The sequence below is a fragment of the Rattus norvegicus genome, chromosome 3 (assembly GCF_036323735.1).
Source record: "Rattus norvegicus strain BN/NHsdMcwi chromosome 3, GRCr8, whole genome shotgun sequence".
NCBI classification, from domain to species: domain Eukaryota; kingdom Metazoa; phylum Chordata; class Mammalia; order Rodentia; family Muridae; genus Rattus; species Rattus norvegicus.
The window spans coordinates 25,013,262-25,085,350 of NC_086021.1; the positions used below are offsets into that span (position 1 = coordinate 25,013,262).

The 72,089-nt window shown below is 37.6% G+C and overlaps 1 long non-coding RNA gene and 3 pseudogenes across 1 annotated transcript in view; 2 read left to right on the forward strand and 2 right to left on the reverse strand.

Annotated features, from left to right (window-relative positions):
- LOC120101482 (uncharacterized) overlaps positions 1–2,060 on the reverse strand; it is a 7,398-nt gene extending 5,338 nt beyond the window's left edge. The window contains exons 1-2 of the long non-coding RNA XR_010064728.1: positions 1,952–2,060; positions 563–721 (exon numbers count right to left, since the gene is read on the reverse strand). This is a non-coding gene — a long non-coding RNA (uncharacterized LOC120101482). The remainder of the gene's footprint in view (positions 1–562; positions 722–1,951) is intronic.
- Positions 2,061–11,862: 9,802 nt separating this feature from the next.
- Positions 11,863–37,878, reverse strand: LOC134478904 (ralA-binding protein 1-like; annotated as a pseudogene).
- A 14,744-nt stretch (positions 37,879–52,622) lies between these two features.
- On the forward strand, positions 52,623–52,964 carry LOC134486055 (thioredoxin-like protein 4A; annotated as a pseudogene).
- A 49-nt stretch (positions 52,965–53,013) lies between these two features.
- LOC134486051 (N-alpha-acetyltransferase 11-like) lies at positions 53,014–53,916 on the forward strand (annotated as a pseudogene).
- Positions 53,917–72,089: the final 18,173 nt, after the last annotated feature.

Sequence of the window (72,089 nt, forward strand, 5' to 3'; positions counted from 1 at the left end):
AAAAGTAGGTTAGGCTAATACTTGAATATTTGACATGGAATTAGGATGGCAATATCTGGTGAAAGTGAGAGTGCTGGATTATTTTTTGATTGAGAAGGACAACTATTTCTTGTATATACAAGACAGAGGGTAATATTCAACATCGATAGCCTATTGTAGGTGAGTGTTGGACTTGTCAATTTGAACTGTTATTTGTGAAGGATATTTTTTGTAAGTATTATTTAATACATTCATTTGATAAAGCACATTTTGCCACCATTATAACTTGTTCAGCTATTAATTCACAGGGTATGTTCAGAGGTGAAATCAGTGGGAATATTTGTAATGACCAACTAAGGTCCATCTCATATATGAGGATGTTAACTTCCAACAGAAGCTCTTCACCTGTGTCTTTATGATGAATCTTTGGGTTTGTCAGACTTTTACCTGCCATGCCTCTTATCAAGAGGTCACGTGTCCATAGTTCTAGGAAACAGTCATCATCATGTAATCTTAAGGACAGAAAGCACATATGCATCTCTAGAGGGATGATTAATGTTGGTGACATGAAAACCTTCCTTACCTTCCAGACAGATGCTATTACAAGCCCACATTCTTTAATCCATTCAATGAGTTGTTCACTGTCATTCCTCTCTCTGAGGCACCAGTGTGAATTTTCAGGTAGACTTTCGAATATGTGATCTGATTCTTGTCCTTTCCCTGCAATTATGGATAGCATGTCCTGTGTGGGATAAGGATGTAGTATTAGAGATCCACACCTGAAGCACAAATATGTCTTTTATTGTGAACCTGAGCAAGGATAGTTTTGGCTGCACAGCTATAACTGAGAGGAATAAAGTAGTCATTGAACTTTTTTCTGTTTTAGCTTCCAAATACATTTTCTTCCCTAATCCATTTTTTCCCCAATTTGTAACATCATGGTTTTGTTGGACTTCTGTTCCCCAAAGCATTTTGGTGAATGGTCCTCTACTACTTTGTGTTTCCTTCTATCAATATCTTTCTCAAGCCTGGCATCTTAAGTAAATATTGGGACATTTCCCTTCCAGAGATAAACTCACTATTTTACTTACTGTTTGTCCTGGCCTGTATTATGAATCCTAACTTTTGTGTTTTGAAGAAATATTTTTTCACCATATTTCTGAGACTTTTATATCCTTATTCTGTGACTTCTTATTTTCAACTATGTCTACAGATGCTTTCACAAAAACCCAAGCATATTTCTATCATTCTTCCATAATTTACTCTGTAAACATGACTACCATGCATAGGTTTACACCACTTTAATTTGATTACACGAATACAAACAAGGTTACCAGAAAATTCTGCTCTAAAATACCTAAGAAATTGGCAGTAATGCTCATGTGACTGACAGGATAGATTTGTTCACAAACAGCATAAATTCCTATCACACCTATAGTGCTAAAAGAGATGTTGGATACTAAAGATATGTTTACAAAGAAGTTTAGTAACTCATTTAAAATAGATTAAGCCATATTAGATGGCATTTAAATATAGTCCACTAGGATAAATGATGTTAATATATATATAAAACAGTGTGCTCATCTAATTCATTGATAATTTAAAAGAAAAGCCTACAGATATTTTTAAGTATTGAGTAATTTCAGGGGCAATGATATTAAGGGAGATTCCAGAGAAATGTGGAGTCATAAAGAAGCTGCAAGACTTTACAGTTGGGTAATTAGTGGGGCACTTCCATAGAATTATTTCCTCCAACATGCTGGTGGGTTTGAATCTTTGATGCAGTCAGTGCAAAACATGGGAATGGTATTTCTTCTCTTTTTCTTTCAATTACATTATTCAAAATACGGTAGAACTTATTTGTGTTTTAAAATGATCTTACTCTCATAGATCGGTTATCTAAACATTCCTCAGTTTGATTAAATAGCTTACTGAGAACAAAGGTGCTACAGAAAGCCAAAATGATATTCACACGTATTGGAGCAGGCAGCTTTCTGTCGACATAAATGCTTGTAAGATTTTTGCCAAATAAGCATTTCTTTCTTGGTGGTGTTGGATCAGAATATACTGGTGGCTTGGCATATATATATATATATATATATATATATATATATATATATATATATATATATCCTTTCTGTCTTTCTGCATATAAGATGAAGGGAAATCATTTTTGAAACTGAACTCTCTTTAACCTTGTATATCCTTTGCATTTATCACACCGAATCAAAAAGAGATATGTGTTAAAGTACTAGAAGCATAGAAAACATCAAGTCGACACATAATAGTCAAAGGCTAACTGAACATAGAAATAAAAATACAAAAAGCTATGAATGAAAAAGAAAAGTCATACAACGTTAACTACATTAGACTAATACCTGAATCTTCAAAGGTTATTCTAAAATATAGTGGGCCTGCATCAACGTTCTCCATGCTTTCAAAGAATACAGATACTAGCCTAGAAGTTATTACTGAGCAAAAGCATCATTCATATCAACAAAAGAGGAGAAACATTACATAGTTTAAGCACCACTAAGCCATTTCTCATCATCAATCTTGGTCTACAAAATGCAAACAGCAGGCTGAAGATAACGTACATATACACAAGAGGACAGAAATGATAAATAACTCTGTAGTCATTCAAAAAAGAGGGGGAAAATATGTGTCAACAAAAAAATAACAAAGACCAATAAATACTGCTCATTAATAACTCTAAGCATTAACTGTCTCACACCAATACTATACAGTTTGGGTCAGAAAGCAGGTTTCATCTATCTCCTGCATCCAAAAAATACACTTGTTTTAGATAAAATCGCCTACTCGTGTTTATGATGCAATCGCCTATATTTCTTTGTCTAGGTTTCAGGGCCCATTTAGTTTTCCATGTTCATTGGTGTTGCCTTGTTCAGTTAATGTTTAGGAAGTGATGTTGGTGAGGCTTTACGGGTGAGGTCAAGGGAACATGGCAGAAGACTGGGAGGAAAGAAGTTTAAAAAAATCACTTCTACAATATTGTTTCTCCTAATAACATCAAGAGTATTATAAATTTTATCAAGCTTTCAAAGGATAGAATCAAAATGTTACTACACGATGATCTAGAATTTTTACTGTTTAAATCTCACTGATTCATGAACATGTGGGAATCTTTCCATTATCTGATATCTGTTCAATTTATAAGACATTTTGTTTTGTTTTGGGATGAATTTTTTTCAGTTTTTCTTTTGTTTTTGGTTTTTTTTTTAATCATAAAAGCCTTTTATTTCTCGGTTAGAATTTTCCCAAGAAACTTAATACTTTTAAAAGTTACTGTTAATGACATGTTTTCATTGATTTACTTTTCAGTAATTCAGTGATTTTTACAAAGAAGGAGTACTCACTTTGTGTGTTAATTTTGTATGTTGCTACTTTTGAAAGAATTTACAAGATATCTGATTATTCTTATGTTATATTTAGGCTCACTTATGTTTACTATCATATGATTTTCAGAAAGACATACTTTGAATTCTTCATTTCTAATATATGTCCCCTTGGTCACATGCCGTCTTAATATTATCTTAATTGTTTACATATGCTGTATGAAACAAGAGTAAATTGAGTATGACCAAAGATCAGCAAAGGAAGCCATTGGTACCATAATATTTCATAAATAACTTGATGAGGGGCAGCACACAGTATAAGGAAATTCTAGGTGATAGAATCATTATCATCCTTGCAGACATAAGGCACTCACTGTTAAATATTCCTCAATTAACTCAATATGGTAAGCATTCTTATTGCTGGAAATTTCAACTTTTGATGTTTTAGACTATTGTCAATTAAAGCTAATTGTAGATGTGGAAAGAAGAAAACTAAAGTAATCAAAAAGAAGGAATTGTATATTTATATAACATTTATACCATATTACTTTAGGAAAATGAATTTATCTTGTCAGAGAGGAGTGAAAATGTGTGACTTGGACAAGTCAAAGGACCTGCACGGATGATCCTAAAGAGAAATAACAAGATACCAAATGTTGAACTTTAAAAGCATACTTAGGAATAACTTTTTTTTTCTGAGAAACCAAATGAAAGACCCAGAACCATGTTCAATTCTATGGTAAAGAAAATACATTTAAGTCTAATCAAAGAACAGTTGTTTTGAATTGAGCTGTTAGTGTCAATTATTGAACCTATTCTGATATCTTGCCATACTGGTTATCATTGTACTTTATAGGTATTACAGGTGGGTACAACTATCAATTGCTTCCCTAACGTGTCAACTTGCCTACTGTTTTATCTACCTTAGAACTTTGACTTAAACCTAGAGGCTTCTAAGACATATCCAGGTAGATTGCTGAGATTCCTTGTAAGATTTATTTGGCAACTGGCACTCAAGCCACCAACCTTGAGAGAAATCCAAGTGCTACCTGACAAATCCATATTTTGGGGGAAAGCCACAGGAAATACTTTAACAATTGGTAGAATTTCTCTCACCAGGATTGAAATCATGGCTGGAGCTAGAAATCTAGTCCGATTTATGTAGATAGTTTGGTCATAAACTTTAAAATTGATGACATTAATTTAATAAATTAGCGACGTTTTTAAAAGCATTTACATATTAGTCTGATATGTACCAAGAAGTGGGGCCATCATCCTACATCGAAGAAGCCTCTTTGTATAGAAAATGGAAACCATTACAGAAAACAAAAACTTGGACACAATGAAGAGATAATTGCATTATGAAAAATCAAGCACCAGTGATTACATGTACATTAGAGCTAAATGCTCTGTAGCTGAGGGACCATTGTAGAAAAGGGCTTACAAATACTGTAAGACCCAGCATACTTGAAAGTCTGTTTTGAAATTGCCTCTCATAAAAATAGGTGCAAAATCACAATAATAGCAACGTCAATGCAGTGTTAAGGCAATGGTCAAAATTTCACTTGTCAAAAGTTATAGGCAGCTAATTATGACTGACAGAATATTAATTTTTCCAGAAATGACCTGCATATGGATTATCTAATACACACTGTATATCATGGAAACCATATTCACAAACAGAACAGAATGCTCTCAAGTAGTATTCATATTTGTAAAGATATAAACATATATATATATATAAACATGTACAAAGCAATATTTGAATGAGGATGAAAGTGCAGTGACTGTGATGGACTTAAGGGAGAAAAGTCAGGCTACAGTGCTATAATTCAATTTTTGATAAAAATTTAAAATACTAGTAATAAATGAAAACATTGTAAACTTATAGTAATGGGAGTTCAGGAAAGACCAAGAACAGTAAATATGGAAATTATCAATTTCTTTACTGGAGGTTTTCTCTAAGATTTCCATTTCTCAAATTTGTATTACAGACACTTTTGAGATAGACAAACCATGAATAAAGAATATTTCATGTTGAGGCCTCAGGTGATGAAGCGAGATATAACAAATATGCTGTGTGCTTCTGTGCATTCATCAGTGTACGTAATGCATGCGTGTGTGTGTGTGTGTGTGTGTGTGTGTGTGTGTGTGTGTGTGTGTGTGTAAAGCACGTGCAGATCACAACACTGGTGATATATATTTAGAGCTTAATTAGAGCTTTGAGCTTATTAACATATGAGGAGCCTCTAGTATTTGTCTTTCTCTCTGTCTCTTTTTTTTTGGGGGGGGCTCTTTTGATCATTACTGAACAGTATGTCAGAAATATCTGTCCAATAAGCTTCTGTTACTGTCTCTGACTGCCATTATTATTCAGGTAGAAACTTCTCGTTTAGAGATGATTGTGCTGCAATGCCTAGTGTTGTTTGCTTTTTAATGTATGTTTTGATGACCCGAATTCATGTTACAAAGTCTAAATCTCAATTGCTTTAGACACTGGATTATCTTTTCAGGTCATTTTTTATATTTTAAAACCATGATCCACCTCTAAGTTCATCCTGTGTGATGATTGATTTTGATTGTTAATGGAATTTTATTTTTAACTTTCTATGGCATGTGATTCTATGCAGAATTCTGAGGGATTATTCAGTGTCATTAGCTTCTGGCCACACATTGGTAACTGAGGTGGGAAAACTAGTAATATAACTGGGCTGTAGAGGCAGAGACTGAAAATTTTTCCAAAGACTGTGTAGGACCATGAACAAGGCACATTGGAGTGTAAGCAATAACCCAATTTAATAACATTTGTTATAATAGCAAACAATATGAAATATGCAGCATAAAATAAGTACAATGAGTGAAAATTATTTGTAACTAATACGGTGAAATATAAAACTAACATAGGATCTTGGAATATTTCTTCTAATATGACTAAATGGGAGGTAGAAGGGAACATTAAAATACGATGCCCTTAGACCTTCTTAATTCATCCACTACCACTTATATGTGGTAGCTGCTCTGTTTTGTCCTGCTAAATGAAACATAAAATGTCATCATCAGACAAATATTCTCAGATGATAGATTCACATCACTTAAAATAAGGGTAATATTTGGGTATATTTTTTAACGCTATAGAAAGAATTAGTTCAGTTAAAAATGTTTTTGAATTTGTGTGCTACCGCCTGATAATCAGGTGAATTTCACCTCTTTATCATACCTGTCATAGGTTTTGTAGTGAATCCTGTGCAAATATTTTTACCAATGATAAGATTTTGACAAATATTGTTTCTCATAGTAAATTAAACAAACATTAGTATTTTTGTGCTACGAAACCAAAGCATGTAGACAGTGGTGCAGGGCTTAATCTTGCAGAATGTTTAATCAATTTTTAAATCAAGTCATTGTTTCTAAATGATCTTATCAAACATAATAATTTCATATGCAAGGAATTCTCTAACTTAAGGACCATGGGAAGAAAGGGGGGGAAATATAGCAGACAATATTGGTGGATTCTCTAAATAAAGAATGTGTCATACATACCTGAATGTATCAAGATGTATTTCAGTATATGAGTATATATATGTGTGTGTGTATATAAATATATATACATATATATATGATGTTTAAAAACATTTCCCATACTCTAATACTCATTTTGTGTCCTAAAGCTTCTCTGATATACACAAATTTATGACATCATGAAATGATTTGATCAAATGATTCCATTCATTTGATGAATAAATAAATCTTGTCTTACCTGTAGGACCTTCTTCCTGCAGTGCAGCATATGAAATATTAAATTTTTCATCAATATCATTTGTTTTCCAGTTGTGTCCTGCTATGGCTTTTGTCATAATAGGAGATTTTCCAGAATAATTTATTGATTCTTTGTATGTCTTTAAGTCTTCAGACCTTTTGCCAATGTGTTTACTAAATATATCATCATTTCCAAATATTTGATCATAGTTGTCAATCATGATTTGTATAAGAGACTTCTGTAACACCACAAGGCAAAAACAAGATTGTCATTTCACATAGTTTACAAAAAAAATTTAAAAATGAAAAGAAATACCAGGAGGAAAATTACAGATAAGAATCCATGAAATGAAGTCTCTGAAATGGAGACTCTAAGTCTTTTGCATCTTTACACAACTTGTTAAAATTTCATGCATATTGCAAAGAACAGAACTACTTAACCAAAGCAACATTTCAGAACTGATATGCTGCAAAAAACTGTGAGTGACAGTTGTGTGTTAATTTTTTGTGTGTGGGTGGGGGTAGCTGTTTATTGTGATGTTTGGAATGGGATGCCTCTCTAGTTCCAGGCATCGCAATACCCTCTCGTTCACAACTTTCTGGTGCCTTGGTCTGCCTGGTAAAGAGTGCGACGGCTTAGAATTTGTAATTACAAAAGGTAGGTGCCCATTTTCAATGTACTTTCTCTGCTACATTTTTGCTTCCCAAGATAAGAACCATCAGGTCTCAGCTTCCTGTTTGTTTTTTCTTCTTTTCTGTAGTCGTGCTCCTCTGTCATGACACCAAAGTGCTATACTCGCTCAGCATTTGTAGGTCCCAAATAACCACCTACTTCAATAAGTTTCCCTGGTCATGTTGTTTTATTTTTTATTGTTTATTTCATTCATTTACATTTCAAATGTTATCCCCCTTCACAGATCCCTTCCACAAATCCTATATCTCCTCCCCTGCCTCTATTGCAGTTTTCTCTCACTTGACCACACACTCCTGCCTCAACAACCTAGCATTTCCCTACCCTAGGCCATCAAGCCCCTCAGGACTAAGCGGCTCCCCTCCTAGTGATGCCAAATAAGACAATCCTCTGCTACATATCCAGCTGGAGCCATGGTTCCCCCATGTGCACTCTTTGCTTGGTCTTTTAAATCCTGATGTTTTATTAAGGCAATAGAAATGTGACTGAGAGAAGTTGGTGAGAAGAGGGAGTCTTAATTGAGAAAATGCCTCCATCAGATGGACCTATTGTATAGTGAAGCCTAAGGGATATTGTCCTGATTAACCTTGGAATTTGTAGGGCCCAGATCTCCAGGATGGTGCCATCCTTGAGTTATTGGTCAGAAAAAGAAAGATATGAGATACAAGGCAGGAGGCAGTGCTCCTACTAGGCTTCTGCCTCACTTCTTGCCTCCCTGTTTTATTTTTGGCTCTGACATTTCTCAGTATTTAACTGGTAACTGCAAGTATATTGTGGAGTGTAACATGTCTTCCATTAGTTGCTTTTCATCAGTGTTTTGTCACAGCAATTGTAGAAAATTATGACACTTCCAAAATTGAACAACAATGGTAAGTTACTTTTCTCCTGAGATGATGACTTAGGTTAAGCAAACTCTATTCATCACATATGTTTCTTCTCAGCATGCACCTAAGTTTATTTTTGAGCAGTCCTGCACAGGATAGTCTTATTTTACATGCAGATTGTACAGGATAGTTTTGCTTCTTTGTTTTCATACCTGACCATACAAAAGAATATATTTGAAAAGAACTGTCCATAAAGGAAGAATCTTTAATAGTTATTAAAAGTAAAAATATATTTTATTGTTTCATTTGGACTAAACATGCAGTTTGATATAGTCTTGGATTTTAGGTTTCCAGTACCTTGGTAATTAGAAACTAACTAAAAAACCTACATTTCTAGTTCAAGCCAAGTCCAGTCCTGAGCAAGAATCTTATTCAAACTATCCCTTGGGCTATTATCCTCCATTGTGAGTAACATCATGATATCTTCTTTCCAGTGGACCTAATACCTGGGAGCTACTAGTTAACATGTACCTTGCTTTCTGTCATACTTATATTTTCTTTATTTTTTTCGTTTTCAAAATATGTGTCCTTTATTAATTCTCTGAAATTTCTAATCATGCTACCAAGTAACTCTCATTTCATTTTTCAATCCTTCCATATATCCCTTGGAAACAATCCCCCCTCACTAAATTTTAAAAATTAAAATTAAATAAAAATTTAAATTTAATTTTAAAAAATCAAACTAAAATTTAAAAAATTAAAAATACAGTGTGTGAGATGTGTTGTGCCATAAGTGGTCACACATTATACCCTCTTGTCTAAACAGATTTTCTTGCAAATGTATAATGAAATAACTCTGGTTTAAGCTCTCTGTGTTTTACTATATTCTCAATACTGGAATCTCCTGGAGATGCCTCTCCTTCTATATCCTGGTATCTTGCTGTAGCCTTTAGTCATTGTGATCCTTCAGCTTTGAATCTGTAGGATTTCCCCCATCATATGCTCCAGCAGCAGGATCTAGGGCCCCTATATATATGTAGGAGATATGCAGCTTGATCTTCAGGTAGGTCCCCTACCAGTTTGTATGCAGACTGGCTCTGACTTTGTAGTCTACAACTGGATTGCTTTCTTTTATCTGGGCTGGTTTGTATGGCTTCAGGGGAAGATGATTCACTTATTCCTGTTGTGAATTGATGTATGAGAGTGGGTTGGTGTCAATGGAAGGTCTACACTACTAAGATAAAGAAGAATGGAGGTGAAAACAGGTTGCAAAGATGGGACTTGGAGGAAGGGACTGCAATCAGGATATAAAGTAAATAAATTAGTGAAGGATATTGATGTATGTGTGTTTATAATAAAATTAACAGCTACAGTATACCTGAGGATCATAAAACTCTACCTGAAATAGGTTAGTGCTAAAATAATGGAAAGAATACAAAATAATATACACCAATTATTCATCATTACATATGTATATACATATACATATACAAATACATGCACATGTACAAGTACACATTACACGTATATGTACACAAACAAACTCACCCTCAGACACACACTCACACACACATATATGTATACACACATACATATATATACATATATATTTGCAATATGCTTTAATATGACCAGCAATTCACATGATGTGAATATTTAGTAATATCATGGTCTCACCACTGTGAAACACAACTGTTCTAAACTCCAAAAGTAGGGCTACAATGGAAAAAACAAACAAAACCTAGGTAATCCGGATCTTTTAAAATTTCACTCTAGTCTTATTGGATTACAGATTATTATTGTCTAAAACGTCAATATCTAAATCAATATCTAAGAAGAAAGAAGGAAAGAACAGTAGAAAGAAACGATTAACTTACTTTAAAATACATTAAAAATCTCCCTTCCCAAATCTTCCTGATATAGATCAATACATATTCTACTCCACTCCATAAGAATGCAATCCTAGGGTTTCCTGTTAGAGAAATCATCTTTGTAAAGTATTCCCAATTACTGAATGATAAAAATTAGACTTTTGTTCCCAAAGGCAAATTTCAGATCCCCTTACCTTTCTTAAAACGTCACTCCCACATAATGAATCTCTCGAAGTCTGACCCCACAGTACATGTGGAGCTATGAGCAGAGACAACATGTAACTGTCTAAATTATTCATGGAAGAATCTTTTATTATTACTAATACACATATGAGATGTTTTAATAGTATAAAGTTTGGTTCTGGGATCTGTTGCAAAAGGCTAAACAAAGAAAAAGGAGAATATTAGGTTAGACCATCTTGAAAATAATAAGTTAGAAATCTAACTACAAAGAACAAATAGGGTATATGTTTTGTAGACCAACTTATAGTATAATCAGAATTCAAAGAAGTAAGAATATATACCTAGAATATTACATAAACTATTTTCTGCAAATCACTTTTCTGTACAGAATCATGGAAAAAAATTTTCAAATTATTTAGGAATTTCAGTGTACTAGATGTATGACTGCTACCTATGGAAGCCAGAGGAACATGTCAGGATCCCTGGTAACAGAATGAGTGAATATTGTTGTAAACCATGTATGTTCTGTGTGTGAAAACATCCAGTGTTATCAAACAGCAAGCCATCTTTCTTGCCACCATGGGGACACATTTAATATCTAATGTATTATGAATCGCTGACACACCCTTATAACAATCTAGAACATAAGGAGCAAAATCACACTCATGACTCTACTCAATGCCCTGGTATTAGAATGAATGAAGTTTTTTGAAGACCAGGTGTGTTCTGTGTATGAAAACATCCAGTGTTATTGGACAGCAAACTATCTTTCCATCCATCATGGAGTGGAGACACATTTAATATCTAATGTAGTATGAATCCATGTAACACACTTGTGACACTCTAGAACATAAGGAGCAGAAAGCATACTAGTGACCCAACAAAATGCAATCATAAAAGCTTCGCTACAGCAAGGCAGAGATGCTGGGCTCCTGGGTTGCAATGGGAGCTCAAAGTTCTGGTTAAGTTTGAAATCATTCTATGTATCACACAGAAAAATGATTCAAAAAAGTCAAAGCTATACTTGATCTAGACTTCTCTAGGTAGTTATAGTTGAGAAAGAAGAATTCAGTAAGAGATTCCTGTTCTAATCACTGACATATATTGACCATGTGAAATATTCACAATACCATGGTAACAATTCTAGGATGCAAGTAACCCACAGGTATTATACACACTTACTTCTTTTAATTTGCCTCACATAGGAACTAAACCAATACTCTAAACTGATCTTATTTTTTTTTCTTCCCTAAGACTAGAATCAATGAATCAGAGTCCTAGTTGCTATAGCAATGAAGTAAACCTACCTCTGTTCAAATTGCCTCTCCTGGCTTCTAGACTACACCTCTCCTTGCAATCATAGATCTCCACTCCACTTCCCAGCTCAAAGGTCTTTCTGCCTAAAGGAAACCAGCTCCTACATGGAATATCCAGACGGGAGCCTATCATAAGTGCCCTCTGAGAGGCTCCATCCAGCAGCTGACTGGAATAGGATATGAAGAGCCATAGCCAATCATTGGAGTTTATGGATCAATCAGGGACTTGTAAGGAGGAAATGGGGGAAGGGTTCCACACCCTAAAGGAGATAGGAACTCCATAGGAAGAGCTACAGAATCAACTACTCAGGACCACTAGGGGCTACCAAAGGCTGCATTACCATCTAAAAGCCTACAGAAGCTGTACCATGACCTACTGCACATTTATACCAAACGTAAAGCTTAGTCTCCATGTGTGTCCCCCAACATGTGGATCAGGGCTATCTGCAAGCTCTTGAGGTGAAACTCTTCCTCAACTGGCCTTGGGGGAGAAGATGGTCTAACCCTGAACAGAGTTGAGGTGCCAAGGTAGTAGGATAAACCAGGGGCCCATAACTGGCTCAGAGAAGGAAAAAGACTTTGTGAGGAGAGAATGGGGGGGGGGAGGTTTTCAGCACAGGAGACATAAAATTAACAAATAAATAAATGTAAAATAATAATAATAATGTTTATAATAATGATGATGATAGTAACTAATAAAATAAATGAACAAAACAAAGAAACAAAGACCATAGTCCTCTTCTTGGAAATAGGCAACTGTCAAAAAATGGCAGCACCAGAAATTACCTGATCCTAATTGTATAATTTGGTGAATGTGTAGAGTATACACAGAGTAAAGATGTAATATACATGTAGACCTCTACTTACAGACCACTTGGAATAGTGATGAAGTTTCTTATATGTTTTCCAAGTGAGAACATCTCAGTTTCATATCTTTTTCTTAAAATTGGTAAATATTCAACAATATAAATTAAGTTGTAAGCATCAGTTTGTTTAAAGAACAGAAACTGTCTTTGTTCATAAAATACCACAAATAACTTTAGTGTTGTACTAAGGTTAGCAAGTCATAAAATAGGAAGAATCCCAGGTGGTCTTGTACCTGTAAATTTCTTTGAATGCACATGGCTACCTTCAGTAACTGATCTTAACTTTCTCCCCATGATGTGGTCCTAAGTTTCTGGCAATTTTAACCAGACACACTTGGCAAGCTCAAGAGCCAAAGAGGAATCATTGTGTACATTTGCCCAATGTTACTAAACATAGTTAATGGCAAAACATTATGTTTTCTCTTGATGTCTGGGCCATAGGTCCACAGTCTTCTGAGAGGTGAATTCAGATCAAGGCCCAAACAGAAATAAAACAAGGATATTTGCTGTAGAGTCACTGCAGCTCCCTGACAAATTAAGAGTGCTAGACAGGTTAAATGTAGCTTAGGTTAATTCTTGACTACTTGACATGGAATTAGAATGTCAATATCCGGCAAAAGTGAAAATGCTGGATTGTTTTTTGATTGACAAGGAAAACAATTTTGTTTATCTACTGGGCAGAGGGCAATATCAAACATTGACAGCCTATTGTGGGTCAGTGGTGGACTAGCCATTTTGAACTGTTATTTGTGAGGGATAATTTTTGGTAAGTATTATTTAAGACATGAATTTTGTAAAACACACTTTTGTCACTATTACTACTTTTCTGCTATTACTTTACAATATACAGCCCGAGGTGAATCAGTAGGAATATATGTAATGCCAAACTAAAGCTGATCTGTTATATGATTATTTTACCTTCCAACAGAAGCTGTTCACCTGTGTCTTTGGGATGAATCTTGTGACATTCTAATCTTTGTCAGACTTTTACCTGCCATGCATCTTATCAAGAGATCATGAGTCCATGGTTCCAGGAAAGAGAGATGGTATAACAAGCACCTATTCTTCATTCCAATTAATATATCGTTAGGTGTCTATCTTATCCCTCAGGGACCAGTGTGAATATTCAGATAAAGTGAAATTGCTGGTTAGTTTTTTGATTGGGAATGAAAACAATTCCATGCAGGGAGGGCAATATCCAACATCAAACACCAATTCTTTTTTTTTTTTTCTCAAATGGCTGCTGAATTTATTTCCTTAATCAATAATGGTCCTGGCAAAAATTAGTTAACCAACACTGAGACATTTGTAATGAAATTTTAAAAACCCATGATACCTTGATAGAAATTAGAGTTTACACAAACAAAAAGAATTCTTCGATATTGCCAGCAAATATAGAATGAGTGTCGCACATCTAACAGGTGCAGCAATGCATTTATACATTTTCATTTGACACCTGACCACGTTTCCAGTCTCCATAACATCTTCTCTCCAGATTTAAAAAAATAGTATGCTGATTTCTATAACAAATCTGTTTTTTCATACAGAAATCAAATAATGGCCAACAAGTCACCACAGTGCAATAGGTAGAGGCTAATGAAAAATCGCACAAAACAGTTGCTGAAATAAATACTAACTAGGAATAGACTGGAGCCCTCCTGTGGGTTTGTTGCTCACTTTAGAGTGTGGGATCTGTCTTCAGAGCCACAGGGGACCTCCCTGGGGGCCACTCATCTGACAGTGAAATCCGGTTGCCTAAGAGTCAGGCCTCCCAGACTGCTGGGAGCAGTTGTCTGGGTTAGAGGCAAACACTAGGTCGGGTCAATTACAGTTATGCTTTCCTTCCTTCCGCTCAGTTCTGTCAGAGTCCTTAAGCAGCCCCTTGAGATGACATGGACAGGTGAAAGTTGTGCATGAGAGCATCTACATTGCTTTTCCTGGCAGAGGTGTGGGTATCCCAGCCCAAGCTAGCAACTGAAGTCACTGTGGAAGGTGACTTTCCTGGAAGGTCAGTGTGGAAAAGGACTCTGGTGTGAGAAGCGTCCTGTGCAACCTCAGGGCCACCTCTGAGAAGAGGCCCTTGCTGCTCCCTGGCAGTGAGTGGGTGGCCTGCGCTGCCCAGGCTGGTGGCAGGCTGCATGATAACCTCCATCTGCAACCAAACTGGGTTATCCTGACTCACACTGACAGACCCCGAGCTGGAAAAGCAAAGTGGTACACACAGGGCAGGTACAGGGAATCCCACCGAGAGCCTTTTTGGTCAGTCAGAGAATATGAGGCAGCTCCCCATTGAACAATCTGCACCAAAAGGTGTGGAAGGCACGAGCAAGAGTTGCCAGGGACCCTGCAGGGCTGGTGACACCACGAGTGTCCACAAGGCAGGCACAGAAGTGACCTGGTTTGGTTCATACCCTTTGATAAGAAAGAGATCCTGATTCTACTGTGATTTAAACAACAACAACAAAAACAAAACAAAACAAAACAAAAAAGCAAAAAGTTTTTTGGTTTAAAAAGAAGCCACTCAAGGGTGAAAATAGTTATTTTTATCAAAGACAATTAATTTTCAAATAAGCTGACACTATCTGGAAATGCCTGTGTTCCCTGCAAGCCCTCCACCCCCGAGTGTCCACCGCTTCACCCTCCCAGGACCTGAGCCTGACACGGAGTCAGACGTGTGCAAGAGTGAGCGTCTCTGAGAGCCTTTACAGAACGCTGCCGGGCAGGACAGGCAGTGGACTCTCGCTTACACTATGATGCACAGGGCCGGGGCAGTTCAGATGCGTCTCCTTCGGGTCTTTGCTGGGCGAGGGTTTCACCTGCTCCTTGGCTGCTCAAGGAGTGTCCTCAAGGACACCTTCACAGGGCAGTGGGCCTGTGCCCCCTCACCTCTCAGGCTCCTCCTCCTCCTCCTGGAGCTGTAGCTCAGACTTGGCTCGTTGCATCTGGAGCAACTGGAGCTGCACTCAGAGCTCAACGATGGCCTCCCGTTCTTCACCGACCGCTTGGTTCAAGTGATTTATTGTTCTTTATTTCTAACTCTTCATTCTGCCTCTCTAAGTCTTCCAGAATGATCTGCAGCTCCTCCTCATCCTTGCTTTCTCACTCGCTGTCAGAAGAGTGCTTGTCTGTCTCGCTGCAGCCATGCTGGTGACTGGATCTCCGAAATCTCAGCTCGGAGGCAGTGGATCTTTTCTTTCTCTGAGGCGATCTGACTGCGCAGAAACTGCTCCATGGCCAGGACCTCCTCCTGCTCAGTCAGGATCTCATTCTCCTGGGCAGGGAGGATATTTTTGACCTCCTCATTTTCGTCCATTTCTTCATTGGCAACATCCTCGTTCAAAACGCTGACTATATCCTGGGAAATCTTGGTCTCACACTCTGGTCTTTTAGCTTCCCTCGGCTTTCTCTTGAGGGCAGTCAGAATCCTCTGTACTATGGGAATTACAGAGGATTCTTTAGATGAGTCCTATATCCCGTGCTGCAGATCTCGATGTAAACAGTTCAAAAGGAACTCCTGTCTCCTGATCTCTTCCTTGATGCCTGTTTGGGTCTCTGGCAGTGTAGGCATTGTGGCCATGTTGGATCAACACAGAGGTCTTGTTACTTGCTTCAGGACCACGGTGCTAAAGAGCTCTTGCACGTGTGTGAAAAGCACATACAGGACCCGATTGCTGGTCTGGACAGCTGGGCTCAGCACTAGAGAGATGTTCTGGACGTTCATCTTGGTTTCTATCTCCTTCGCAATGATGTGGTCCATGTGCACAATGAGCCAGGAAAGCAGAAGATGGTTATACTCCGGCAGTTAGGGAACTCCTGCACTTTCTCCGTCTCTCGGAAGACAGCTGGCAGCCGGATGACGTCATACATCATGGTCCTCTCTACTGCGTCAGCCAAGGCAACGCTGAAATGGGTCTGAGACTTGGGACGTCCGTCTGAGGCACCTCTGACTCCTGAGTTGGCTTCTTCTTTTTCTTCTTCTCCTTCCACTCTTTAACAACATTGGCTTCTGTCAAGTCTTTACATTTCTTTTCTTTATGCTTTTCCTAATTGTGTTTTTCCTCTTTATACTTTTCTTCTTTGGGCTTTTCTTTGATTTTAAAATCCTTTTCCTTCTTTTTAGAGAAGCTGGGCTTTTTGAACACATGGATTTTCTTGGACCTCTTCATCTTGGAAGGACTTTCAGCTTCATCTCCAGAGCTGTCTTCCTAGAAGGCAGCTTAGCATTCAGTCCTTTTCTCCTTTTTCTTAAATTTTCCTTTTTTCTTTCCATGGTCTTTCTCATCATCTGACACGATATCAGGAAGCTTGTGGAGGATTTCATGGGGAGGTGAAGGCTCACCTGTCCGGTACAATCCAGGAAATTTTGCAGGGCTGATCTCCTCAGAGCTGGGAGTCCGGGTCAGCCCGCTGCCTTGCTTGGCCTGGCAGTGTTCACTAGGGCTGCTGGTGGGGGGCAGGAAGGAGCTGAAGCCCTGAGGAGGAAGGGAAGTGGTCTTCTGTTACCGATCCATTCCACCAGTGCCTGCAGCCGAGGGTCATCTGCTCTGATGAAGCCGATGCCTCCGGTGCTGTCCCCCTGGCCGGATGCAGGAACCCCATTCCCACCCCGCCCAGCCTTTGCCTGTTTACACCAATTCTTGATCAGTGGTGGACTAGCCATTTTGAGCTCTTATTTCTGAAGGACATTTTTTGGTAAGTGTTATTGAAACATGTGTTTTGTGAAACACACTTTTACCACTATTGTAACTTGTTTCACTATTACTTCACATGGTATGGTCAGAGGTGAAATCAGTAGGAACTTTTTTAACACCAAACTAAAGCCCATCTGACATATGAGGATGTTAACTTCCAACAGAAGCTCTTCACCTGTGTCTTTGTGATGAGTCTTTGAGGTTGTCAGACTTTTAAATGTTATGCCTCTTATCAAGACGTCATGTGTCCATAGCTCCAGGAAACCGACATCGTCATGTAATCTCAAGGACAGAAAGGACATATGCATCTCTAGAGGGATATTAATGTTGGTGATGTAAAAACCTTCCTTACCTTTAAGACAGATGCTGTTATAAGCATGTATTCTTCACTCCAATCACTGTGTTGTTCACTGTCAAGCCTACACCTCAGGGATCAATGTGATTCTTTAGGTAGAATTTCGAATATGTGATCTGATTCTGGCCCTTTCTCTGCAATTATGGATAACATATCCTGTGTGGGATAAGGATAAGTTTGTATCAATAGAGATCCACATCTGAAGCACAAATATGTCTTTTATTGTGATCCTGAGCAAGGACAGTTTTGGGTGCACAGCAATAACTGAGAGGAATAAAGAAGTCACTTTTTTCTGTTTTAGCTTCCAAATACATTTTCTTCCCTAATCCATTTTTCCCCAATTTGTAACATCATAGTTTCATTTGGACTCCTGTTCCCCAAAGCATTTTGGTGAATGGTCCTTTATTACTTTGTGTTTCCTTCTATAAATATCTTTCTTAAGCATGGCATTCTAAGTAAATATTGGGATAATTCCCTACTAGAAATCAAATCAGTATTTTACTTCCTGTCCCTCCTGGCCTCTATTATGTATCCTAAATTTTTTTATTTTTATAAATATTATTTCCCTACTTCTAAGACTTTAATTTCCTTTTCCCTGACTTCTTTTTTTTTTCTTTTTTCTTTTTTTCTGGAGCTGGGAACCGAACCCAGGGCCTTGCACTTGCTAGGCAAGCCCTCTACCACTGAGTTAAATCCCCAACCCTTTCTGTGACTTCTTATTTTTAACTATGTCTAAAGATGCTGTCACATTTAAGAACCCAAGTATTTGTCAATTATTCTTCCATAATTTTATTCTGTAAAAAATGACTACCATACACAGATTTATTCCACATTTTCTCTATTTTCAATTGATTACATGATTAAAAACATGGTTACCAGAAAAGTCTGCTCTAAAATATCTAAGAAATGGGCAGGAATGCTTGTTTGTCTGACAAGATACATTGATTCACACAAAGCATAAATTCCGAGTTCAGCTATAGTGCTAAAATAGATGTGGACAGTAAATATATATTTCCAAAGAAGTTTAGTAAGTAGTTTAAAATAGATTAAGCCATATTAGGCAGCATTTAAATCTAGTCCACTATAATGAAAGATGTTACTATATAGCAAAAAAATAATGTGTACATCTAATTCATTGATAAAGTAAAGTAAAAGTCTATAGATATTAATTATAAAAGATTGAGTAATCTCAGAGGCAATGCTATTAAGGGATTGACTCCAGAATAATATGGAGTCATAAAGATGCTGGAGGACTTTACAGTCGGGTTATCAGCGGTGTACTTCCCTAGACCCATTTCCTCCAAGAAGCTGGTGGGTTAGGATCTTTGATGCAACCAGGGTAAATCGTGGGAAGACTATTTCTTTTTATTTTGAATTTTTGATTTCTTTCAATTACATGACTCAAACTTCAGTGCAAATTATTTCTATTTTACAATCATCTTACCTTCATGTATAGGTTATCTAAACATTAATCAGTTTGATTAAATAATTCCTTAGAATGAAGGTGCTGTAGAAACTCCACAAGTTTTGGAGTAGGCAACTTTTTGTCTTCTAAAGACCCGAAAGAGATTTGCCAAACAAACATTTCTGTTTTGCTTGCCGTGGATTAATAGATGTTACTCTTGGGTTAGTATATACATTGCCTTTGTGTTTTTGTGAATCTAAGAAAGAAGGGAAATCATTGCTGTAACTGAACTCATTTATTCCTCATTTAGCCCTAGGATACATGCCCTTTTCCTTTTACCACCTGCATGCCTTATGCAATATCACAAACACACAGAAAATAACTAATTAATATTATAACATTTATAATAATCTTGCTTCATAAGGCACTCGATATATAGTTCTATATGGCCCATTCTTCATTTATAAAGAGTAAGTTATTGTGTTTGCCTTGAAAGCTATGCTTATAGGTACTAGAATCAAACAGTCATATAGTACCAATCTTTTCATCCTATTGTTTGACTTTCTGACTGCTGTGGACAACAGAAAAGTACCAGCAGTATCTGTACTTCACAACACAATTTGCCTAACTGCACGTTTGTTATATTCCTTGGCTTTCTCCACTGATCTGTGAGCTCAAATCTGAGATCGTAGTGTCTATGTCAACCATATGGATTTATTATGCTATATTTATAGATTTTCTTAAGAGACTAGGATGGCGGCACATGCCTTTATTTCTAGATCTCAAGAAGCAGAGCCAAGAGGATCTCTGTAAATTTGATTTCAGTTTGGTTCACTGATCATGACAGCCAGAGCTGTTACATAGAGAAGATCCAATTTGCTATTGAGTTGCTACTTTCTTTCTTATATAAATCTATGAGATTCCACCTCACACTAGTAAGAATGGCTAAGAACAAAAACTCAGGTGACAGCAAATGCTGGCGAGGATGTGGAGAAAGAGGAACACTCCTCCATTGTTGGTGGGATTGCAGACTGGTACAACCATTCTGGAAATCAGTCTGTAGGTTCCTCAGAAAATTGGACATTGAACTACCTAAGGACCCAGCTATACCTCTCTTAGGCATATATCAAAAAGATGCTCCAACATACAACAAACACACGTGCTCCACTATGTTCATAGCAGCCTTATTTATAATAGCCAGAAGCTGGAAAGAACCAATACGCCCTTCAACAGAGGAATGGATACAGAAAATTTGGTACATCTACACAATGGAATATTACTCAGCTATCAAAAACAATGACTTTATGAAATTCATAGGCAAATGGAGGGAACTGGGAAATATCATCCTGAGTGAGGTAACCCAACCACAGAAAAACACACATGGTATGAACTCATTGATACGTGGCTATTAGCCCAAATGCTTGAATTATCCTAGATACACAGAACACATGAAACTCAAGATGGATGACCAAAATGCGAATGCTTCACTCCTTCTTTAAAAGGGGAACAAGAATACGCTTGGCAGGGAATAGAGAGGCAAAGATTAAAACAGAGACAGAAGGAACACCCATTCAGAGCCTGCCCCACATGTGGCCCATACATATACAGCCACCCAATTAGACAAGATGGATGAAGCAAAGAAGTGCAGGCCGACAGGAGCCGGATGTAGATCTCTCCTGAGAGACACTGCCTGAATACAGCAAATACAGAGGCGAATGCCAGCAGCAAACAACTGAACTGAGAATAGGACCCCTGTTGAAGGAATCAGAGAAAGAACTGGAAGAGCTTGAAGGGGCTCGAGACCCGTTATGAACAACAATGCCAAGCAAACAGAGCTTCCAGGGCCTAAGCCACTACCTAAAGACTATACATGGACTGACCCTGGACTCTGACCTCATAGGTAGCAATGAGTATCCTAGTAAGATTACCAGTGGAAAGGGAAGCCCTTGTTCCTGCTAAGACTGAACCCCCAGTGAACATGATTGTTGGGGGGAGGTCGGCAATGGGGTGAGGATGGGGAGGGGAACACCCATATAGAAGGGGAGTGGGAGGGGTTAGGGGGATGTTGGCCCGGAAACCAGGAAAGGGAATAACATCCGAAATGTAAATAAGAAACACTCAAGTTAATAAAATAAAAAAGAAATGTAACTAAGAAATACTCAAGTTAATAAAGATGGACAAAATGTTAAGAATCAATATATCATTGTAAGTATCATTTCTTTACATATTCTTAATTTCTTAATCTCATTTCTGTGTTTAACCTCTAGCATAAACTCAGGACCAGTGGAAAGAGGTACTAAAATTTGGAAGCAAATTCTAATAGGATAATATCTATAATGCACAGGTGAAATTTTCCCTCACATGGTAAATCCTTCATTACTGTTTGTTATAAATCATATTTTCAGTGCTCAATGATTTAACTTAAGTTCTGGGAGTAGAACATCCTATAAGGCCCTCATAGGAAAGAGGAGCAGCTGGACTTTTCGGCATTGTATTATAGCCAGTAGTGCATGTTCTCCCAATGGGGCAGCTGCTGAGTCCATGTTTGGTTTCCTTAATGTTTCCAATATTTGTTGCATTATTCTGGGAACATGAGGACTTTCCTCTAGGGGGATGATATAGTGATGTTCCATGCCACACTGCAGCCAAGTCCTCTCAAAAACTTTTGGAGACTTTTTAATCATAAATTCTACTAGAGAAACCTATGAAAAAACAGGGCAAACACAGAGGGTCTCTGTCATTTTGCATGGTTGCAAAATCACATTTTACTTCTGAGTCTTGGAGGCTAAAAATATGCCGTTCAAAATTCTGAGAAAAATTTAGCTGTTAGAAATAGGGGCAGGGTTTTGTCAGAAATTTAAAAGATTGTGAGATCAGATGTTCAAGTGTGATCATCACAGTGCAACGTTACATAAGAGAATGATTTCCAGTTTTTACATTGTGATGGCCAGTATGTGATACATACTGTACACTGAAATAGCTTCGGTTACATTTTATAATATATGTGTGAGCATGATTTTAAAGATGCTTATAGAAAGGCAGAGCTAAGGAGGGAAGATGGCCTCTGAATGTGGGTACCATCCTATTGAAAATTCACACGGGCTGTCTAAAAAGTAAGAGACAGGCAAACCCATCTGAGCAGTGAAATTCATGTGTCTCAGTGCAGTGCAATGGTAACAGCTGTAGGTGCCATTTCTTCACATATTTAGTTAATTACTTAATCTTAATACAGTGATGACTCAGTGCAGATGCAATGGTAACATCTTGATTTTATGATTCATTATATTGGGAGGTATTTGAAATAAGATCTACTGGGTGGAAATGGGATAATTATGTATCTTCAATGGCAGGTACTTTGGAACCCTGTCTTCTCCTGATCTTTGATTCTTCTACACAATAAGAGGAATATTATTGTTTCTCAGTTGAGTTGTTTTACAGTATGTTCCTCACAGGTCCAAGGACAATAGGTCAATTAATAATGGATCAGAAACTCAAATACTTAGAGTCAAAATAACCATTTGATCACTGTACTGCATAAGGTTTGTTAGTTTATTATAGTACTTGAAAGATGGCTAGCATAGAAAAGTATACACAATAATTTCTCTAAACCAATCATAACCAGCATCCTGAGGCCAATGGTATTTTACTCACATTAATCAGGAATTATTTTTTTTTCTTTTCTTTTTCTTTTTTTTTCAGAGCTGGGGTCTGAACCCATGGCCTTGCGCTTGCTAGGCAAGTGCTCTACCACTGAGCTAAATCGCCACCCCCCTAATCAGGAATTCTTTTTTTTTTAATATAAACTATTTTTTTTTATTAACTTGAGTATTTCTTATATACATTTCAAGTGTTATTCCCTTTCCCGGTTTCCGGGCAAAATCCCCCTCCCCCCTCCCCTTCCTTATGGGTGTTCCCCTCCCAACCCTCCCCCCATTGCCGCTCTCCCCCCATAATCTAGTTCACTGGGGGTTCAGTCTTAGCAGGACCCAGGGCTTCCCCTTCCACTGGTGCTCTTACTAGGATATTCATTGCTACCTATGGGGTCAGAGTCCAGGGTCAGTCCATATATAGTCTTTAGGTAGTGGCTTAGTCCCTGGAAGCTCTGGTTGCTTGACATTGTTGTACTTTTGGGGTCTCGAGCCCCTTCAAGCTCTTCCAGTTCTTTCTCTGATTCCTTCAACGGGGGACCTATTCTCAGCTCAGTGGTTTGCTGCTGGCATTCGCCTCTGTATTTGCTGTATTCTGGCTGTGTCTCTCAGGAGCGATCTACATCCGGCTCCTGTCGGTCTGCACTTCTTTGCTTCATCCATCTTGTCCAATTGGGTGGCTGTATATGTATGGGCCACCTGTGGGGCAGGCTCTGAATGGGTGTTCTTTCAGTCTCTGTTTTAATCTTTGCCTCTCCCTTCCCAGCCAAGGGTATTCTTTTTCCTCATTTAAAGAAGGAGTGAAGCATTCACATTTTGATCATCCGTCTTGAGTTTCGTTTGTTCTAGGGATCTAGGGTAATTCAAGCATTTGGGCTAATAGCCACTTATCAATGAGTGCATACCATGTATGTCTTTCTGTGATTGGGTTAGCTCACTCAGGATGATATTTTCCAGTTCCAACCATTTGCCTACGAATTTCATAGACTCGTTGTTTTTGATAGCTGAGTAATATTCCATTGTGTAAATGTACCACATTTTCTGTATCCATTCCTCTGTTGAAGGGCATCTCGGTTCTTTCCGTTTTCTGGCTATTATAAATAAGGCTGCGATGAACATAGTGGAGCACGTGTCTCTTTTATATGTTGAGGCATCTTTTGGGTATATGCCCAAGAGAGGTATAGCTGGATCCTCAGGCAGTTCAATGTCCAATTTTCTGAGGAACCTCCAGACTGATTTCCAGAATGGTTTTACCAGTCTGCAATCCCACCAACAATGGAGGAGTGTTCCTCTTTCTCCACATCCTCGCCAGCATCTGCTGTCACCTGAGTTTTTGATCTTAGCCATTCTCACTGGTGTGAGGTGAAATCTCAGGGTTGTTTTGATTTGCATTTCCCTTATGACTAAAGATGTTGAACATTTCTTTAGGTGTTTCTCAGCCATTCGGCATTCCTCAGCTTTGAATTATTTGTTTAGCTCTGAACCCCATTTTTTAATAGGGTTATTTGTTTCCCTGCGGTCTAACTTCTTGAGTTCTTTGTATATTTTGGATATAAGGCCTCTATCTGTTGTAGGATTGGTAAAGATCTTTTCCCAATCTGTTGGTTGCCGTTTTGTCCTAACCACCGTGTCCTTTGCCTTACAGAAGCTTTGCAGTTTTATGAGATCCCATTTGTCGATTCTTGATCTTAGAGCATAAGCCATTGGTGTTTTGTTCAGGAAATTTTTTCCAGTGCCCATGTGTTCCAGATGCTTCCCTAGTTTTTCTTCTATTAGTTTGAGTGTGTCTGGTTTGATGTGGAGGTCCTTGATCCACTTGGACTTAAGCTTTGTACAGGGTGATAAGCATGGATCGATCTGCATTCTTCTACATGTTGCCCTCCAGTTGAACCAGCACCATTTGCTGAAAATGCTATCTTTTTTCCATTGGATGGTTTTGGCTCCTTTGTCAAAAATCAAGTGACCATAGGTGGGTGGGTTCATTTCTGGGTCTTCAATTCTATTCCATTGGTCTATCTGTCTGTCTCTGTACCAATACCATGCAGTTTTTATCACTATTGCTCTGTAATACTGCTTGAGTTCAGGGATAGTGATTCCCCCTGAAGTCCTTTTATTGTTGAGGATAGCTTTAGCTATCCTGGGTTTTTTGTTATTCCAGATGAATTTGCAAATTGTTCTGTCTAACTCTTTGAAGAATTGGATTGGTATTTTGATGGGGATTGCATTGAATCTGTAGATTGCTTTTGGTAAAATGGCCATTTTTACTATATTAATCCTGCCAATCCATGAGCATGGGAGATCTTTCCATCTTCTGAGGTCTTCTTCAATTTCTTTCCTCAGTGTCTTGAAGTTCTTATTGTACAGATCTTTTACTTGCTTGGTTAAAGTCACACCGAGGTACTTTATATTATTTGGGTCTATTATGAAGGGTGTCGTTTCCCTAATTTCTTTCTCGGCTTGTTTCTCTTTTGTATAGAGGAAGGCAACTGATTTATTTGAGTTAATTTTATACCCAGCCACTTTGCTGAAGTTGTTTATCAGCTTTAGTAGTTCTCTGGTGGAACTTTTGGGATCACTTAAATATAGTATCATGTCATCTGCAAATAGTGATATTTTGACTTCTTCTTTTCCGATCTGTATCCCCTTGATCTCCTTTTGTTGTCTGATTGCTCTGGCTAGAACTTCAAGAACTATACTGAATAAGTAGGTAGAGAGTGGGCAGCCTTGTCTAGTCCCTGATTTTAGTGGGATTGCTTCAAGTTTCTCTCCATTTAGTTTAATGTTAGCAACTGGTTTGCTGTATATGGCTTTTACTATGTTTAGGTATGGGCCTTGAATTCCTATTCTTTCCAGGACTTTTATGATGAAGGGGTGTTGAATTTTGTCAAATGCTTTCTCAACATCTAATGAAATGATCATGTGGTTTTGTTCTTTCAGTTTGTTTATATAATGGATCACGTTGATGGTTTTCCGTATATTAAACCATCCCTGCATGCCTGGGATGAAGCCTACTTGATCATGGTGGATGATTGTTTTGATGTGCTCTTGAATTCGGTTTGCCAGAATTTTATTGAGTATTTTTGCGTCGATATTCATAAGGGAAATTGGTCTGAAGTTCTCTTTCTTTGTTGTGGTTTAGGTATAAGAGTAATTGTGGCTTCGTAGAAGGAATTCGGTAGTGCTCCATCTGTTTCAATTTTGTGGAATAGTTTGGATAATATTGGTATGAGGTCTTCTATGAAGGTTTGATAGAATTCTGCACTAAACCCGTCTGGACCTGGGCTCTTTTTGGTTGGAAGACCTTTAATGACTGCTTCTATTTCCTTAGGAGTTATGGGGTTGTTTAACTGGTTTATCTGTTCCTGATTTAACTTCGATACCTGGTATCTGTCTAGGAAATTGTCCATTTCCTGAAGATTTTCAAATTTTGTTGAATATAGGTTTTTATAGTAAGATCTGATGATTTTTTGAATTTCCTCTGAATCTGTAGTTATGTCTCCCCTTTCATTTCTAATTTTGTTAATTTGGACGCACTCTCTGTGTCCTCTCGTTAGTCTGGCTAAGGGTTTATCTATCTTGTTGATTTTCTCAAAGAACCAACTTTTGGTTCTGTTGATTCTTTCTATGGTCCTTTTTGTTTCTACTTGGTTGATTTCAGCTCTGAGTTTGATTATTTCCTGCCTTCTACTCCTCCTGGGTGTATTTGCTTCTTTTTGTTCTAGAGCTTTTAGGTGTGCTGTCAAGCTGCTGACATATGCTCTTTCCTGTTTCTTTCTGCAGGCACTCAGCGCTATGAGTTTTCCTCTTAGCACAGCTTTCATTGTGTCCCATAAGTTTTGGTATGTTGTATCTTCATTTTCATTAAATTCTAAAAAGTTTTTAATTTCTTTGTTTATTTCTTCCTTGACCAGGTTATCATTGAGTAGAGCATTGTTCAATTTCCACGTATATGTGGGCATTCTTCCCTTATTGTTATTGAAGACCAGTTTTAGGCCGTGGTGGTCCGATAGCATGCATGGGATTATCTCTATCTTTCTGTACCTGTTGAGGCCCGTTTTTTGACCAATTATATGTCAATTTTGGAGAAAGTACCATGAGGAGCTGAGAAGAAGGTATATCCTTTTGCTTTAGGATAGAATGTTCTATAAATATCCGTTAAGTCCATTTGGCTCATGACTTCTCTTAGTCTGTCGACATCACTGTTTAATTTCTGTTTCCATGATCTGTCCATTGATGAGAGTGGGGTGTTGAAGTCTCCCACTATTATTGTGTGAGGTGCAATGTGTGTTTGAGCTTTAGTAAGGTTTCTTTTACGTATGTAGGTGCCCTTGTATTTGGGGCATAGATATTTAGGATTGAGAGTTCATCTTGGTGGATTTTTCCTTTGATGAATATGAAGTGTCCTTCCTTATCTTTTTTGATGACTTTTAGTTGGAAATTGATTTTATTTGATATTAGAATGGCTACTCCAGCTTGCTTCTTCTGACCATTTGCTTGGAAAGTTGTTTTCCAGCCTTTCACTCTGAGGTAGTGTCTGTCTTTGTCTCTGAGGTGTGTTTCCTGTAGGCAGCAGAATGCAGGGTCCTCATTGCGTATCCAGTTTGTTAATCTATGTCTTTTTATTGGGGAGTGGAGGCCATTGATATTGAGAGATATTAAGGAATAGTGATTATTGCTTTCCTTTATATTCATATTTGGATGTGAGGTTATGTTTGTGTGCTTTCATTCTCTTTGTTTTGTTGCCAAGACGATTAGTTTCTTGCTTCTTCTAGGGTATAGCTTGCCTCCTTATGTTGGGCTTTACCATTTATTATCCTTTGTAGTGCTGGATTTGTAGAAAGATATTGTGTAAATTTGGTTTTGTCATGGAATATCTTGGTTTCTCCATCAATGTTAATTGAGAGTTTTGCTGGATACAGTAACCTGGGCTGGCATTTGTGTTCTCTTAGGGTCTGTATGACATCAGTCCAGGATCTTCTGGCCTTCATAGTTTCTGGCGAGAAGTCTGGTGTGATTCTGATAGGTCTCCCTTTATATGTTACTTGACCTTTTTCCCTTACTGCTTTTAATATTCTTTCTTTATTTTGTGCGTTTGGTTTTTGACAATTATGTGACGGGAGGTGTTTCTTTTCTGGTCCAATCTATTTGGAGTTCTGTAGGCTTCTTGTATGTCTATGGGTATCTCTTTTTTTAGGTTAGGGAAGTTTTCTTGTATGATTTTGTTGAAGATATTTACTGGTCCTTTGAGCTGGGAGTCTTCACTCTCTTCTATACCTATTATCCTTAGGTTTGATCTTCTCATTGAGTCCTGGATTTCCTGTATGTTTTGGACCAGTAGCTTTTTCTGCTTTACATTATCTTTGACAGTTGAGTCAATGATTTCTATGGAATCTTCTGCTCCTGAGATTCTCTCTTCCATCTCTTGAATTCTGTTGGTGAGGCTTGTATCTACAGCTCCTTGTCTCTTCTTTTGGTTTTCTATATCCAGGGTTGTTTCCATGTGTTCTTTCTTGATTGCTTCTATTTCCATTTTTAATTCCTTCAACTGTTTGATTGTGTTTTCCTGGAATTCTTTCAGGGATTTTTGCGATTCCTCTCTGTAGGCTTTTACTTGTTTATTAATGTTTTCCTGTGCTTCCCTAAGTGTGTTCATGTCTTTCTTGAAGTCCTCCAGCATCATGATCAAATATGATTTTGTAACTAGATCTTGCTTTTCTGGTGTGTTTGGATATTCCATGTTTGTTTTGGTGGGAGAATTGGGCTCCGATGATGGCATGTAGTCTTGGTTTCTGTTGCTTGGGTTCCTGCGCTTGCCTCTCGCCATCAGATTATCTCTAGTGTTACTTTGTTCTGCTATTTCTGACAGTGGCTAGACTGTCCTATAAGCCTGTGTGACAGGAGTGCTGTAGACCTGTTTTCCTCTATTTCAGTCAGTTATGGGGACAGAGTGTTCTGCTTTCTGGCGTGTAGTTTTTCCTCTCTACAGGTCTTCAGCTGTTCCTGTGGGCCTGTGTCTTGAGTTCACCAGGCAGCTTTCTTGCAGCAGAAAATTTGTTCTTACCTGTGGTCCCGAGGCTCAGGTTCGCTCGTGGGGTGCTGCCCACGGGCTCTATGCAGCGGCAGCAACCAGGAAGACCTGTGCCGCCCCTTCCAGGAACTTCAGTGCACCAGGGTTCCAGATGGTCTTTGGCTTTTTCCTCTGGCGTCCGAGATGTGTGTGCAGGGAGCAGTCACTTCTGGTTTCCCAGGCTTGTCTGCCTCTCTGAAGGTTTAGCTCTCCCTCCCACGGGATTTGGGTGCAGAGAACTGTTTATCCGGTCTGTTTCTTTCAGGTTCCGGCGGTGTCTCAGGCACAGGGGTCCTGCCGCTCCTGGGCCCTTCCCCATGGGAGCCCAGAGGCCTTATACAGTTTCCTCTTGGGCCAGGGATGTGGGCAGGGGTGAGCAGAGTTGGTGGTCTCTTCCGCTCTGCAGCCTCAGGAGTGCCCACCTGACCAGGCGGTTGGGTCTCTCTCTCACCGGGTCTGGGAGCAGAGAGCTGCTGCGGGCCGGGATCCGCGGGTGTGGGCAGGAATTCTTAAGGATCATATCTGATTAAAAAAAATCCAAGTTGCATTGCCATTTTTTGTTGGGGAATCCACCTTGAAAACAAGTAGAATTTCACACATTCTACACTGAATATGTCAGAATTAAGTCTTGATTGCTGTACCCAGTACCTAGGATTTTTTTTTTTTGTATCATTTCACAGCATTTGTTCTCTATAGGTTAGTGTAAGGATATTCTAAATGACAAAGACAAAAGACTGAGTCACTGAGCTCAAATACCCATTTATATTTTACTTAAAATGCACCAATGATTCCTTCCCTCCAGAAGAACACCTTTCAAAGCTGTACTTACTTTACAAAATGAAACAAAACAAAAACCAAAACAATCATCAACAACAACAAAATAACCAAGATTCTCAGGGTAATCCTGTTTTCCTGTCTCATTGTAAAGGCTTATCAATGCTAGGCATAAAGTTCTTATCCAATTACCCTTTTGCCAATATCATTTGTCACTCCATTATTGCAGGAGCTGGGCACAAATAAGAGACATGGGGCTAACCCAACAGATAGGTGGTAAGAAGACATTTCATTAACAGAACAGTTACTTTTAATTTCATATAATGTACAAAAAACTTGCCTCAGAAGAGCTGCATTTTCAGGTGGCATTTTATCTAAAAGACTGAACACAGAGACAGTTATTTTAAAACAAGTATACTCAATTTGTAAATATGAAGGAAGGGAACGGAGTAATCATATCGTATGCAGGATGCACTGTAAATAAAATGAAAGAGTTTGTACTCAAATTATTGCTTGAAATATTTACCCAATTCAGAAAAAAGACAAGTCTAATTGGAATATTAAAGTAAGATTATAAGCCTGGGCTACTGTAATTCTCACTGTAACTAATACTCTTTTAAAAGTGTCCTCCATGTTTGTGAACAATTGAAAGCTTTTGCTGTCAGTGTTCTTAGTAAATGTTTCTGTGATATATAATTTCTAATGTGTGTAAGCAAATGTTACTTCTATTTTGTTGAGGTTGTTCACAGTTTCCAATGATTACCTCTGCACTGCAGCTAATTTCTCTTCATCATTGACCTTTTCGGGTACAGCAATCCACTCATCATATAGTTTTGAAGTCATTAGACTTCCCTTGAGGTTTTGGAGGAAATCCTTATAAAGAGAGGAAAAATATTTTTGTGGAAAAAATTAAACATGGAAATTATTCAAAGTACATTCACCTGTAAATTTCAGTTTAGTTCCAACTTTCTTCACAGTTCCCCAAATTTCCCCTAGTTAGAACATTCCATGGTATGTGGGCCCAGTAAGTTTTATCTATTTAAGCTAGAGACCAAAGAGTAAATTTTCAGATTTACTTGGACTATAGAAAAATCTTTCCTTAGCTCAGCATGCCTCTAGTGGACAGCTGAGCAAACTAGCACATATAAGCGATTAATACTACAGTTCGAATACTATTTTTAAATGATAGAAACATACAATTATGATACCCACAATAAAGACAACCATAGGAAGTTATTGTCAGATTTCTCAGGAGCAGAAAGCCACGTCTGGTACTGGAAGCATGGAGGCACATGTGGTCATAGTTTTTAGAGAATGCCCTGCCCCTATTTCACTAAACAAGTATAACTCCGAACTCTATTATAAATATTTAACTTAATGTTCACAGATAATATACCCTTACCCATCAAAAACATTCTCTTTGAAATGGATGGAGACTATTAGTGAAAACCACAGCTAGTCAAGGTACAAAGAACAAACTATCCTGTGACTCCGAGTGCCAGTTTATATATATACATAATAACTCCTGAACTGTTGGCTCTGAGCATAGGTTGAGACAGTCAAAAAAAATGTACATCAGAGGATAGGGACATTTGGTCTCCTAGAAGTGAGTGAAGGGTTCACTTTTGATAGTTCAACAATCACATTGCTTAAACAATTTCTGAACAAAACATCATCCATGTTATTAACACTAACAGAGGAGACTTTGAGCATATCAGATTTCTCTCATACATATCTACTGTCACTCAGGGGAATGGAAAAAGAAGACAACTACTCTCATAGACTCAGAGGAATCCTGAGGTGGATGATGGAAGGACATTCCCTACCTTAAAGATCCACGCCATTACATTAACTGATTGCTTGTTTATATCCACCTCCTCTTCTGAATCCAATTTGTCCTTTACTGTTTGGCACAAAGTTATACTCGGAGGTTCTAAAAAGACACCTGTGCTTGTGAGCCCTTTCTTTTTTAGTAGGTACAGCAAGTCCTGAGAAGAAGATAGAGAAATGCCTGTCAGGCTTCACACACCACAGACTACTATTTGTTCCTTGAGAACCAGACCAATGGTGTGCACAGGTGCAGTGCACGTGCTGGCATGGACACAGATAACCTCATGCTGGTTTTGTGCCTCAATCTTTTGTTGTAAACTTCCCACCCTAATATTATCCATTAAGGATCAGGCAACATTACTTTATATCAGATTTTCCAAAATAGTTAAGGGATTAAATCAAACTTTTCCAATAGATGGTTTCTGAATAGCCCTCTCTCATCTTCCTACTGGAAAGCCAATGATTTGAGAAACAATTCTTGCTCCACGTGGTGATAGAAGTGAAGAGGTCAGGTATTTAAGAAGCAGGATTTTGTCTTAGGATAGCCAGAGAAATACCATATGAGACATACCAGAATTGCTGCAGGCAGGATGCCATCCTGACAAATGGAACTGAGTTCTCTTCCAAACAGTTTTCTTCCCTTTTTAAATGGTGGGGTGGTGCATACTTGGTCCTGGTGGGGCACAGAGCCCCTGTCCAACTGCGATGTTATAGAAATTCTTTGTTTCTTAAAAGTTTTTTCCTTCATATCTGAGCAGGAGTTGAGATCATTTCTTGGGATAGTATAATTTATAAAGATCTTTTACAAAACCAAATTTCAATTGTAAAATGTCACTATTATAATGGGTTAAACATCCTGTTGTGCTTATGTAACCTTCTTCTCATATGCCTTACACTGTTATTAATGTTAGTGATGTCTCTAAGACATGGTCTTGTGTTCTGTAGTGGGAATTCTCACAACATGATGATGTCTCACTCCATACTGTATCATGAAATACTAGATACATTGGTTGAACGAGCTCCCTGAACTATGTATAGGCTGTTGCTTCAATAATTACATCCATTTTCATAGCCACCCTTACTTTTATTTTCATATAAAATTTTTCTATTTTTTCAAATGTCATAGTGAAGCTCTTTTCATCCTTACTTTTCTTGTTCAGCATTTTGAAGAACCATTGTTAAGTTTATTTCAGCAGCAGCATGTCCCCCTCATGAGAAAATATGCATGACTATACACTATAGTGTCAGTTCAGAGCTGAAATTAAGTTTCTTTTTTGCTTCTGAGTTTTCTTTTAGAATATTGGACTATAATACAATTTTAAACATGTTACTTAAAACAAATAAACTAAAAGTAAACAAATGAGTCATATAACACAATATAAAATAGTCTTCTTCACTGAAAAACATTTTGTCTGCTGGCTATCTAATGCAAAATTATGAGGGCTGAAATCACAAGTAATATTAGATAGATGGACAAAGATGTTTGAGAGAGAGAGTGTGTGTGTGTGTGTGTGTGTGTGTGTGTGCGGGCACGCATGTGTGTGCATGTGTGTGTGTGTGTGTTTATATATATGTATACCAAAACACCTATCAAAATTTTTGATTTGGAATTGTTTCTGTCTAAAGAAAATGCAGGGACAAAAACTGGAGAAGAGACTGAAGGAAAGGCCATCCAGAGATTACCTCAACATCTGATCTATCCCATCCATAGACACCAAACCATGACAGTGTTGATGATGAAATGATATGCTTCCAGACAGGAACCTGACAGGGTTGTCCTCTGAGAGGGTCTACCAGCTTCTGACTGAGACAGATGCAGATTCTCTCAGCCAACCACATGACTGAGTCCTGGGACCACAATGAAAAAGTTAGGGGAAGAAATGAAGGAGGAGAGAGGGATAGCAACCCCATAGGAAGAACAATATTAATTAACTTGACACCTCAGAGCTCCCAGGGTCTTAGCCAACAACCCAAGAGCATACATTGCCAGTCTGCAGTCCCTGCTACATATGTAAAGAGATGGCTGTCTTGTCTAGCCTCAGTGGGAGCAGATGTTCTTGTTCCTGTGGAGGCTTGATGCCCCAAAGAAGTGGGATGCTAGAGGGGTAAGGTGGGAGTAGGTAGGTTGGTGGGGGAAGCACCCTCTTACAGGCAAAGGGGAAGAGGGATGTGGTGGGGTATTCTTGGTAGGGGAACCAGGAATGGGACATTTCAAATGTAAATAAAAGTAATAAAAATAAAAAAGCAAAGTTTAAAAGAAATCAGGGGTATAAGTGGGAGGTTTTCAAGAAAGGAGAATAAGGAGAAATAATAATAGTATTCTATCATTTGAAAAATAATTAAAAAGCCCCAGTCTATCACTGTTAGGGCCATTTTGAATCTAGACATAGGTCTAAAAGATATTTTTTGTATGATTTGAAATGACATTAGAGACTAGGCTACAAGCCTAAGGTGATTTCTAGTTAAGCCTGCAACAGATTATTTGCAATACCATAAATCTTGTTTTTCTATGTACATTTCATTGCAATAGATTGTCAAAATATAGTTCATGAGTAATTTTGTGCTCTAATCACGAAACCACTTAATGGGAACATATCGTGATCCATGTCTTAGATCTGCTTATTCTAATGGGACAAAAATGTGTGTACACAGTGTTTTGACATACCAGTTTATGGCAAATATCTGCCTGGGAAAAATGAAATGTTCTCCCTATAACCAAGATTAGTCTTTACATCGGAACTTAGAGTTCTCTTAATATGGACCTGAAACATACTGCTTTAGTGTGGTTTGTTTTGTTTGTTTGTTTGTTTGTTTGTTTGTTTGTTTTTACAGTGCCCCTTTCCTAAGCAAGAAAATGATAGTATGCTACGATATTTTATGACAAATTAAAATGGGAACTCAGAAAAGCCACCTGAAGGAAGATGGCAGACTCACTCTTTTGCTGCTGGCTTCTTGCTGAGTTTCTGGGCTTCAAGATGAATTTCCCATGGACATCAGTGTTTAGATATTTCATGATTACTCCAGGTAGGGAAGGAAAAGCTGTAAAATTTCTTAAGTCCCGTGAACTGAAGTTCTTTTGAATATTTATCATTCTAAAGTCATGCGGATACTCATGCCTTATGAGAAAAAAAAACCATGAATTGTAACTACTGTAACTGAATGTAGGCAACCCTTCTGATACAATTTAGAATGCTTTGCTGCATTTCTTCTCCTTGTCCTCCTCCTCCCACTCCACCTCTTTCTCCTCCTTCCCCTCCCCCTTCATTCTCCTTCCGCATCCCCTCCTCCTCCTCCTCCTTCTCCTTTTTCAGGATAATGTAGACTGTACATACTAGTACATAAGAACCCTTACAGATACTATAATAAATTAAGCTGAGAACTATAAAAATAATGAGGAGAAAATTTTCAGAGTATCACTTTGTTTAGAGAATATAGACCTAAGAATGCACTGTGTAGGGGGACTTTTGCTGTATTCTTCTCTAACCCTTTTAAGACAGGCCTGTTGGAGTATTAATACCAATAATATTTTTACATCATAAGAATCCTACTTCACCGGGGTTGGGGATTTAGCTCAGTGGTAGAGTGCTTGCCTAGCAAGCACAAGGCCCTGGGTTCAGTCCCCAGCTCCAAAAAAAAAGAAAAGAAAAAAAAAAAGAATCCTACTTCACTCCTCTAGCTTCATATTAAGCAATTTAAATATTTCACACTGCATACATAAAATAAAATATGAGCACTAATTGTCTTCACAAAGATAAATGTGATATCCTATACTAGCAACTTAAAAGCACAATGAAAAACCCAGATCAAAAATAAGAAAATACACTAAAGAGAAGCAGACAACAGGAAATAATATTAAGTCTGAAATCAATTAGAAACAGAATCCATAAAACCAAGATCCTGTTCTTTGAGAAAATCAACAAGACACATAAACCTAAACTAACTAAAAGTCTCAGAAATAGTATGCAAATTAACAATATCAGAAATGAAAAGAGAGACATAATGGAAATTGAAGAAATTAAAAAAATCATCAGGTTTTACTACAAAAGACTAACTTGACAAAGCTTGAAAATCTATATGAAATGAATGATTTTCTAGACAGATACCACATACCAAAGTTAAATCAAGATCAGATAAACTAATCAGTCCCATAACCCCTAAGGAACTAGAAGAATTCATTAAAAACAACCAGCAACAATAACAGTAACAAAAAGACTAGGGCACGATGCATAATTCAGTGCATAATTCTACCAGACTTTCAAATAAGAGCTAATACCAGAACTCCTTAAACTATTCTCAAAAGAGAAACAGAACTACAGAACTTGCTGGTGAGATTGTAGAGAAACGGGAATGCTCCTCCATTGCTGGTGGGATGGCAAACTACCACCACTCTGGAAATCAATCTGGCTGTTCCTCAGCAAACAGGAAATAGTTGTACCTGAAGACGCTGATATACTGGTCCTGGGCATATAGCCAAAAGATGCTCCACAGTACCACAAAGACGCAAGCTCCACTATGTTAATAGCAGCCTTATTTGTAATAAGCAACCCTGATGTTCTTCAACCAAAGAATGGATACAGAAAATATGGTTTATTTACACAACGGAATACTATTCAGCTACTAAAAACAAAGGACATCGTGAAATTTGCAGGCAATTGCATGGATCTAGAAAATATTCTGAGTGAGCTAACCCAGACTCCAAAGGACATGAATAGTATATATTCATTAATCAGTGACACTACACAAAATATACAGAATATCCATGACACTAAAAGTTAAACCATAAGGAAAGCCTAAATAAGGATGTTTCAATCCCACTTAGCAAAGGGAAGTAAATAAACATGGGAGGCAGAGGGAAGGAGAGATATGTGTGAGATTGGAATGGGAAGAGAACAGGTCAGGATCAGGTATTATGGGAGAGACATGAGAGAGGACAAGGGACCCAAGAGAATAAATGGAAATATACAGCTCTCGGGGTTGGTGGGAACCTCTAGAATATCCTAGAGTCATGGGATAGGGGTGCTCCCAAGAGTCAAGGTAGGAGTGAACATGATTGTTGGGGGGAGGGCGGCAATGGGGGAAGGGTGGGGAGGGGAACACACATAAAGAAGGGGAGGGGGAGGGACTAGGGGGATGTTTGCCCGGAAACCGGGAAAGGGAATAACATTCGAAATGTAAATAAGAAATACTCAAGTTAATAAAAAAAATTAAAAAAAAAACACCAAAAAAAAAAAAAGAGTCAAGGTAGGAAATCTTGCCCAAACACAAAATCACACAGATGTAAAATTTGAAGAGACCACCTTTTTAAATCAGACAGGACACCTGTAGATGGATAGGGACACTAACACACCTACAAAACTTTCAACCTCAAATTGCTCCTGTCTAAAAGAAATGCAGGACAAAAATGGAATAGAGTCTGAAGCAGTGACCAGTCAGTGACAGGCTCAACTTGGGATCCATCCCATTATTAGGTACCAATCCAAAATATTATTACTGATGCAATGTTGTACTTGCAGCCAGTAGCCTAGCATGGCTGTCCTCTGAGAGGCCCTGCAAGCAGCTCACTAAAACAGATATAGATAGTACCTCTAACCATTGGACTGAGGTCAACAAGCCTTATGGAAAAGTTGGGAGAATTGAAAGAACTGGAAGGATTGGAAACATCATAGAAAGACCAGTAATATTAACCTGGACCCCTGGGAGCTATCAGAGACTGAGTCACCAACTAAAGAGCATACATGGGCTGTTCAGAGGCCACAGGCACCTATGTACAAGAATGTTTTCTTATCTGGCATTAGTGGGAGAGCGTGCCCTTAAATCTGCAGAGGCTTATGTCACTGGTATGAAGGTCAACTTTATGGGTTAGAGCTTCAAATTTTCTGTAGCTTTTAGAAGATCAGCTTTGCAAGAATACTTGGTGATCTCAAATTTTATTTCTTATTCAAACTTTTCTGATAATTTTATTAGTATTATTTATTTGGTAATAATCCGGTGAGAAATAAAAGAAGGCAACAAACAGTATAGCTGTAATTAAGTTAGATTGTCTCCAGAAATCAGAATATGATTTCTTATTCAGTTGCAGAATTATTGGTCATAGGAGATGTGAACTGAATATTTTACATGGATTCGGAGAAAGGGCTATATTTCTAATATTCATTACAAAACAATCTACATAATTTGGAATGAATAAAAAACTGAAGATTTTACATTTTAGACCTAAACTTGTAACTCTGTGTAAGTAATTTACTCACATATATACCTGATCACCATGTTAGACTTGGTGTCTGTGCAGGTCAGATGTGGGAATTAGATCCCCTGAAACTGGAGTTATAGATGGTTGTGAGCTACCATGTTAGTAATGGAATCCCTTGAGATATATAGCTAGAAAGAGTTTCTGTAATGATCACCAAATGACTTTTTTAAATTGTTTTCTCCAGAAACAATATGTCTAGAGTTTTGTTTTGTTTGCCTTATCAGGAAAATTCTGTTTCTGAAACAGAAAGCACAGAAAAATTCCTGTCATTCTAAGGCTGTTGCTTATGAGGTAATAAATTGTTTCTGAATGTTATATTAGTAATTAATTATGATTTAAATGAATGAAATTATACTTAAGTCATTTTGCTTTACTGTTTATTCAAGTTTAAGACTAAATAATGAAAATAGTGAGGATTCACCAAACTCAGCTCGTCCCTCCTTAGATTTCCCTGTTATTACCTTGGAGTACTCTTGGAGCTTTCCCAGGGCCAGTACAGAACCACAGTTGGTAATCTTCAATGTTCTGGGAGGCAAAAAGACCCAACCATCACAAATAAACTGACATCAGAGTCTTGAAGAGTCTAGCAATTTCCTTTACTTACCATTTCTAGCTCTTTAGCAGGAAAATTATTTAAACCAGTATTAATGATATTTCTTCTGACCACAGGTTTGAGTAAACAGGACTGATTTCAGGAGAAAATCTATGGGTACTTGCCTTTCCTCTTGGAGGGAACCTTGATATACTGATCCACAATAAAATAAGAAGTTGCATTCAGCCATTACCACTAACCACGGCAAATAGTATTATGAAATTTCTTACATCTGTGCAGACTGTGTGTGGTATATTGAATTTCGACTTAACATGTGCACAGAACCTAGTGTCCACAGAGGCATATACTCATGGTGGCTATAATGAGTTTAACAAAGTTAACATTCAAAAGATATGATAACTTCGACAACAGTGAACACAAGAGTCAAAACCAGAGAGTCTTTGAGGGTGCCTAGAAGTGAAAACAGCCTTTGGCTTTCATTCAGAGATGTCCAGCCTGTGGAGATGAAGGACATGTGTCTATCCTGGAAAATAGGCCTGATGCTGAAAAGAAGTTCTAGAACATAATTACTGCACACAGTGTTATGGATCCATTTGAAATGATCATCTAAATAGAACATTCTGTTGAAATATTGCGCACCCTCCAGGAGTGGCTCTAACTGGAATTATTAATTTTATTTTCTTGTAGACTCCTATTTAAAACCAATGTCATTGTCCCACAGAGTTTTTCAGTGTTAAACTAGCAGACAAAAAGCACTCAAGCAGACACACCACCAAATACCCATTTACACACAAACATACATGTAGAGGTGATAATGAAACAGAAAGAGAAAGAGAGTGAGAGAGAGAGGCAGACAGAGGTAGAGGGGCATAAAGTTAGAGAGGCAGACTGACATGTGGATTCTCATTGTACAAACTCACAGAAAGTGATAGACAGGGATGCATAAACACAGAGAAACACACACACACAGTTACAAAGAGATACACATGCAATTTAAAAATAGAAAGACAATATATACACAGATATGTATGCAGAAAAGACATAGAAATGTAGACTCATTCATTAAAAATTTATTAAAAGTTAAAAATCAATACACTAGAACATGTACACTTACACATCCACACAAGAGAAATAAAAACAAGAATGGGAAAGACTACAGAATTACATACCAAATAGGCAGTATAGTCTAATTAAAAAAAAAAAAGAAAGAAAGAAAAATATTCCCTCTAACATTGGCATCCTTTAAATTAGGTGTGAGCAAATGACAAATTAATCACAATTTATTACAGTGGATATGTATTATCTAGTGAAACCACACATACAGCTCAAACCATTGGGCTATGACTTTCATTACACATAAAACTAGACACGAATTCAAGAAAAACTGTCACTCAAAGGACTATTCTTATGTCTTCAATAACTTCTGATCAAAAAGGAGCCATTTGGTTTTAGCGGGATTCCCAAACCCCCGGATCCCTGCCTGCAGCAGCTCGCTGCTCCCAAACCCCGTGGAAGAGAGACCTCAGCGCCTGGACAGGTGGGCACTCCTGAGACTAGAGAGCTGAAGAGACCACCAACACTGCTCATACCTGCCCACATCCCTGGCCCAAGAGGCAACTGTATAAGGCCTCTGGGTTCCCTTGGATAAGGGCACAGCAGCAGCAGGTCCCCTGCGTCTGAGACACCGGCAGAACCTGAAGGGACCAACCAGATAAACAGTTCTCTGCACCCAAATCCCGTGGGAGGGAGAGCTAAACCTTCAGAGAGGCAGACACGCCTGGGAAACCAGAAGAGACTACACTCTGCCCACATTACTGATTCCAGAGGAAAACACCAAACACCATCTGGAACCCTGGTGCACTGACCTTCCTGGTTGCTACCCCCACGGAGAGCTCTTAAGCAACACCCCACGAGCAAACTTGAGCCTCGGGACCACAGGTAAGACAAGCCCTCCTACTCCAAGCGACCTGACTATTGAACTCAGGACACGGGACCACAGGAACTGCTGAAGACCTGTAGATAGGAAAAACTTCACGCCCGAAAGCAGAACACTATATTCCCATAACTGGCTGAAAGAAAACAGGAAAACAGGTCTACAGCACCCCTGACACACAGGCTTATAGGACAGTCTAGCCACTGACAGAAATAGAAGAACAAAGTAACACTAGAGATAATCTGATGGCGAAAGGCAAACGCAGGAATCCAAGCAACAGAAACTAAGACTACATGGCATCATCGGAGCCCAATTCTCCCACCAAAGCAAACAAGGAATATCCAAACACACAAGAAAATCAAGATCTAGTTTCAGAAATATATTTGATCATGATGCTGGAGGACTTCAAGAAAGATGTGAAGAACTCCCTTAGAGAAAGACAGGAAAATATAAATAAACAAGTAGAAGCCTACAGAGAGGAATCACAAAAATCCCTGAAAGAATTCCAGAAAAACACAATCAAACAGTTGAAGGAATTAAAAATGGAAATAGAAGCAATCAAGAAAGAAAAATGGAAACAACCCTGAATATAGAAAACCAAAAGAAGAGACAAGGAGCCTTAGATACAAGCTTCACCAACAGAATGCAAGAGATAGAAGAGAGAATCTCAAGAGCAGAAGATTCCATAGATATCATTGACTCAACTGTCAAAGATAATGTAAAGAGGAAAAAGCTATGGGTCCAAAACATACAGGAAATCCAGGACTCAATGAGAAGATCAAACCTAAGGATAATAGGTATAGAAGAGAGTGAAGACTCCCAGCTCAAAGGACCAGTAAATATCTTCAACAAAATCATAAAAGAAAACTTCCCTAACCTAAAGAAAGAGATACGCATAAGCATACAAGAAGCCTACAGAACTCCAAATAGATGGGACCAGAAAAGAAACTCCTCCTGTCACATAATAGTCAAAACACCAAATGCACAAAATAAAGAAAGAATATTAAAAGCAGTAAGGGAAAAAGGTCAAGTAACGTATAAAGGCAGACCTATCAGAATCATACCAGACTTTTCGACAGAGCCTATGAAAGCCAGAAGATCCTGGACAGATGTCATAAAGACCCTAAGAGAACACAAAAGCCAGCCCAGGTTACTGTATCCTGCAAAACTCTCAACTAACATAGATGGAGAAACCAAGATATTCCATGACAAAACCAAATTTACACAATATCTTTCTACAAATCCAGCACTACAAAGGATAATAAACGGTAAAGTCCAACATAAGGAGGCAAGTTATACCCAAGAAGAAGCAAGAAACTAATCATCTTGGCAACAAAACAAAGAGAAGAAAAGCACACAAACATAACCTCATATCCAAATATGAATATAACAGGAAGCAATAATCACGATTCCTTATTATCTCTCAACATCAATGGCCTAAACTCCCCAATAAAAAGACATAGATTAACAAACTGTATATGCAACAAGGGCCCTGCATTCTGCTGCCTACAGGAAACACACCTCAGAGACAAAGACAGACACTACCTCAGAGTGAAAGGCTGCAAAACAACTTTCCAAGCAAATGGTCAGAAGAAGCAAGCTGGAGTAGCCATTCTAATATCAAATAAAATCTATTTTCAACTAAAAGTCATCAAAAAAGATAAGGAAGGACACTTCATATTCATCAAAGGAAAAATCCACCAAGATGAACTCCCAATCCTAAATATTTATACCCCAAAAACAAGGGCACCTACATATGTAAAAGAAACCTTACTAAAGCTCAAAACACACATTGCACCTCACACAATAATAGTAGGAGATTTCAACACCCCACTCTCATCAATGGACAGATCATGGAAACAGTAATTAAACAGAGACGTAGACAGACTAAGAGAAGTCATGAACCGAATAGACTTAACAGATATTTATAGAACATTCTATCCTAAAGCAAAAGGATATATCTTCTTCTCAGCTCCTCATGGAACTTTCTGCAAAATTGACCATATAATTGGTCAAAAAACGGGCCTCAACATGTACAGAAAGATAGAAATAATCCCATGTGTGCTATCAGACCACCACGGCCTAAAGCTGGTCTTCAATAACAATAAGGGAAGAACGCCCACGTATATGTGGAAGCTGAACAATACTCTACTCAACGATAACCTGGTCAAGGAAGAAATAAAGAAATAAATTAAAGACTTTTTTAGAATTTAATGAAAATGAAGGTACAACATACCCAAACTTATGGGACACAATGAAAGCTGTGCTAAGAGGAAAACTCATAGCTCTGAGTACCTGCAGAAAGAAACAGGAAAGATCATATGTCACCAGCTTGACAGCACACCTAAAAGCGCTAGAACAAAAAGAAGCAAATACACCCAGGAGGAGTAAAAGGCAGGAAATAATCAAACTCAGAGCTGAAATTAACGAAGTAGAAACAAAAAGAACTATAGAAAGAATCAACAGAATGAAAAGATGGTTCTTTGAGAAAATCAACAAGATACATAAACCCTTAGCCAGACTAACGAGAGGACACAGAGAGTGTGTCCAAATTAACAAAATCAGAAGTGAAAAGGGAGACATAACTACAGATTCAGTGGAAATTCAAAAAATCATCAGATCTTACTATAAAAGCCTATATTAAACAAAACTTGAAAATCTTCAGGAAATGGACAATTTCCTAGACAGATACCAGGTACTGAAGTTAAATCAGGAATAGATAAACCAGTTAAACAACCCCAAAGCTCCTAAGGAAATAGAAGCAGTCATTAAAGGTCTCCCAACCAACAAGAGCCAAGGTCCATACGGGTTTAGTGTAGAATTCTATCAGAACTTCATAGAAGACCTCATACCAATACTATCCAAACTATTCCACAAAATTGAAACAGATTGAGCACTACCGAATTCCTTCTATGAAGCCACAATTACTCTTATACCTAAACCACACAAAGACCCAACAAAGAAAGACAACTTCAGACCAATTTCCCTTATGAATATCGATGCAAAAATACTCAATAAAATTCTGGCAAACCGAATCCAAGAGCACATCAAAACAATCATCCACCATGATCAAGTAGGCTTCATCCCAGGCATGCAGGGATGGTTTTAATATATGGAAAACCATCAACATGATCCATTATAGAAACAAACTTAAAGAACAAAACCACATGATCATTTCATTAGATGTTGAGAAAGCATTTGACAAAATTCAACACCCCTTCATGATAAAAGTCCTGGAAAGAATAGGAATTCAGGGCCCATTCCTAAACATAGTAAAAGCCATATACAACAAACCAGTTGCTAACATTAAACTAAATGGAGAGAAACTTGAAGCAATCCCACTAAAATCAGGGACTAGACAGGGCTGCCCACTCTCTCCCTACTCATTCAATATAGTTCTTGAAGTTCTAGCCAGAGCAATCAGACAACAAAAGGAGGTCAAGGGAATACAGATCGGAAAAGAAGAATTCAAAATATCACTATTTGCAGATGATATGATAGTATATTTAAGTGATCCCAAAGTTCCACCAGAGAACTACAAAAGCTGATAAACAACTTCAGCAAAGTGGCCGGGTATAAAATTAACTGAAATGAATCAGTAGCCTTCCTCTACACAAAAGAGAAACAAGCTGAGAAAGAAATTACGGAAACGACACCCTTCATAATAGACCCAAATAATATAAAGTACCTCTGTGTGACTTTAACCAAGCAAGTAAAAGATCTGTACAATAAGAACTTCAAGACTCTGAAGAAAGAAATTGAAGAAGACCACAGAAGATGGAAAGATCTCCCATGCTCATGGATCGGCAGGATAAATATAGTAAAAATGGCCATTTTACCAAAAGCGATCTACAGATTCAATGCAATCCCCATCAAAATACCAGTCCATTTCTTCAAAGAGTTAGACAGAACAATTTGCACATTCATCTGGAATAACAAAAAACCCAGGATAGCTAAAACTATCCTCAAGAATAAAAGGACTTCAGGGGGAATCACTATCCCTGAACTCAAGCAGTATTACAGAGCAATAGTGATAAAACTGCATGGTATTGGTACAGATAGACCAATGGAACAGAATTGAAGACCCAGAAATGAACCCACACACCTATTGGCACTTGATTTTTGACAAAGGAGCCAAAACCATCCAATGGAAAAAAGATAGCATTTTCAGCAAATGGTGCTGGTTCAAGTGGAGGTCAACATGTAGAAAAATGCATATGGATCCATGCTTATCACCCTGTACAAAGCTTAAGTCCAAGTGGATCAAGGACCTCCACATCAAACCAGATACACTCAAACTAATAGAAGAAAAACTAGGGCAGTATCTCGAACACATGGGCGCTGGAAAAAATTTCCTGAACAAAACTCCAATGGCTTATGCTCTAAGATCAAGAATTGACACATGGGATCTCATAAAACTGCAAAGCTTCTGTAAGGCAAAGGACACTGTGGTTAGGACAAAATGGCAATCAACAGATTGGGATAAGATCTTTACCAATTCTACAACAGATAGAGGCCTTATACCCAAAATATACAAAGAACTGAAGAAGTTAGACCACAGGGAGACAAATAACCCTATTAAAAAATGGGGTTCAGAGCTAAACAAATAATTCACAGCTGAGGAAGGCCGAAATGGCTGAGAAACACCCAAAGAAATGTTCAACATCTTTAGTCATAAGGGAAATGCAAATCAAAACAACCCTGAGATTTCACCTCACACCAGTGAGAATGGCTAAGATAAAAAACTCAGGTGACAGCAAATGCTGGCGAGGATGTGGAGAACGAGGAACACACCTCCATTGTTGGTGGGATTGCAGACTGGTACAACCATTCTGGAAATCAGTCTGGAGGTTCCTCAGAAAATTGGACATTGAACTGCCTGAGGATCCAGCTATACCTCTCTTGGGCATATACCCAAAAGATGCCCCAACATATAAAAAAGACACATGCTCCACTATGTTCATCGCAGTCTTGTTTATAATAGCCAGAAGCTGGAAAGAACCCAGATGCCCTTCAACAGAGGAATGGATACAGAAAATGTGGTACATCTACACAATAGAATATTACTCAGCTATCAAAAACAACGAGTTTATGAAATTCGTAGGCAAATGGTTGGAACTGGAAAATATCATCCTGAGTGAAGTAACCCAATCACAGAAAAACACACATGGTATGCACTCATTGATAAGTGGCTATTAGTCCAAATGCTTGAGTTACCCTAGATGCCTAGAACACATGAAACTCAAGACGGATGATCAAAATGTGAATGCTTCACTTCTTCTTTAAAAGGGGAACAAGAATACCCTTGGGAGGGAATAGGGAAGCAAAGTTTAGAATAGAGGCAGAAGAAACACCCATTCAGAGCCTGCCCCACATGTGGCCCATACATATTCAGCCACTCAATTAGACAAGATGGATGAAGCAAATAAGTGCAGGCAGAGAGGAGCCAGATGTAGATCTCTCCTGAGAGACACAGCCAGAATACAGCAAATACAGAGGCGAATGCCAGCAGCAAACTACTGAACTGAGAACAGGACCCCTGTTGAAGGAATCAGAGAAAGAACTGCAAGAGCTTGAAGGGGGTCGAGACCCGTTATGAACAACAATGCCAAGCAACCAGAGCTTCCAGGGCCTAAGCCACTACCTAAAGACTATACATGGACTGACCCTGGACTCTGACCTCATAGGTAGCATTCAATATCCTAGTAAAATCACCAGTGTAAGGGGAAGCCCTGGGTCCTGCTAAGACTGAACCTCCAATGAATGTGATTGTTAGGGGGAGGGCGGCAATGGGGGGAGGATGGGGAGGGGAACACCCATAAAGAAGGGGAGGTGGACGGGTTAGGGGGATGTTGGCCCGTAAACCGGGAAAGGGAATAACACTCGAAATGTAAATAACAAATACTCAAGTTAATAAAAAAAAAAGAAAGAAATTTATACCTAACAAATAAAATAAAAAAGTACCCATTTGTAAAATATGATTTGTAAATGTATCATGATCAAATTTCATCTGTATTTACACATTTCCACATATGTGAATCTCAAAAGCAAAATTCAATTTTAACTCAAAATCGATTGAAAGTAACTTACATGCTTTCTTATCATTGGTAGTAACTTGCTGATTATGTCATTCACCATATCAAAGTTTGTTGCTGTTATATACAGAGGCTATAGAATGTACAGAGAGTAAAATGCTATAAAATAACCTGAAAGCTCATGAATACAACATTAATATGATCTAATCATTATTTACAATTTATAATCTGTAACAACTCCTCTAATGTAGAACTCATTTTCTTCCCATAGGCTAAGTCTGGAAGACACTCAGTCTAACATATTTATATTAGAATTTAGTTCTTGGGTACTGAAAAATCAAACATAACTGTAACAGGTTGTGTATGATAAAGGGTGATTGAGAAGCCATGGGTGCTAGAGCTCAGCATCCTGATTTCTCTTTCATTATGGCAGAACGTAGTCAGGGAGGTCACTTAAAAAGAGAGCAGAGACGTTTGCTTCCTCTCCAACTGGACTTCCATCATTACAGCCTTACTTCCATGTGCTTCATATGCACAGTTCTAGGAAAATGAGGTTGGGAAGCAGCACAATTATTTTTATAAAAATTAAAATTAGTGAGCACTCTTATCATACCAGGGTTTGTAAATACTTAGATGGCATACAGATATAGAGTGTTGAATTCTTTTATGGTGATAGATCTAGATATCCATAATGAATATATTAGAAACAAGACCCCATTTCTTAACACTCCCAGGAAAAAACAAGGTACTTGTACTATTAGCTCTCTACTGCCTCTCACACGTAGAATCTGCTCCAGAGACCAAGGAAGACAGCAGCAAGAATATAGCATGAAATCAAAGCATAGTAATCGGACAAGAAACCACTGATGTACTGGAAATCTAATAAATAACCAGACAGTGAGTACATAAGTATATTTTTATGAAGTTAGTATCTATATTATCAGTTATCTTTGATGAGGATTGTAAGTATCTAAGAAACAGTCCCTTAAATGAGAAACACAGCACATGTGCTCTCTCCCTATCCATAACAACCATGAACCCAAACCTAAGAAAACCACTTCACAAGCCATCTCTTTTACAAAGGTTTCATTCATTACTTTTTAATTTTTACTTTTTATTAATCAACTGCTATGCATAATCTATTACTTTGAAAATAATATGAGTGAGTGTGTCTGTGTCTGTGGTGTGTTTGCATGTGTGTGTGCCTGTGTGTGTGTATGTGTGCGTGTGTGTGTGTTTGTGTGTATGTTTGAGTGCTTCTGATGATTCATCCAAGACCCCAATGTTACATGTCAGCTTAGTAAAATTTTATGAAAAGGACAACTTACACTAACTGACTTTGTATCTTTTTATGCAGAGGCTAACAATTATGCAAAAGCATCTTAGAATATGAAAAAAAAACCAGCTCTGATCTTGTGGTTGGAATGTAACAATAAAGGAACAAATTTAAGTTTTTGTTCAGAATGTAAAATTAATCACCTATGGGTGAAAATATAGATCAGGACTCAGAAATCATACATGCCAGAAGGAAATAATCACCTGCAAGTTTCGTTCTTACACCAATATGGCACATTGAAATATGTACATATATTCATAAACCACATACTCATAGGAACACACATACACACACACACACACACACACACGGTAAGCATAGAACATTTAATGAAAAGTAAATCTTCTGATATTTTGATGAATGTCTGAAAACATTGGTATAATTTTAAGACAAAAAAGTTTTATTATAAAGAATTCTGCACATGAGATAGAGTAATACTTCACATGGGACTTTAATTCACATTATTGTAAACATTTTGTTTTCAGAGCATTAGAAACATATTAATGTCTAATTAATGGTTGCAAAGGTGTATACATCTCTTTCTGATGGTGATTGTTTTTGTAAATCAGATTTCAAGACAAAGAGACTTTTTAAATAAAATATTTCTACAAATAACATTTTGAAAGCATGAAAACTAAAATAGAACTGGTAGTTTTATTATATATGCTAAAATATTTCTTGACTCATGATGAACCACAGAAAGGTAAACAATTCTTAAGAGAGAAGATCAACCTTAGGATAGTTCACATGCTCCCTCTATGAGGAATAAAATGTTTTAATTTTTCAAAGACAAATAAAAAAAACGTTTAACGTAAATATATTTGCCTATATCTTCAGATAGAAATAATAACTGTAAATATTGAAATTACATATTAATAGACTAAATGTGCAACAGTGAGGTGATACTATCACTAACAAGGTATGAATTTTAAAACAGATTACTAAAATCATGGAGGCATGTAGTAAAATGCTGTCCCCCAGCCATGGCATAAGCATTGACTCATGAGGACAGTGCAGTTGTTTTCTATACAATGCTAAGACCAAAAGTCAATATTTTATACATTGGTAATTAGTAAAGTCAAGAAAAGGAAAGAACATGAATATAGGGAAAGGTTTGGGGATACCTTGTGTTTGTGCAGGTGATTTGGCATTTCTATACTTATATGAAATTATCGAATAAAGATAATTCTAAAATCATCTGCATCTATCTATTTTAAAATATAAGCAGTGTCTGAGAGATCTACATTCAATCTTAAGAGTAAAGAAAAAACAAAAATTAGGCGGAAAAATCCTAATATAAAAATAGGATTAAAACATTTTCCTAATTTATCCATAGAAAAACTTTACAGGTTTATCTTAAGTGTAATGAAATACATTGATGATTCAAAGAATTTTCAAACGATAAAAGAAAAGGCTAAAGTATAAACAAAAAAATCAATGAAAACTCCTAAAAATTGATATATTTATAAAATATATATGAAGAATTATTTCTGAATACTGACTAGAGAATATGAAGAAAGAAAATAAGGGAAGATATCTAAGAAAGGTAGAAGAATGTTTTGATGATCTGATAATATCTCTTCAAAGACAAAAAGGATATAAACATATAACATGAATAAAAGTTATAATTATCTATTACCAATCTTCTGAACTACACGAAAGGTTTTTAATAATTATGGTAGGATAAAATATTAAAGCACTAGAGTCATGGGAGAGAATTAGTAAAAATGTTCATGTTAAAGCAAATGGATCTAAGTCACAAAAGTGTACAACACTGAGCATTTGCCACAGCTAAAGTCAAACAGCAGAGGCAAGAGACCATTTCCCTATGGGACGTTCTGCTCTTCTGCTCTTCTCTGTCCTAAGGACACATATGGTTCAGCCAAGCTAATGAGTGTTCCCTGATTTATGTCACTGACTCAAAATCTATTTTATGCTATTTTTAGTTACTGTTTTGTGTAACGTGGACCTGGTACGAGTAAGAAATTGCTTGGTGATCTAAAATACCTTCATTATAGTGCCCTTTGTAAGTCTAGTGCAGTGTCCACAGTGACATGTTAGAACACTGACTCTAGGTGTACCCATTAGCATTTATGAAAGGCAGAGAGGTGGTGATCCCTGAGTCACAGTCTATTCTGCTTTACAGTAGGAAATGCCTTCAATGCTCTACATGTTACATAGTAGTAAAATTTTTGATCTGCACTAAACCCAATACTGGGAAGTGAACAATAATATAAGCCTGAGAAAAATAGACAATTATTCAATAGATATTTATGTTTATCTCAATGATAGAACTACTGTATAGTATTGTGAGGTTGTGAGTTTTATCCTAAACACCATACACAAAGATGAACACACACACACACACACACACACACACACACACGCACACACACACACACACACACCACTGTTAAATTTATAAAGGTAATTTCTGAACAAAAATTACATGCAAAGATACCCTCATGACTAGATTATTCAAATAAACATGAGGATGAAAGCCATGACTTTGTAGCTGGTATTCAGAGGAAGGTATAAGGATGCATAGTAAGAGACTTAGAGAAAGAGCACAGAATGGAGATAAAGAGCTAATATATCATTGAACACTTAGGAATGGAGATAAAGAGCTAAAATATCATTGAACACTTAGGTATGGAGTGTTATGGTTATAACACTTAGGTATATCAATAATGCTTTATGATAATATTATATAATAAAAATTGTTTACTAGACATAAATATTTTAAAATGAATAAGGAATAGAGGAAACAACACACAAGTTTATATATAAGCAATAAGGACTAAGGAGGGGGCAGTTTAATTGTACTAATAATACTCCACTTGGAAATATATGCTGTTGGAAATATTTGGTTCAATTTTCAGTGATATAACAAAAAGTATTTCTTCTTTTTGGATCTCTAGTAGATGAATCAGTCTTGTTTCATGTTGCTCTCTACACATCACATATGAGAGTCCTATGTCTGCATTGACTACAGATATAATTTAATATAATTTAATGTGAAATAATTTAATTAGTTCCACACAATACTGTCTAAATTCTCTCCCTCAGTCTCTCTGTCCCTCTGTCCCTCTCTCCCTCTGTCCTGCTCTCCCCATCCATGCTCTTCTTATGTCTCCATCTTCCATTACTTTACAAACTGTCTCTCTCCTAGTCATGAATATGAAATATTAGTTTTGGTTTTGTATTCACATACAGTGTCACAGCCTGCAATGTTCTCAGTGAATATCCGCATGGGAAGTTCCATTTTGTTGTGTTTCTTGACTTCACGAATGGATCTATGAAATGCAACAAAAATATACAGTACAGCAAGATTAATTAGGAGCATATTTCAAGCTAATCCTTGTTAATATTTTTTCAGAATCATCTTAGCTTTCAATATAAGAAAATAAGTTCAGCAATATTCATTATTTGACTGGTGAATACTCAAAAATGTTTCAGAAACAGATATAGTCAGGTAATAACACATTGACCTAAGTAGTATAGCCAGTCCTCAAAATGATGTGCCTGAAACAAACAGAAGAATAGAAATTTGCTTGACCTCAAAGGAGGAAGCAGCAGATGGTTGGAATGTGTATGATAGAGTGACATCTACTTAGTGGAACTAAAAATAAGACTTGAGAGTACTGTTTACTCTAATACGAAGAGGAAATAATAAATGCAGAACTTCCACCAAATTAAATAAAATAAGGAATGGACAGGAGAATGCAAAGCATTTTCCATTGACCATCTAATTAACAACTGATTTTGAGACAGAATATCAAATGTGTGTGTATATATATATATATATATATATATATATATATATATATATATATATACATGTAAGCACATACTACCATTCCTATATCACCAAGGAATTAAAATATTAACAAAAGTAAAATATCTTTGTAGAAAGAAATACCACCAAATGGTCTGTTCCATGGAACTGTGAAATTGAAAAATATTAGAGTCATGATAAATGGTAAGATTTTTAAGGTTATTATGCAGAAAAATATCTTACGTCTGTGGTCATCAATTATGGTATAGGTATATTTGGCAGTCTCTACACGATTCCACCTCTAACTGACCTAATTTTTGTACTGCCGTGCTGTCATGTGACACTTTACCATCCCTAAATATAATATTTCTCATATTTGATAAGAGAGAAACCCTAAGTATTAAATAACAAACTTTTGAGATTTTACCAGAGGAATAGAAAACATTCAGAGAACAAAAGGTGATCTTCTCTTTGTCAGAGTCTATGACAAATGTTTTTCCATGTAAAGAACAAAGTCACAGAGCCTAGAATGCTCATAAAACTTGTGTTTGTGTTATTTGAGTCAACTGTGAATTTGGATAGAAGAATGAAAAGAGCTCAAATATGGAGTATGCATGAACTTTCCATGTGGAAAAAAATTTGAATTTTGGTGTATGTTTGATTAGAGCAGAAGGCACATGCTACACAATCCCTGTGATTCCATCAACTACACTCAATATAATATCAATATGCCATGAGCACATCTTCTCATGAAAGATTAGAATGCAAATTTGAAATTTTCCTGAACTCTGAAAATTATACCTGACTCTGATGGTCTAATGACACCAGTCCTTTTTAATTGACTATAAAAACCAGTGATATTCTTCTGCAGAGACATTCAAATACTTGAGTATTGCATGAGTAACTTTTCATCATTCAATTAAATACTAATTTTTAAGAAAATGTGGGAGTATATAAAGTATTTTTCAAATTTAATTATACTACACAATATTATTGGGAAGAGATAGATCTGTGTACTTTTAAGACACAGATAAAATCAGATCATTTTGGGAAGAAGAATGTCTAGGATAAATAAGATCTTGTCTTGTTCACATTCTTCTAGGACAATGCACCTCTGTCCTGCCCCATGGATCTTGTGGAGTCTTGAACATCGCAGATCAAAACATAAAGCACACTGGTGCTTTGCCCATTGGTCCGGCCCCTGTGGGCTCACACGAGGTTAGAGGTAGCTCGCGAGGTCATGCTGTGCAAGTGCGTCCAAAATGTTGTACATGCTTCCGCATCTACACAATGGCTGGCAGGTAGACCGGCCAATCCTTTCAGAGGAGGACTGCGTGGTCATCATTTACTTCGAACACGACTAGGACCCCACTTGCATGAAGATATACAAAGTTCTGTACAGTATCGCCGAAACGAAATGGAAGATAGTGAGAGATCTTCCTCATCTCGTATGAGTTCCGTTTGGATAACCCAGGTGTCTTAAAGCAAATGATTCTGGTGTCGCTTGTGCCCTGTGGCATCCTCTCTGATTCTCCCGAGTCTGATAGGCTTTTCTGCCGCCAATATGAGCATCTGCTGGGCTCGGCCATATGACCTGATAAACATACAACACTGCAACCTGCTCTGCCTGCCCGAGAACTACCAGATGAAGTACTACTATCATGGCTTCTCGTGGCCCAGCTCTCCTACATTGCTGAGGATGAGGTTGGGAAGATTGTGGGTTATGTTCTGGCCAAAATGGAAGAGGATCCTGATAACGTCCCTCATGGACACATCACCCCACTGGCTGTGAAGCGCTGCCACCTAAGCTTTGGCCTGGCCAAGAAGCTAATGGACCAGGCTTCCCAGGCCATGATAGAGGACTCAGTGCAAAGTATGTCTCCCTGCATGCCAGGAAGAGCAACTGAGCAGCCTTGCACCTCTGTTCCAGCACCCTGAACTTCCAGGTTAGTGAGGTGGAGCCCAAGTACTATGCAGATGGCGAAGATGCATATGCTCTGAAGCGAGATCTCTCACAGATGGCAGATGAGCTGAGAAGGCAACTGGAGCTGAAGAAAGGCGGATATGTCGTTTTTGGTTCCAAGGAGAATCAGGGTAGCACACTTCCTGGTTCCGAAGAGGCCTATCAGCAGGACAACCTGGCTGGAGGTGACAGTGGCAGTAATGGCAAAGATAGCACTGATGTCCAAGACAGCTTGCAGACCTTGGGGTCCGCCTCTTAGGACCTGCTTGAGCACAACAGGTCCTCGTATTTTAGTCATATTGTTCTTGGGAACCTTGTTCTGCAGTCCTGTGACGCAAATGGCTCTCCTTTTGATGCTTAGCAACCTTCTCCATAACCTGTATGATCATGGAGGCACACCTGGACACAGAACCTGTTGTGCGGGAGTCAAGGAGGCCTGAGGACTGCCATGCAGAGCCTTTCTTGGCTTCTTCATGCTGCCATCAGATTCTGTTCAGTGCTGTACTGGTTCTGTATATCCTGCAGGTTTCCAAACCTTAGAATGCTAAACAGGAAGTGGGGACAACTTGAGAATACCCCAGCATCCTGCATTTGCCAGTGTTTATCTGGGTTTTCCTTGGAGTAGAACCGTCAAGCTAGTCCTCATGCCCTCTCCCTTGTGGGGAGTTATCCGCTCTTGCTTTCTGGGGAACTGCCTGGCCTTGCCCTCCTTTCTTTTCAAGAAGAATGCTCTCTTTCCTGGTGGGAGACGATGATAGGTTCTGGACTAATATGGGAGCAGAATTTGTAGATCTTAAGGAAATGACAAGCAAAAATTAAACTGCAATCTCTAACCTGAACAAATAAAAATATAAGGAGAAGAAAAAACCCCAAACAAACAACAAAACAAAAAACAAAAACAAAGCAAAAAACCATAAAGCACCTACGTACATGTGGAAATAGATATAATGAAGAGTATAGAAAAATCTAGGATTATCATAGAAGGGGGAAAGTTGAGTTGGCATCCTGTGTACAATTAGACTAAAATTGACTCTATTTTTGCAAACATTTTGGGATGATGAAAGCATTTGGTGAAAGGAGTTACTAGATAGATACACACTCTTCAATGGTCACCAATAACCATAGCCTGATTTTTGTTTTCTAATTGGAGAATATTAGAATGAGTATACTCATTCACTGGGAAGTGAATTACACTCCATTAATTTGACCCACAATTTCTGAAGTTATCATCTTGTGATCACAGGTCCGAACTCTAGGTCTTACCGAAAGGTGGCAACAACATATCCCATCGGCCAGTATAGGTAAATGGACTTGGAAGCAGCAGTGTTGTCTGATCTGAATGCGTCCAGTTCATCACCAATCCACAGGTAAGCCAATGGAATGACATGTTTTATCTTAAATTTCTTATTTTTATAAAGAGAATCAAATATCTGTTAGTTTAATTTGCATTGTAGTTGGTGTTGTGGTAAAACCAAGTTCTTCCTGCCCCAGAGCAAAAAAGGACACATCCATTGCTAAATCTAAGCACAGCGGCACTTACAGAAAGCCACCTGTATCAATATTTCTTACCTGGATTTAGTTAAGGAGTAACTATTTTGCTTTGTTTTTTTCCCATAATACACAAAGGAAATTATTTCAAGATTTTTTATTTTAATTAATTACATGGAAAAATCTTTCCAGAATATAAACAAAAATATTGTTTGGCTTAGTAAAATTTTCTGTTGTCTATCTCCCTTTACTAAAATATTCAATGACCTCATTCTAGTAGCTCCTGTAGAAAACCCACAAATTATATATCACACAAGTAACCAAAAAGACGATCCTTTTTTCCAATAATTTAGCCAAATAATTAGAATAATGTCTTCCTATCAAGCATTCTGGTATTATTAGAAGTGTTTTTAAGAAACAATAATTTTTGAAGCATAAATTTTCTTTTTTTGTCATTCTTTTTCTGAGTAATTTGCTCTTCAAGAATTCTACATTAAAATACAATGCATTTGATGATTGTTTGTGTCACTTTCTCCTTCCATTCTATCTCCTGACAGATCTCCTCACCACACTCATGATTTTTTTTGCATTTTTTAATGATGGATGGTGCATTTGCTTTGTAAACCTAGGTATTGAACTTTCCTTCTGATACTCATGAGCTAATATGTGGCTAGATAACTGAAGATAATGACTCCCTCTCAAATTCAGGGGACAGAATATCACAAGAATAAATCATGGTTCAAAAATCCTGTATATAAACCTTTAATATTTAAAACATGGGAAGACTAATTGCACTACAAAGAAAGATTCCTCATATAATCTAATGTAACATACTATAGTTTAAATACAAGCCATCGTGCAACATGTACTTCAAGATATACATACACACATGTCTCAGTAATGAGATATTTATATTTACATTTTATATTCACCATTTAAACATATATATAAAATTCCCAAGAAATGCTTGAACCTGAAACTTCTAATTCCAATGTCTGATAAGAGATAATCTTCCTTGAAAATGGAAATAACAATAATCACTCCTTATAAACTTGATAAACTTCTTTCCATAATGTGAATGAGAATCTAAAAATAGTTTTAATTACAATTGCAACATGACAGAAGGGATCATATGTACTACCTTTAAGAAACCAACCATTTCCGTTTCCTTTATTCTCAGCACAAAGTTAAGTTTACTTCCTTCCATCAACTACACTTATATGGCAAATGATCAGTTTATTTCTTTTTACATTTCTGATGAGTTGATTACTATCTTTTAATATAAAATGTGAAGATTTCCCACTGTGGAAAGAAAGGGAGCTCTGTACCAAAAAAAAACAAGAAAGATGGACAGATTGACAGACACCCAGTCCATTCTTTTATTTTCAGCCTGCCTCAGACACTAATTACCATTTTCTGTGAAGGAGCTCACATGACTGATCAGGGTTGCAAGAAAAACATACCCAGTTGGTGTATTTATAATGTATAGAAGAACTCTCACCTGAATATTTTATTTTTCTCACAATCTGTGAAATGGATCTTCTGGAAAATGATTCACTGATGATCAGAAAATTTAACCCCTGCCCCCCCCCAAAATGGAATAGACTATTTTATTGATGTCTGTCTGATAAATTTATGTACTTATGGGAACACCACTTAAGATATTTACTTGATAGTATCAATACCAGCATCACATATTCTAGAAGGCTGTGATCATAAGTAGTGGAGATTATATATGATGTGGTCCCAGAAAACATCTCTATGGCCATAAATTCTAATATAACCAAGTACGCAGTTTCATTCAATCACAACAGTTTTCTCTAGTGTCTGCAGAATCACCAAGCAAGACTTAGTGCCAGCAGTTTCCCTTGATAGTGGAGAGATAGAAGCTGCTTCCTGTCTCTTCATGCTAATCTGGAAGCTATGAGGCTTACATGTGTAGCTCCTTATGACCAACAATCTTGCTTCTGTAATCTATTTGTAAACACCAAGCAAGAAGGCTCCTGCTTATCAGGAGTTTAATATTTTATTTAGAGAAATGTGTCACTATATAGTTCACAGGGCTGTCATTACCAGTTGTAATACTCCTAAGTTAGTTTTTAAAAAATGCTAGAAATGTGGGCACATGCCTGCATAACTGTCTCCTTGGTAGCTTGTCGCTAATCTTTCACCAGATTCAAACAGCAGAGTAGTACCTTAATTAATTAATTTTTTAAATGTGCCCAAAGAATGTGTCAAAACAAATTGAGAAATATATAGGAGTAGTCCAGTAAGCATCAACCCTACTCAAAGAAGTATATGCCACTAAGGAAACTTGAGAGTAAGAGAAATCTCCCCTAGGATTGTCAATTAGATTGCCTATCTAATACCAAATACACATTCCTGAAAACACAAATACAAGCAATATTATACTGACTGAGTAGGTTATATTTAAGTACTTAGAAACTGTACATATATATGTAACCATGAATATCTATTATATATGTGTATCTTATGTTAGCTTACATATAAAAAAATGAGCAAGAATGAGTAATTAAAAAAACCAGAAAGCCATGATTTCAAAAGAGAACAAGGAGGGGTATATGGAAGGATGTGGAAGGACATGGAAGAGGAAAAAGAAGGAGAATGTAAAGTAATTATAATCTCAAAAATAAAGGAAGTTATAAACAGTTTTGTACCTTAAGGCCTTTCCACTGAGTAGCCTCTTATAGTAAGGAAAGCATGATGCGTATACTTACAGTTTAGTGGATACCACCAAAATGTCATTGAACAAGGTCAGATATCGTTTCTTTCTTTTCCAGCCTCTTCGGATAACCGCAGCACCTTGGCAAACCACAGTTCGATTTCCTTCTCCTACATCTTCCTCCTTAGTTGTGTCCATATTGGAGAAAAAAAAATTCTCCTGATGCAGAGCTCCACCTAGAGAACAAGTGTTCAGTGGATAAGTTAAAAACCAATGTTCATACTGTAGTTCAAAGGGTGAACGGAGTTAAAATGCAGACTCAGTTTTCCAAGCATGATTCTGTTGAGCTATAGACAGCTTTAAAATGTAACAGAAACTATGTCATGGATGAAGGGAACTATTGGGAACGTATTGAAGAAGTAGGATCTTTTCAGAAGTGGGACCCTTTTCAGAAGTGTCATGGGAATAGTTTGAAGAAGTGTAGTTGGTAGGATATAGAGCAATGGTTCTCAAACTCTAAATGCTACAACACTTTAATGCAGTTCCTAAACTTGTAGTGATACCCTCCAATAAAATTATTTCATTGCTACTTTATAACTGATTTTTTGAAACTTTTATAAATCCTAATGTAGATATATATTATGTCACATATCAGATATGATACTCTGAGAAAATGCTATAACTAAACCTTTGTGAGCTAACATTGTAGATTGTTGCGCCCACCCTGACCAGCAAGGAAGACACAACACCGCCGGATTTTTCTCAACAGCCTTTATTGCAGGAACACCTAATTGTTGATATGGGGACCCCGAGGAACAAAGGCACTCGCCTTAAATACAAGACAGACAGTGACTGTAAACTTGTCCTCTGGGGATTGGTGCAGTATGAGATACCTTATTAGCATGCATATCACCCTGGCCTTGTAAATGCCAGAGGAAGGCCAGGGACACGGCTATAATGGTTGTATACCACAAACGACCACTAGATGTCAGTGCCATCTTTAGCCGCTCCCAACAGTAGATGTGCTGAAAATAATCAGGTTATCTCAATTGCCAGGCTCGGTCCAGTTCAAGACACAAGAAAGAAAGATTCCTGATAGTTACAAACAAAAAAACAACAAGAACAATAAAAGGAAAAATTGAAAAATACAAGCATTCATCAAAAAATTTCTGAAATTGGTCTTGTCTAGCAAAGGTAGACATTTCCTCTGACTGTGGCAAAGGGGACATATGGCTCTCCATTGACTTGTTCATATTAGGATATCAATTTCCATTCTGACCTTCTTTATTCTTGAAGGGGGTAATCATACTTGGTATAAATTTAAAATCCACATCTAGGTTACAGACATTTTCCAACATCCTCATCCCCTTCTTCATTATACTAACTCCTAACATGTGCTATAATCCCCTTCCTCTCTTTGTGAGTCCTTTTCCGTGACCAAGCTATCTCCATTCTCTCTTCTGACAGTCTTCCTTGTCTTTTCCCAGACTTGGTCAAGCCTGTTTCTGTTTTCTATATTCTGAAATTTTCCATGTGCCTCTGAACATTTTTCTCTCTTATTCATAATAAAATTGTTCCCTATAATAAGGGAGTGGCTTCTGTTTTGGTGGTTTCTTTACTGTGCCCTGCTCTTTCAGTTTAGATATTTAAAATATATAGTTACTCAAGTGACTATAATTCATCCCACAATATATGTTACATCTTTCAAAGAATATGTACAGAAATGTCATAGCTTTCACTTAGAAAGGACTTAAGACTCACATGAATCAAAAGGAGAACAGTCAATAGTTGCCATCACACACATCAAGCAGTATTGTAAAAATATGTTTAAAAAATAGTAGTACCTCAGCTTCATGAACAAAATTTTAAGTTAATGACCATGTCATGAAAGCTGTGCATGTCTCATCTGAGTCAGTGTTAAATTCTGAGCATTTGATTCCAAAGGGCACAATGTGTGTTGGAAACAATAACAATTTCTTAAAAACCAGAGAATTCTTAGATTGTGGGTTAGATTTACCAGTTTCTTAAAATAAAAATCTACAGCCATGGGGGTAAAGTAATTGGATTGAGCATAAAATAATCCTCACTTCTAACTTGTACAGTTTTTAAAACTTTACAGAAATTATTCTCCTGTGTAGCACAAAATATACCCCTCTCCATGTGATAACTTTGTTTCTGTAGAAGATTGGTACTGAATATTGCTACAATGATTACCCTATCAAGAAACCACTGATGAGTTGAGTTATCTCATATGATCTTGAATAATCAAGACAGAACACTTCATGATACCATAAGTCTATCATGAGAATCAAATTATATAAATATATACCTTTTTAGTAGAGCCTGCGATGAAGAACTTATCAAACAATGTGAAATTTTCGTTTGCCTTCCTGCCTCTAGACACCAAACTGGTGACTACAGTGGCTAGAAAACTACTGAGGTCTGAGGATTCTGTAGTTGTCAGGCTGAAAGACTATTGTGATGTGAATATTCTAAGGCACATGTCATCTGGCAAAGTGACACGTGCATTTCATTTATTCTCATTGTGGCTTTAAAACATAATTTTTGTACACAGGTGGAACCACAAGTGTTTGTAATGAATAACATTTTCACAACTATAAATATACATATAGATGTAGATATATATACCTGTATGATATAGATGAGATAGAAGACAGATACATGGATGGGTAGATAGATAGATAGATAGATAGGTAGATAGATAGATTGATAGATAGAAAGATAGATAGAGAGGGATGGATGGACGGATGGATGGACCGATGGACAGGCAGATAGATGGATAGACAGCATGTGTATAAGAAGATATTGGTTTAAAATATTGTGAAATGCATATGAATCTTCAAAAATTGTCAATTTTTATTTTTTTCAACATAAGGTTCCTTATGAAAAAGGTAGCATGGAGACTTCTTTAACACTGAGAACCTTAGAACTGAATAGACACAAAATCACAAGGAACTTTAAATTGTAATGTGCTTTCCTGACATAGAATCAGAAACCTTCACACACTTCTGTGAAGCCAGACATCTTTGAAGGATACAGAGGAGGACACACAACTATCAATATATAGTAAGTTTTATAGAGTAAAGCCGATATTAATATAATAAATTTGTAAATTAAAATTATTACCTATTAAATTAGTTAAATTATTATCACTAAATAACTCAAAGTATTTGAAATTATACCCAATTTGTTTGGTCTTAGTCAGTCTAGTTTGCTTTTAAAACAAAACACATTAAAAAAAAAACACAGAAGAAATGCAAGACCAGCATAGACTTTTGAAATTCTCAGGAAACTTGATTTTCCTAGTTTGTGTCCAAAGATTAACATCCGCAGGTTATCTTGTCTAGGCATTTTCTGCCTGTCCAAAGGACTTAGATTTGGTTCCTATTGTTGACTTTTGGTGGCGCACACATCTTATAACCCTATCTTCAACTCACCCTGCATCCTCTTTTGGTCTTCATAGAGAGCTCCATGTGTGCCATACTTTTATATAAAAATTAAAATAATTTATAAAAATATTAGCACTCCCTTAGTCATAGAATATGATAACACATCTTAAAAGTAATTTAAATGAATTATAATTTTGTACTTTTGTAATTAACTGAAGCTTCACTTAATAAAATACTATAAAGTTTCATAAATTCAGTAATCCTGCCATAACTGGCACATCAGGCATATAGAAGGACATTCTTGAGTATGGTGTTGATAATGATTATATCAAGAGAAAAAACAGTTAAGTGATGATATAGTCAGCTTATATTAATCTGATTTTGTATGAGAAGTTCAATGGAATATGTCTTCCATGATATGCTGCTTCTGGTTAAATGTAAGAACCTGTGTTTAATTCTATATTTTCTTTTCTATCAAGCTTTGGATTACCTCTTAGAGATCAATCCCTTTCAAAACAACATTAATTAAAGTCCAGATTTAACCTAATTTTTCAGTAAGTAGGAAAATCTCTGCCCTGCAAAAGATAAATCATATTTTCCCATATAGAAATTATCTCCATGTTTTAAAAGTCTAATTGTTTCTATTCTATACATTCAGTGAAGCTTAATTCTCATTTGCTTAACAGCTAATATCCATGTGTAGGTGATGTAGGACATACTTGTCTTTCTGGGTCGAGGATACCTCACTTGGGATGTTAATTTTCCAGTTCCATCATTTGCCTGCAAGTTACATGATGCCATTTTCTTTAACAACTGTGTAATATTGGAATATGTAAACTATCAAATTTTATTCATCCATTCTTCTTTAGAGAGGCATCTAGCTCATTTCCACTTTCTGGTAATTGGGAATAGAGCAGCATTAAATATAGTAGGGAAAGTCTCTCTCTGATATGATGAAATATGCTTTGGGTTTATGTTGAAGTGTGGTATAGCTAGATCTTGAGATAAATTGATTTCCAACTTTCTGAGGAACCTCCATACTGATTTTTATAGAGAATGAAAAAGTTTGCATATTTTTATTGAAAACCAATTTTTTTATTTTTATGTACTTAGTACATTTGTCCTCTATAGAATGTATTGTTAGTTAAATATCTTTTCCCATTCTGTAGGCTCTTGATTTGCCTAATGACAGTGTCTTTTGGCATGTATACCTTCTTGGTTTAAGGTGGTCCCATTTTTATTAAATATTGGTGTTAGCACTTTCACTAATAGAGTCTTGTTCAGAAAGTATTCTCTTCTGTCAGTGAGTTCAAGGTTATTCATTACATACTCTCCTATCATATTGAGTATATCTGGCTTATTGTTGTAGTTTTCTTGCATTTGTAGTTTAGTTTTGTACAGGGTGATAAGTATAAACCTATTTTAATTCTCCTGCGTGCAGACATTTGATGAAATCTACCATAGGTATGTAAATTTGTGTCTGGCTTATCAGGTCAATTCTTTTTATCACTGTGTCTGTTTTGTGCCAATACCATACTTTTATTATACACAGTGTTTTAGATATCTACCTCTCTCTCTTTCTCTGTCTCTGTCTCTGTCTCTGTCTGTCTCTCTCTCTCTCTCTCTCTCTCTCTCTCTCTCTGTGTGTGTGTGTGTGTGTGTGTGTGTGTGTGTTTACTTTCATTTGAAGTTGAGATTAGTCCATTCAAGATCTGTGGATCTACTGGAATTTTGATGGGGCTCACACTGAATCTAATGAATACTTTTGGTAGAATGACCATTTCTTTTTTTTTCTTGGACATTCTCTTTATCTACATTTCAAATATTATCCCCTTTCCTGGTTTCTCCTCCCCAAAAAAACCCTATTCCATCCCCACACCCCTGCCTCCATGAGGGTGCTCCCGCAACCTACCTACCCACTCCATCCTACCTCCCCAAACTGGCATTCTACTATGATGAAGCATCAAGCCTTCATAGGAGCAAGGACCTCTCCTCCTATTACTGCCCAACAAGGCGGTCCTCTGTTATATATGCGACTGGAGACTTGGGTCACTCCATGTGTATTCTTTGGTTGGTGGTTTAGTCCCTGGGAGCTTTCTGGTATCTAGTAGGTTGATCCTATTCTTCTTATGAGGTTGCAAATCCCCTCACATACCTCAGTCCTTTCTCTAACTCCTCCAATGGGGACCCCATTCTCAGTCCAGTGTTTGGCAGCAAGGACTTGCCTCTGAATTTCTCAGGCTCTGACAGAGCCTATCTGGAGACAGCTTCTCTCAGCATGCAACTCTTGGCATTCCCAATAGTGATTAGGTTTTGATGACTGCATGTAGGATGGATCACCATGTGTGGCAGTCTCTGGATGGCCTTCCCTACAGTCTCTGCTCCACACTTTATGTCCGTATTTTCTTCTGTGATTATTTTGTTCCCCCTTCTAAGAAGAACTGAAACATCCACACTTTTGTCTTTCTTCTTGAGCTTCATGTAGTCTGTAAATTGTATCTTGGGTATGCCAAGTTTTAAAATTAATATCCACTTCTCAGTGAGTACATATCGTGTGTGTTCTTTTCTGATTGGGTTACCTCATTCAGGATGATATTTTTTACTTCCATTCATTTTCCTAAAACTTTCATGAAGTCATTGTTTTCAATAGCTGAGTAATTATTCATTGTCCAAATATACCACAGTTTCTGTATCCATTCCTTTGTTGAGTGACATGTAGGTTTTTTCCCAGCTTCTGGATATTATGAATAAGGCTCATATGAGCATAGTGGAGCATGTTTCCTTGTTATATGTTAGAGCATCTTTTGGGTATATGCCAAGGAGTTGTATAGCTGGGTCCTCAGATAGAACTGTATCTAATTTTCTGAGGAAATGACAGACTAATTTCAAGATCATTTCTTAAGACTGTTCTAAGATCAAGAGTCGACAACTGGGACCTCGTAAAATTGCAAAGCTTCTGTAAGGCAATGGACACTGTCCTTAAGACAATATGTCCACCAACAGATTGGGAGAAGATATTTACCCATCCTACATCTGATAGAAGACTAATGTCCAATACACCCAAATAACTCAAGAAGTTAGACTCCAGAAAAATCAAATAACCCTATTAAAAATGGGATACAGAGCTAAACAAAGAATTCTCAGCTGAGGAATATGGAATAGCAAAGAATTACCTAAAGAAGTGGTCAACATCCCAAGTTATCTGGGAAATGCAAATCAAAACAATCCTGAGATTCTACCTAACACCAGTTAGAATGGCTAAGATAAAAATTTCAGTTAAAGGCAGATGCTGGCGAGGATGTAGAGATAGTAGAACACTCATCCATTTTTTGTGGGATTGTAAGATGGTACACCCACTCTGGAAATCAGTCTGGAGGTTCCCTAGAAAAGCTCTGGTGGATAGGGGTATGTAAGCCTTCTTTTGGAGACAGTAGGAGGAATTGGATGAGGAGCCATTGGAGAGTGGACTGGGAGGAGGATAATGACTGGACTGTATATAAAACAAGCCTAAATCAACAACAACAATAATAGTAAATAATAATAATGAGAAGGAGGAAGAGGAAGAATTAGAGGAGGAAGAAGAGGAATAAAAGGAGAAGGAGGAGAAAAATTGAAAAATTTCATGAAAAAGGTGTGGTAACCTCAGGGCAAGACCCCACCCAGTTCACTTCCAATTTTTGAAAAAGAATTTTTAAAAACTTTAAAATACCTGTATTGCTACATGCATTTTATACCAGCCCTTGAGTTGAGGAGGTAGCAGAGTGATTTTAAGGCCAGCCTGGTCTACAGAGCCAACTCAAGTACAGCCAAGATTAAACATTGAAGGAAACCATCAAAAGCAAAAGGCTGGTAAAACTGTACTTGAACAATAATCCATGTCCCAATACTAGAAACCAACAAATCTTGACAACATTGGGTATATGATTATAACTTTAGAGATAAATATGCAAGAATAGGGTCATGGAATCTCCCTCTGTGACTTAAACAAGTAAATCACCCCTAGGTTATGGCAGAGGTAACTCTGAACGAAGATCCATAGAGGTCATTGTATTAAGCTGCGAGGATGAAGCCTAGATTGCCTTGGAGACTCTAAGATGTTATAATGTCAAAATAGTCTTGTATGCTTGCCAAAGCATGCTGCTAATGAGGAATAAACACAGCTCAAAAGAAAGATGAGCTTTGTAGTCAATAAATTTGAAAAGAGTTGGAGATCCAAAGAATGCTTTGAAATTAAACATGGAGATTCAGAATTTAGAGTTTGTCTAGCTGGGTTTTAGTCTTACTTTCATCTAGTATTTCCATATTATGTCCCCTTTTCTCCCATTTGGAATGGTAATGTATATTTTGTGTCACTGTGTGTTGAAAGTAAGCGATCCGCATTTTCCTGTTGATTTTACAGAGGATTACAGTAAGGAGATTGCATGAGCCTCAGAAGAGACCTGGAACTTTCGAACAGTGCAGACACTATGATAGACCCTTGAAGTTGGACTATGGGGGCCACAGAATAAAATGTGTGAATGTGAATGAAAATGGTCTTTGTAGGCTACTCTGGAGTGTCAATATGAGGAAGTCTGGTTTTGCTAGAGCAAGTGTGGCTCTCTCTTTTGCAAGAAGTGTTTTATTCTGGCAGAGAGGGGTGAGGAACTTTGAAGTTTAAGAAGCACAAGCCATGCCAAATGTCACTTTTATGTTTTGCTGCCTTTGGATCTGGATATAGAATTCTAAGCTATCTCTCCAGCCAGCTCACTACCAAGTTTTTAGCCTCGATGATAATGGATTAAACTTCTGAACTGTAAGCCAGCCCTAAATAAATATTTCCCATTAAAAGAGTTGCTATGGGCCCTGTATCTCTTCACAGCAATAGAACCCTAACTAAGACAAATAATATAAAATAATAAAACTTCAAATCTTTGAAGAAAGAAACTGAAGAAAATATTAGAAGATGGAAAGATGCCCTAGGCTTATACTACCAGTAAGATTAATATAGCAAAAATAGCCATCCTACTTAAAAGAATCTTTAATGAAATCTCCATAAAAATTGCAACATAATTCTTTACAGACCTTAAAAGAACACTATGTAATTTCATATGGAAAAGCATTATGTCCAGATAGCTAAAATGGTTTAGTACAATAAAAGAAAATCCAACCCTATTACAATCCCTGATTTCAAGATATATTACAGAGCTGTAATAATAAGTCAGATGCAGATATGTGTACCCAACCAATGAACAGAAGCTTCTGACCCCTCTGGTTGAATTAGGGAAAAGCTAGAAGTTGAGGAAGAAGGTGACCCTGTAGGAAGACCAGCAGTCCCAATTAAGCTGGATCCCCGAGATCTCTCACACACTGGATGACCAAGTAGGCAGAATACACCAGCTGATATGAGACCCCCAACACATATACAGCACAGAAATACCAGGTCTGGGTTCAATCAGAGAAGATGCACCTAACCCTCAAGAGACTGGAGGACTCAGGAACATTAGAGATCTGGTGGGATGGGTGGGGTGGGGACATCTTCCTGGAGGCAGGGAGAGCAGGGAGGAGGTATGGGATGTGGTACAGTCAAGAGGGTGGACCGGAAGCTGAATAAAATATGGAGTGTAAAAATAAATATAAATTTTAAAAAGACACAGGTTATGGGCATTAAAGCATACAGTTTGATCAATGAAATCCAGTCTAAGACCCAGACATAAATCTACATACTTATGAACACATTATTTTTGATGAAGAAGCTAGAAATACACAGTGGAAAAAGAAAGTATCTTCAACAATATTTATGTTCTAACTGGATTTTTACATGTAGAAGAAGAAATAGAACTGTATCTATCATCCTGTGCAAAACTCAAGTCCCAGTTGATGAAAGAGCTCAACATAAAACCCAACTGAACTTTATAGAAGGAAAAGTGGGAAATAGTCTTGAATGCATTAGCACAGGAGAGAATTTCCTCAACAGAATACTAATAAGACCAGCAATATGATCAATAATTGGAAAAAATGTTACCTCATGAAACTGAAAATCTTCCGTAAGGCAAAGAACACCGTCAGTAGGAGGAAATGGAAGTTTATAGAATTGGAAAAGATTTTGACCAACTCCCCATCTGACAGAGGGCTAATATCCCTAATATATAAAGGACTTAAGAAACTAGATGTTCCAATTACAAAATGAGGTGCACATCTAAAGAGACTTTACAACAAAGCAATCCTGAGTTGCTGAGAAACACATAAAGAAACGTTCAACCTCCTTAGCCAACAAAGAAATGAAATGAAAACTACCATGAAACACTATTTTATAACTATCAGAATGACTAAGAGTAATAGTAAAAGTGACAGTTCATGCTAGTGAGAATGTGGTACAAGGGGAAACTTCTTGCTGGTTGGAGTGCAAACTTCTACAGCTCCAATGGAAATGAATATAGCAGTTTCTCAGAAAGTTAGGAATCAATCTTCTAAAAGACCCAACCGTACTATTCTTGGGCATATACCCATAGGATGCTCCATTCTACCACAAGGACACCTGTTAAATTATATTCATCGTGGCTTTACTCATAATATCCATAAACTTGAAACCATGTGGATATTCCTCAACCAAAAATTAATAAAGTGAGGTAGATTTGTATAATGGAGTATGACTCAACTGATATAAACAATGGCATTATGAAATTCGCGGAAAAATGTATGTAACCAGAAAAAAAATCTTGAGGCAGGTAATCTAGACCTAGAAGAACAATATAATATGTATTCAACCATACATGCATATTAACTGCTAAGTAAATAATAAGTTACAATTCATAGACCTAGAAAGGTTAGATAAAGAAATAGGCTAGAGGAATCATGGACCTCCTCGGGCAGGGGAAAAAGGACAGTTTTTTGGGTGAATTAAGGGAGTGTGGGATGGGAATAGGTGGGGTCGAGTTCATGGGGAGTGATGAGTGAGAGATAGGATTAAGATAATTGAAATTGCATATACAGTTGTGGTGTGGAAATCTCATTCAGAGGAAACTTCATTGAAGGTGATTCTAGTGAAGGCTTCAAGTTTTGTAGAGTACAAACTCTGACTTGGCCATCTCTTATAGCCAAAGAAGACTTACAGTGGCTAAACTTGGCTACAGGGATCTGCAAACAACCCATGATCATGACAGAACAAAGGGATGCCCTCCACAAACTGACAGCATGACCTCGTTGCCAGGGACAGCATCTAAAAAGTTCATAAAGGTCAAGTCGTGCATGTTTTCCTTCATTCTAAATTCCTACATTCTAGCATCTTTGGTACAGGGAGGTACTCTGCAGGGTACCAAAACTGACACGAGAGCACCAACGCAGCCAAAAATCCTTTGAACCACAATTTGTCCTCCATGAAAGATGTGCCAGGGCAATGTGGTGCCAAACTTGGGAAGATAGTCCATTAATACAATAGTATATTTAAGTGATCCCAAAAGTTCCACCAGAGAACTACTAAAGCTGATAAACACCTTCAGCAAAGTGGCTTGGTATAAAATTAACTCAAATAAATAAGTAGCCTTCATCTACACAAAAGAGAAACAACCTGAGAAAGAAATTAGGGAAACGACACCCTTCATAATAGTCCCAAATAATATAAAATACCTCAGTGTGACTTTAACCAAGCAAGTGAAAGATCTATATGATAAGAACTTCAAGCCTCTGAAGAAAGAAATTGAGGAAGACCTCAGAAGATGGAAAGATCTCTTGTGCTCATGGATTGGCAGGATTAATATAGTAAAAATGGCCATTTTACCAAAAGCAATCTACAGATTCAATGCAATTCCCATCAAAATAGTAATCCAATTCTTCAGAGAGTTAGGCAGAAAAAATTACAAATTCATCTGGAATAACAAAAAACCCTGGAGAGCTAAAAATATCCTCAACCATAAAAGGACTTCTGGGGGAATCACTATCCCTGAACTCAAGCAGTATTACACAGCAATAGTGATAAAAACTGCATGGTATTGGTACAGAGACAGACAGATAGACCAGTGGAGTAGAATTGAAGACCCAGAAATGAACCCACACACCTATGGTCACTTGATTTTTGACAAAGGAGCCAAAACCATCCAATGGAAAAAAGAAAGCATTTTCAGCAAATGGTGCTGGTTCAACTGGAGGTCAGCATGTAGAAGAATGCAGATCGATCCATGCTTATCACCCTGTACAAAGCTTAAGTCCAAGTGGATCAAGGACCTCCACATCAAACCAGATACACTCAAATTAATAGAAGAAAAATTGGGGAAGCATCTCGAACATGTGGGCAGTGGAGAAAATTTCCTGAACAAAACACCAATGGCTTATGCTCTAAGATCAAGAATCGACACATGGGATCTCAGAAAACTGCAAAGCTTTTGTAAGGCAAAGGACACTGTTGTTAGGAAAAGTGATAACCAACAGATTGGGAAAAGATGTTTACCAATACTACAATTGATAGAGGGCTTATATCCAAAATATACAAAGAACTCAAGAAGTTAGACCCCAGGGAGACAAATAACCCTATAAAAAATGGGGTTGAGAGCTAAACAAGAATTCACAGCTGAGGAATGCCGAATGGCTGAGAAATACCTAAAGAAAAGTTCAACATCTTCAGTCATGAGGGAAATGCAAATCAAAACAACCCTGAGATTTTCACCTCACATCAGTGAGAATGGCTAAGATCAAAAACTCAGGTAACAGCAAATGCTGGCGAAACCCTCCATTGTTGGTGGGTTTGCAGACTGGTACAACCATTCTGGAAAGCAGTCTGGAGATTCCTCAGATAATTGGACATTGAACTACCTGAGGACCCAGCTATCCCTCTCTTGGGCATATACCCAAAAGATGTCCCTACATATAACAAAGACATGTGCTCCACTATGTTCATAGGAGCCTTGTTTATAATAGCCAGAAGCTGGAAAGAACCCAGATGCCCTTCAACAGAGCAATGGATATAGAAAATGTGGTACATCTATACAATGGAATACTACTCAGCTCTCAAAAATAATGACTTCATGAAATTCATAGGCAAATGGATGGAACTGGAAAATATCATCCTGAGTGAGGTAACCCAATCACAGAAAAACATACATGTTATGCATTCACTGATAAGTGATTATTAGCCCAAATGCTCGAATTGCCCTAGATGCACAGAACACATGAAACTCAAGACGGATGACTAAAACACAAATTTTTCACTCCTTTAAAAGGGGAACAAGAATATACTTGGGAGGGAATAGGGAGGCAAAGTTTAGAACAGAGGCAGAAGGAACACCCATTCAGAGCCTGCCCCCCATGTGGCCCATACATATATAGCCAGCAAACTAGATAAGATCGATGAAGCAAAGAAGTTCCCACTGACAGGAACTGGATGTAGATCTCTCCTGAGAGACACACCCAGAATACAGCAAATACATAGGCGAATGCCAGCAGTAAACCACTGAACTGAGAAACGGACCCCCGTTGAAGGAATCAGAGAAAGAACTGGAAGAACCTGAAGGGGCTTGAGACCCCATATGAACAACAATGCCAACCAACCAGAACTTCCAGGGACTAAGCCACTACCCAAAGGCTATACATGGACTGACCCTGGGCTCTAAGCTCATAGGTAGCAATCAGTAGCCTATTAAGTGCACCAGTGGAAAGGGGAAGCTCTTGGTCCTGCCAAGACTGAACCCCCAGTGAATGTGATTTTTGGGAAGAGGGTTTTAATGGGGGGAGGATGGGGAGGGGAAGCCCTTATAGAAGGGGAAGGTGAGAGGTTAGGGGGATGTTGGCCGGAAACTGGGAAAGGAAATAACAATTGAAATGTAAATAAGAAATACCCAATTTAATAAAGATGGAGAAACAAAGAAATGTATCTAATAAAAAATAATAATAAATGTAATTTTCAAAGGGGGGTTAAGCAACTTGTCATCAATCATGAGGATCCAAGTTCTATCCCATGTGGTAGGAGGATGACCTCCCCAGTCATTGTCCTCTGACATCCATATATTCGCACTGACACATATAGACATTTTCACACAGAATACACTAATGTATTAATTAATTAATTAAAGGTATTTCAAATCATCTGTTCTTGGCCTCAGCTTATTTCTGTCTTTGGATTACACAGCTCGCTTCCCCACATCTGCCTTTCTTTCTCTCATGCCTGTCATGCTTGCATGTGTGTTTATCCTCCCTTAGTGTCCATGTTTAAATCTGCATTCACCTTTTTATAAACTACAGCTCTGGTTACTAGACAGATGGTTCCCAGGTTAAAAGAACTTGCAGTGCAATCATGAGGCCTACAGTCCAATTCCCAGCATCCTGCAAACACCAGTCACTACAGCTGCCAGGAATCAGACAACATCCTCTTGGGCAGAAATAACAATGCCAGTAATTTGGAGTAAAACACACTTACAAATATATGGCAAAAATGCAAAATTTTGTCCTTTTAAAATGTAGCTCACAAAAGAGTTAGCACCTGGGTCATGAATCAAAAGAAAGGAAAAATCTTGGTTCCTTTTATACCATGTGAGCCAACCAAGTATTGTTATCTCTGTAAACCTTTTCCTTTCTCAGTACACTGAATTCAAATAGACCGTTGGAATATTAAATGGGAAACCACTTAGCAAAGAGTCTTATAGCATAGGCCATACACAGGAATTTACCAATTATTATTAAATTTTGGAACAAATGTTAAAAAACAAGTAGTGTTTCATGTTCATTTTTAAGTATCAGGCACAAGACTTACAGTCCTATGACTTAAGGTTGAGACTGATATATAGAAGGAATTACAAAACGCCATTTGCCAAGGACAAATGCTAAGTAAAAATACCCTCCTACTTGAGAACCAGAATACAACATGTAGGAAAACTCCTTGTACAAAATGGTAGAAAACATCACACTAAATGGTGAAAGCATTGGGCGGGTCTGCGTGCATGACTGTGGGGCAATCCTGATGTCAAACGCACACTGGGGCTCGGCCTCTGCTGCTGGTGTTGTTATACGCACCCCCACACACACACTTCTTGACTATGTGAGGTCCCAGCCCTGCCTGGGGGATGGCTACAGGTGTCATCATTACCC